Source organism: Zootoca vivipara, chromosome 6, assembly GCF_965207765.1.
Source record: "Zootoca vivipara chromosome 6, rZooViv2.hap1.1, whole genome shotgun sequence".
NCBI lineage: Eukaryota > Metazoa > Chordata > Lepidosauria > Squamata > Lacertidae > Zootoca > Zootoca vivipara.
The window spans coordinates 24,480,086-24,541,033 of NC_142589.1; the positions used below are offsets into that span (position 1 = coordinate 24,480,086).

A 60,948-nucleotide genomic window follows, 5' to 3' on the forward strand; every position below is an offset into this window, starting at 1 on the left:
AACTAATCCAGAATGCGGCAGCTAGACTGGTGACTGGGAGCGGCCGCCAAGACCACATAACACCGGTCTTGAAAGATCTACATTGGCTCCCAGTACGTTTCCGAGCACAATTCAAAGTGTTGGTGCTTACCTTTAAAGCCCTAAATGGCCTCGGTCCAGTATACCTGAAGGAGCGTCTCCACCTCCATCATTCAGCCCGGACACTGAGGTCCAGCACCGAGGGCCTTCTGGCGGTTCCCTCGTTGCGAGATGCCAAGCTGCAGGGAACTAGGCAGAGGGCCTTCTTGGTGGTGGCGCCTGCCCTGTGGAACGCCCTCCCAACAGATGTCAAAGAGGAAAACGACTACCAGACTTTTAGAAGACATCTGAAGGCAGCCCTGTTCAGGGAGGCTTTTAATGTTTAATAGATTATTGTGTTTTATTTTTCTGTTGGAAGCCGCCCAGAGTGGCTGGGGAAACCCAGCCAGATGGGCGGGGTATAAATAATAAATTATTATTATTATTATTATTATTATTATTATTATTATTATTATTATTATCTCCTATTGGCAAGGCTGCATTGACTAGGAAGAGCTCTTCTGGATAAAGCAATTGTCCAATTAATAGTGGTAGCAGAAGAAGATTATGCTGACCAAGGGTTTGGTTATTGAATGCTTTATTAAACATTCAAACATCATAGGCAATAAAAACATACAGTGGTGCCTCAGGTTACGAACTTACTGTAATTCATCCCAGAAGTCCATTCTTAACCTGAAACCTGAGGTACCGGTACCACTTTAGCTAATGGGGCCTCCCGCTACAGCCACGCGTGATTGCCTCATCCTGGGGCAAAGTTCTCAACCTGAGGTACTACTTCCGGGTTAATGGAGTTTGTAACCTGAAGTGTCTGTAACCCGAGGTGTCTGTAACCTGAGGTACCACTGTACCTCAAAAAATACACTCAAAACCACACACCGTGCCACTGAGACAAACACACATCTCTATACATTCCACCTGCTCTATTCATGCCGTCCCCTCTATACACTTCACAGCATTAAACCACCACCTCCCCAAGTGTCCCTATTTTCCAGGGCCAGTCCTGGAATCACAAAAGCCGCCCCAGCTTCTGGTTTGATCCCAGAATGTCCCTATTTCCCAAGCCAGTGCCACCAACCTCAGGAAGGAGGGTGAGCTGGCGCTTGTCCTGAGGGGTGGAAGTGGTGACTGTGAGGGAACATCCTGTTGCCTCTCCATGGCTACCACTGCTGGCCTCCTCCCTTGGGCAGGTTGTAGCGGCTGCTGGAGAGCAGGCAGGAAGGAGGAGAGGCGGCGGAAGCGGAGGTGGCCCAGCCTTGCGCAATGCACCGGCTCTGAGGGGCAGGAAGGAGGAGGAGGCATCTGCTGCCTGATCCCACCTATCCTAAAACTTTCTATGCACCCACCATCCGCCAATGGTGCTGTAGAAGACCCATGTTTCCTTGGCCTCCCTCCGTCTACCGCTGCAGGGACCTGTTTTTCCATGAGGAGCTTGGTTCCCAGGCACCAGAAGCCCCTTCCCCTTCACCACTGGACCTCTTCCTTTAGCACCACAAACACTGACACCACCTTATGATTGGAGACAGCTGGTGTCTGGACCTCCATGTTAAGCCTATTGATTTTATTGACACAGAAATGGAAAATGTATGTGTATTGATGAAGGTTGGAAATGGGAAATGGCTAAATGTGCATTGCTAACATTGGGGTTTTTCCACAGTAGTTTTTTCTATAGGACTCTGAGCTCCTTAATGGATTAGTGATTACCTGTTGATGGTTTTTTACTCTGTGCTGAGAGTGAACCTTTGATCATGCGATGAAGGCGTAGAGTTACAAATCACCATTTTAAAGGGAGTTGCCTTTGAGTCTTTCTTTCCCAAACTCCATGGATGTAAATGAAGCTCTCCTGAAGGGACAGTAAACAGCCTAAGGCAGGCATGGCCAAACTTGGCCCTCCAGATGTTTTGGGACTACAATTCCCATCATCCCTGACCAATGGCATGATGGGAGTTGTAGTCCCAAAACATCTGGAGGGCCAAGTTTGGCCATGCTTGGCCTAAGGCCAATGAAGACTGTGGGGAGAAAGAAGATCAAAAAGGAAATCAGCCCTGAGTGTTCACTGGAAGGACAGATCGTGAAGCTGAGGCTCCAATACTTTGGCCACCTCATGAGAAGAGAAGACTCCCTGGAAAAGACCCTGATGTTGGGAATGATTGAGGGCACTAGGAGAAGGGGACGACAGAGGATGAGATGGTTGGACAGTGTTCTCGAAGCTACCAACATGAGTTTGACCAAACTGCCTGGCGTGCTCTGGTCCATGGGGTCACGAAGAGTCGGACACGACTAAACGACTAAACAACAACAATTTCAATATGAGTAGGAAAATGAGAGTACCCCTAAACATATTTTTTTGGGGGGAGCACTGTCTGCAACAGTCCACCTTGCCAGAGATGCTTAGGCCCTCTGACACTTAGATCCAATCAAGTGGATCTGAAAAATGTGCACTGTGCTGCTGTTTCTGAATGGGGCGAGCGAGCAAGCCTGGGCTGGAAGAAGTGGTGGCCCGCCTCAGCCCTCCAACTGTAAGAACTGGGCTGTTGCAAGCAGCACCTGCCTGGTTTCATCTGTTAAACACACGGAAGGCGCACTGCTGCAGTATCATGAGTAGATGTTGCAGTGATAATTGGACATCTGTAGGCAAGATTTTCTCAGCTAGCCTGAGGCGGGCAAGCCCTCGCATTGGAGAACACACTTGAAATGTCAAAAAGCCTCCCCCTGGCGTTTTTACACCAAACAGGAGGTGACACCAGGGAGGAAATCTCGGAGACTTGCCAGTTCCTGCTGCTGTTTTCTGTTCCACTGCCTCTTTAGATAGCAGGAAGGACCCCGGGCAGCCTGTCAATAACAGTCAGGGTGAGGCCCAAAGTTAGCGTTTGGAGAACTGCAGGTGGAATGACACCCCCGTAAAGAAAACATTTGCCGCGTTTGGGGCTTTTTAAGTTTAGAGGAAAGGTGAGTAAGAGGCAATATCATAGACGTCTGTAAAATTACGCATGGCATCGAGAGAGTGGAGAGAGAGAAATTTATCTCCGCTGCTCATCACACTACAACTCGCGGACATCCAATAAAGCTGAATGTTAGAATATTCAGGAGGTCAGACAAAATAAAGTACTTCCCCTAGGAGACAGTGCATAGTTAAACTGTGGAACTCCCTCCCACAGGAGGCCATGATGGCCACCAACTTGGATGGCTTTAAAAGAGGAATAGAGAAATTCATGAAGGAGAAGGCTATCGACAGCTACTAGCCATGAAGGCTATGCTCTGTTTCCACAGTTGGAGGCAGAAATGCTTCTGAATCCCAGTCGCTGGAAAGCACAGGAGGGGAGAGTGTTGCTCCTGTGCTTGGATCCTTTTTGTAGCTTTCTCAGAAGAGACATCTGGTTTGCCACGGTGTGAGGGAGTTCCAAAGTTGAACTATGCGCTGCACAAAAAAGTACTTTTTCTTCTCTGTCTTGATCTTGCAGCTCTGCTTCAGTCATTGACTCTGGTTTCTTGCACTTGAGAGAGAGAGAGAGAGAGAGAGAGAGAGAGAGAGAGAGAGAGAGAGAGAGAGAGAGAGAGAGAGAGAGAGACTGAGAGAGAGAGACTGAGAGAGAGAGAGAGACTGAGAGAGAGACTGAGAGAGAGAGAGACTGAGAGACAGAGGAGGAAAAAACTTATCTTAATCCACTTCCTATGCTTATAAACTTCACCACTCATGCCACCCTTTTGTCATCCTTTTCGTCACCTTTAAATAATCTCCTAGCAGACCCTATCCCCTCACTCCCTTCTGCCTACCCCAACCTTGGCTTGGAAAAGATCCATACGCATTTCGTGTCAATTTGATGTTGGGGGTGTGTGGAATTTAATAAAGGTGAGCATCAAATATTCATTCACCGGTTGAATTCATATAGGGGCTTAAGTAGTTTTAAACTTGCCAAAATCAACATCACCCATCCATCTTTAATGAGACTCCTGTAAAACAATGACCAGTCATCGTCATGTTGTGTGCACCAAACAGATACATTTACACAAAGCCAGGGTGTGTATATATATATATATATATATATATATATATATATATATATATATATTCAACTCCCCAAAGAAATCACACCAAATAATGCAATGTGTTTATGAAGAGACTTTCGGTTTATGGAAGTAGTTTACTCCCTAGGTCAGCATTTGTGAATTTCGTAGAAGTTTCATGCATGGGGCTTTATCCTGTTTGCAAGGAATCTGAAGCGCTTGAGTGGCCATAGAAAACCAAACAAATGTCACTCCTTTAAGCAGCATGCAAATACCTAGCTGCTAGATCGTGCCCAAGCCCCTTGCAACAATTTTACTCTACTGCAGCTTCAGTTAACGAAGGAGTCAAATTTTCAGGAGACTCTTTTTAAACTTCCGCAAATATTCTTAATTATAGAGCTGGATGGCTCAGTGGGTCAGAGCATGGTGCTGATAACACCAAGGTTGCATGTTCAATCCCCATATGGGACAGCTGCATATTCTTGCATTGCAGGGAGCTGGAGCACCCTCATAGTCCCTTCCAACTCTATGATTCTAGGACTGTGTAATATTGTTATTTTTAAAAAATCTCTAGAGGGATAGCTGCCTTAGTCTGTTGCAGCAAAGACAGCAAAGTCTTGCAGCATCTAAAAGACAGAGGGCAATTCCTAGATGTTTAGCAGGGAAAGAATGAGAAGAAGATAGGGTTGTAAAATCTCTCACCACCAGCCTGTTCTATCATGCCCTGGTTCATACCCTACCCTGGCTGATCTTACTCCTTGTAAAGCGTGATTTAAACCTAAACTTGAATTCCAAGATTAGAAGCAACCCCCTTTTTCTCTTAAAACAACGAGAAGAAGAACCATGCCAGTCTGTGGTGTGTCCTAGTTCCACAAAGAAACAAGAGAGAGCTGGTCCTTTGGCCTCTTCTCTTACGGTATTTATTTTTTTCCTTAAGAATGAAGGTGGCAGCTTTGACAATGCTGTAAACATGACACTGTTACGAGCCTGGGAGCACATAAGACCAGGAAGAGATCCCAGCAGAAGACAACCACTGCCCGTGCAATTCTTGGATGGTTTACTGTAAAAAGAGGATTAGACAACTTCGTGGTGGAGAGAGCTATTGATGGTCGCTAGCCATGATGGCTAGGCTCTGTCTCCACAGTTAGAGACAATAATGCTTCTGAATACCAGTTTCTGGAAACCGCAGGAGGGGAGAGGGCTCTTGTGCTCAAAAAATACAGCTTGCTGGTTTCATACTGGGGCATCAGGTTCAGCCACTCTGAGAACAAGATGATAGACTAGATGGGCCATTTGGCCTGATCCAGCAGGCTCGTCTTGTGGTCTTGCTCAGATCTCTATTCCCAGGTAGCATAAGGAGCAGCTGTGTCCATCAGCCACAAGATCATAGTGGAGCACAAGTAGATGGATGTTGGGTTGCATCCTGTTTAAAACTCCCTGCTCCTCGCACTTTCTCTGAACCTCGAGGCAAGATGCCATTTTGGATTTAGCCTCTGGGAACAAAGGACCAGTCATGGTTGCATTCCTGCATTGCAGGGGATTGGACTGGACAGGGTCAGCAAACTTTTTCAGGAGGGGGCCGGTCCACTGTCCCTCAGACCTTGTGGGGGGCCGGACCCAGCCTCTCCCGAAAGCACCTGATCTCTTTCCTATCATTGAATGGTCTTTTCCCTAAATAAACACATGCTTTCTGACTTCATACCAAGTCTCCGTCTGAATGCTTTTCAACCAAAGGCATGCTCCAAGCAAGGATTCGTTTAACTAAAGTTAACTTTTAAACCCTACATGCGAACAGGCCGGACCTTGTATAACCTCTGTGTCAGCTTTCTGTGAGCAGATTGGGATGAATGCTCAACAAACAGCTTGCCCGGAGGAGCCCCTAGGAGACCACGCAGGCAGCACACAGCCGCCTTTGAACAATAGGTAATGTATTGTAGGGTGTTTTCCTGTTCTGCCTTTAACTGCATGAAAGCCAGGTTGGCTTTTTAACCAGCAGAGGACGGGCTGCTGCAGAGCAAATGAAGATGGCAGACAGATAAGATGCTTCAGCAATATGTAATAACAGAGGGAAGAGGCAGGCGCTGGCAGTTATCCTTCTTCTAAAAATAGCAGTGGTGCAAGTGGATCCCCTTTTTGCACATCGTGCCTCGTGCACATGCATCTAAATGCATTGTGCATGCACAGCAAGGACCCATGTGATGCTTCACCCTCCCATTTGCCCCCTGCCAGGGTCCGCTTTGAACTGTGGGTGTGATACCAGGTGATTATTATTTTCCAGGAGGAGGCCTTAAAATGAAGACCACACAGCCTACAGCAGTCTTGGCATGTGAACATAAGTATGTGAAAAAACATCAGAAAGAGCCTGCTGGATCAGGCCAAAGGGAGCCCGTGCAATCCAGCAACCTGTTCTCACAATGGCCAACTAGATGCCTCAATGGGAAAACTGCAAATAGGATTTGAGCACATGAGCTCTCTCCTCTCCTCTGTGGCTTCCAGCAACTGGTATTCGGAAGCATTGCTGCTTCTGACCCTATAGAGGCAGAGCAGAATCATGGCTAGTAGCCATGAATAGCTTTATCCTCCATGAATTTCTCTAACCCTCTTTTAAAGTTAGCTGGGTTGTTGGCCATCACTGCCTTCTGTGGGAGAGAGTTCCAGAGTTTGGCTATGTGCTGCATGAAGAAGGACCTTCCTTTGCTTGTGTCGGGCCTTGGCCAAATCCGATGCAAGACCCTAGTCGAGACAAGACTTGCGTCTCCCTCTCTCACCTTGAAAAAGCTTGCAATTTGGGTTACTAACCCTCCTGTATTTTGCTTTTTTAACTAGTATAAATCAACCCTTTCAGTCAACCAGTGTTGGGGCAAAACTCCACCCAAGGACCGCCGGATTCTGCCTTGCTCCTCCCACAACGTGACCCGTTGGTATCCTGGCTCTTCCTCCTCCTCCTCCTCCTTCCTAGCTTCCATCCTGGCTATACCTCTCACACAGCTCCTTGTGTCTTGGCTCCAGCTGACCTGGGTCCACCTCTTGGAGGTTTTTCTTTCAAAACCCAGTTAGAACAGCCCTGCTTGGTAAGGGCCAGTGGCCCATCTAGTCCACCATCCCATTCTCACAGTGGCCCGACCAGATGCTTCAACCACCTGCTGTCATTGCCACACACTGTATTGCTGTGAGTTTGTTGGGGGCTAGTCTGGATGATGCCAAGTGCCTTCCGATTCTTGGGATCAAGGATCTGTTGGGGTAGAAGGCATGAGAGCAAGCTTGCCAAACCAGAGCCCTTCTCGAGGCAATGGTGCCTGAGTAGTCAAGCACTGTGGTTAGCATGTTAACATGTTAACATGTGGGTTGTCAGCTGAGCTGCAAGCAGGCTGGAAGCTGGAGACACCTTGAACATGCTTGCTTCATGCTGGATCCAAAGCTGCGACTAATAGAGAAGCAAGATCTGATGGTACGCTAATGCTGCAAGCCCCACCAACTTATGCTCAGGTTGTGTAGATGTGTAAATAAAACCATATACGCCAAAGACACCACAGTCTCCGCTGACCTTCATTGCAAGAAAATCAAACCTGCGACCCCTGGAGTCTCTCACCTCACAGAGATTTTAGGGCTGCACACATTTTTCGTTCCCATTTCAACTGGGGTGCAGGCTTCCTTATCCTGGTACAGCACGCTCCCACAACACACAATTGCTGCCTTTTATACTCCCGTAATTAGAAGATAATGGAAACTATTTTAAACCCTGCTGCATCAAGACGTCTCTTGAGGGACATGCTAGATGTAACGTCATGACATCATTGATTGAATCTCCCGTGTTTAAAAATAAGATAAGAAACCAAAAGCAGTTGTTGGGAGGTCAAATCAAGAAGACGGTGCTGTGGGAACAGGAGTGAAATATCCCCCCCCCTTCTTAACCCACTCCCACCCACTGTGGAGCTGTTATTTGGCCTACAACAGAGGTTTTCAACCTTTTTGTGTCCACGGCTCCCTTGACCAACTACGTTCTTTCTGCTGCACTGGCCCTGTTATGCAGGCATCCCCAAACTGCGGCCCTCCAGATGTTTTGGCCTACAACTCCCATGATCCCTAGCTAACAGGACCAGTGGTCGGGGAAGATGGGAATTGTAGTCCAAAACATCTGGAGGGCCGAAGTTTGGGGATGCTTGCTGTTATGTCACCCCTTGCCTGCAGAGCTGGCAGCCTTTCACCCTTTTTCGAACGCCCCCACTTGTGGAGTGTTACCTCAGCCCCTTCTCCTTGAGAGTCCTCCAGGCTGCTGCTGCTGCCATCCCTGGTCGCTCCCCCCTCGCCCCAAAGAGAGGTGCCTCTCAGAAGCACCATTCACCTGCGGAGCTTATAGCCAGGGCTGCTGCAATAAACAGCTGTGCCAGCCTTTGGGAGGCAGAGATGCGAGAGGGCATCAGAGGAGTGAGAGAAAGAAATAGGGACAGGGGCCAGTGTTGCCCATGATGGCACCCTGACCATTATTCAAGGCACCCCACTGGTTGAAAACCTCTGGCCTACAGGGATGTACTGAGGAGCAGAAGAAGTTGCCTTATAATGAGTCAACTGTTGGTCCATCTAGGTCACTATTGGACAAACTGGCAGCCATGGCTCTCTAGGATGACAGACTGGGTATGTTCCCGGATCAAATGTACAACTCCCCTATGAAAGGTTGCAGTGTTTGGGAATTCTTAGAGGAGATTAAGAGGTGATGTGATAGAAGCTTATATACCGCGTTTCGCCGAAAATAAGACACCATCTTATATTTATTTTCCTCAATGAGACACACTATGGCTTATTTTCGGGGGGTGTTTTATTCCAGCGGGACCAGGCATGGCGCGGCATGGCGGAGGGCAGTGAGCTGTTGCCGGGAGGCGCCGCATCCATGTCTTATTTTCGGGGTATGGCTTATATTGCAGAAATGCTTAGAAATCCTGCTACTGCCTATTTTATGGATATGTCTTATTTTCGGGGAAACACGGTAGCTATGCGTGGTATGAGAAAGAGGATAGAGAAAGTTTCTGTCCCTCTCTCATACAACTAGAATTCGGGGCCATCAAGCAAAGCTGAACGTTGGACAATTCGGGGCAGATAGGAGAAAGTTCTCATTAACACAAGCACATAGGTAAACTATGGAACTCGCTCCCACAGGAGGCAGTGATGGCCCCCAACTTAGATAGCTTTAGAAGAGAATTGGACAAATCCATTAAGGAGAAGACTATCTGTGGCTACGAGCAATGATGGCCATGCTCAGCCTCCACTGTTGGAAGCAGCAATGCTTCTGCATGCCAGCTGCTGGAAACCACAGGAGAAAAGAGTGCCCTTGCTGGTTTCTCCCTGGGGCATCTGGCAGGCCACTGTGAGAACAGGATGCTGGATAACATGAGCCCTCTTTTGGCAAGCTCTTCTAAGGTTGTTAGCCCTTTTCAGAGTAGACCTATTGAAATTAACAGACATGACTAATGTAGGTCCATTCATTCCAATGGGTCCACTCTGAGTAAAACTTTGCAGGCTATAGCCCATTATTATTTAAAGTATTTTTTGAATAAAACCAGAAGGGAGAGCTGATCACAGACATCCAGGTGTCACACCTTCATTAGTCCTAATTCTGGGACCTTTGGGATCTGACAAGCACCTCGTGCAATCCATCCTGCGAGCCACTCATAACTACAAAATATCCACAAGCTGACCTAGTTTGGCCAAAACTAGACACAGGCTTTTCCTGAATCGGAGGGGTCCTGCATAAACAGAGGCAGGTACGGAAATTTGACTCTCTGCGTTTTATCAATTGGAACTACTGTACATCATTCCCTGGCTAAGGTTGCCACCAAGTGGCTAAGAGTGTGGAAAACACTGGGGGGGGTTAGGTTAGAGATGCACAAACACATGCACCGTGTTCTTAAATTACTGTAGTCAAAATTGCTGTTTCTGAAACTTCAGAGAGCCAAATTGGAGGCACATTTTCTTGTTCCACTTGAAGAAGTTTTGTTTAGAGTAGAAGTTGGGAAACATCCAACCCAGAGCCTTCTCAACCCCTTCTCCACAGACCTGCTCCATGGCCTGTTAAGTATAATTGGTTTAACTCACACTGAAATGAGAATGGCTAAAAGAGTATTGCTAATATTGTGGGGTGGTTTTCCCCACAGTAGTTTCCTACGCTCCTTAAAGGGTTAATGGTTAACTATTGTTTGTTCTCTGCTGAGAGTGAAAGTCAGGTGATGAAGGTATTGAGTTGCAAATTGGATTATTTCATATTTAACAACAACAACAACAACAACAACAACAACAACAACAACAACAACAACAACAACAACAACAACAACAACTTTATTATTTGTACGCCACTGGGTTCTCTCCCAGCCCTAACTGAAGATGCCTTTGAGGATTGAACCTGAGACCTTCTGCATGCCAAGCAGATGCTCTGCAATTATTTTTTGTTCTGGAAGGAGAGGGCACCTGCTGCTGCTTCAGCCCACCTGTTATAAGAAAAAACTGCTCCTTTTCCCTTATAGGGTATCCAAGAGCCCGTATAGAGTCCTTAAGTAGGTTCCCTTTCGGAAGGAAAAAAATAACAGAAGCCTACCAAAGAATATTGAGAAGCAAAGCAGCTAGTAAGCTTGATCTTTATTAAAACTGTTGCAACAGGGCTCTCACTCACCACACGCAGGAGGGAGGAGGAGCCCAGAACAATGGCGTACAAGCCCTTGTACAGTGGTACCTCTACTTACGAATAACTCTACTTACGAATGTTTCTACTTACAAACGGAGCTCTGTTCGCCATCTTGTATGCAGTTTAGATAGGATTTTTTCTACTTACGAATTTTTAGATAGGGTTGCTTCAACTTACAATTTTTTTCTCCCAATGCATTCCTATGGGATTCGACTTACAAATTTTTTCGACTTACGAATGTGCGTTCGGAATGCATTAAATTCGTAAGTAGAGGTACCACTGTATACTCTTTGAAATTGCCACCCTGTAAGCTGGTGTTGCTGTGGGTTAAACCACAGAGCCTAGGACTTGCTGATCAAAAGGTCGGTGGTTTGAATCCCCGCGACGGGGTGAGCTTCCGTTGCTTGGTCCCTGCTCCTGCCAACCTAGCAGTTCAAAAGCATGTCAAAGTGGAAGTAGATAAATAGGTACCACTCCAGCGGGAAGTTTGTCAGAAGCGGCTTTGTCATGCTTGGCCACATGACCTGGAAGCTGTACGCCAGCTCCCTCGGCCAATAACGCGAGATGAGCGCCGCAACCCCAGAGTCGGTCACGACTGGACCTAATGGTCAGGGATCCCTTTACCTTTACCTTTAAGCTTAGAGGCCACCCCCCAATACATCATACATAGATCAAAGAAGGGGCGGTCTACAGCAGAAATCCTGTTTGCCAGAATACCTGATAATAGTCACTGATTGTATTACCTGGACAGCTCATTCTTTTGTGATGGTAAAAACTTTAATTCCTGAATCCAGGGCACAGGCTCACCCTATTCATACACACATATGCCCTTAAGACAGGTAAGCAGAAGACAATGAAGAGGCTTTCCCATTTCCTTCCTCCTTGCAGAGAAATATTTGAGGTCACTGTGAGAGTCAAAATGGTTTGGGAGAGTCAAAATGACTCCAGGATTGTTCTCCTGTACTATTTCAGACACGTGGTTTATATACTTATGCATGTGTTTGCCACGTACATTTATGAACGCTTGTTTTATATTTGGGACCTTAGAAGTCTTATACGTAACACCTAGCCTAAAACCTAGGATTGCTCACTAGCGGTCTAGAAAAGGGGTCTGTTTGAACGTGACATTCAGATCGTGTCTCTCTATACTTTTCGTGGCTCTGTGTTTCGTGTATCGTCACTAGACATCACGATTGCCCTCGAGAAAGATGTCCGTTCTTTCCTCAGTGTGACCTCCTAAGTCCTGGTCTCGTCGTTAAAAGTCCTGGAAGAAAGATGGACGGCGAGGGTAAGGCGGCATCTCTATAAGTTCCGACTGGGGTGAAACACGGGAGAGACTGGAGACGCTTGATTTTTGTCTCTGAGCAACGCTGTCCTATACAAAGATGGCGATGATATCGCTTTCCAGGGGGAGGGGTGACGTAGCGCACAAAATAAAATGGCGGTCTTGACGTCTGAAAGAGCCCGAATATTGCTCTTGATTGGGCGTTTTCCCTGCGGGGGGGGGGACTGCGGAAGTAGCTCTGCGTGCCGCCGGAAGTTGGTGATGGTGCCTGGTGGATCTGACCTCGTTGCGGACAGACCTTCTCCATGCGGGCCGGGAGTGTGAGTCGATTTGCATATGCTAATATATATTGATACATTTAAATATTTGCAGGTTGTCGGTGGCCGTTAGGGATGCTTCATCATAGAGAACAACGCCCGTTGTGCGTATGCTAATTTATGCAAATAATTGTCACTTGTTTGTGTGAATTAGTCACCGGGTTAGGAATAAGCAGGTTTTTTCCCCTGTGCCCTTATTCCATCATTTCCCTAAATATCTCAAGGTGATCACATGGCTGACCCACCCCACCCCCAGTGAGGGGTTGTCACAACACCCCTGTGAGGTAGGCTTGAGCAAGAGAAAATGGCTCAAGATCAGCCAGAGTGTCAGTGGCTGAAGGGGGATTTGAACTCAAGCCTTATGGCTTCCAAGTCCAATTATTGTGTCACTGTTACCACTCTATTCTAATAGGATTTCGGGATTTTCATATGGGCTTAACTTGGACAGATAGATCTGTTATATTTGCTTTGCAGAATCTTATGATTTCTTTGTAAGAGCTTGGTGTAGAAATGATGGTTAGTAAGACAAAAATATTTTGTCACTGATATCCCATCATTCCTTCCAAATTGCTCTAAGTGGCATATGGAATTATCTCTCCTCTCATCCTCTCAACAACCCTACGAGGCTGAGAGGGACTGGCCCAGAATTACCCAGTGAGCATCATTGCTGAGCTGGGTGGGATTTGAGCCTGAGAGTTCAGTAATAGTTTCCTATCTCTATTATGGGCTAACTGAAAGTCATTTTTCTGTTTATCGTCAATTTGATGTGGAGGTTTCAGTCTCTGGCTTCTTCTTCTTGTTGTTGTTCAAACAGGGTCCTTCACACAAAGCAACTGACAGACACCCTTCAAAGAAGCTAAAATGTGAAAAGAAAAGCCTGGCCAAACTGGAGATACAAGGAGCCAATTTCTGTGCGAGCAGCAGCCACCTTCTCTTCCCAAAAGAGACTGCCGATAAAGCCACCTCGGGTGTGAAGTTTCCGCACCTCAAGATGATGCTGCAAAGCGAAGGGAAGGAGGTTCCTCAGACGGCTGAAGAGATGCTGGAGGCTGAAGATGATGGCCCCTGCTTGAAGCCATCCGCGCCAGGTGCGGATGGCAAAGCCCTCTTCCAGCCCCGTGTCCAGATTGTGGAGGAAGAGAACGAGGAAGAAGAAGAGGAAGAGGAGAGCTGTGGAGCTCAGTTGTCGGATGACTCTGAGATGGAGCCAGAGGAGCTGAGTCAAGGGTTCAAGTTGGACAACAGCATCTTCTTGAACGAGGACAGCAACCAGCCACTGCCAGTAGACCGATTCTTTGGCAGTGTGGCATTTATGCAGGTAAAGGAAGGGGGTCAGCAGAAGGAAGCCTGGGGTTACGGCTGCAACCCAAATCCCACTCATTTAGGAGTAAGCCCCCGTATTATTATTTATTATTATTTTATTTAACGTATGTCCTGCCCATAATAAACCAGAGAAAGCAAAACAATTTAAAAAAATAAAAACATTTAAAAACAGTCACATAGTGATCACAGCTAATAATTTCAAGGGTGCCCAAAAGATAGGTCTTTGTAGGACGTCTGAGACAACTAATAAATTTGGGTGAGGGAGCTTTTTGGCTCCTTATTAAGATCTAGTCTCATGAGCTAAATTTTAAGTGTGGGTGAGGTTGCCCACCTGTCATTCACTTAACTGCTCCCTTTTTTTGATGGAAATGAATGCTTTATGTCTGCTTGACACTGAAGGGCTGAGGGAGACATAAAGTAGTGTTCAATGCTAGTCCTACTCGTAGTAGTTCCATTGAATGGTTATCTTAGGGTAATTAATTTCAGTAGATCTACTCATGATTGACGTAGCTGAATACAACCAAGAGATAATTATTTTCTTGTTTTACTATAAATGTTGTTGATTTATCAAGTTATTTGTTTTTATTTGCCTGGTCCTCATAAATCAGCAGAATGAAAGAGATGCCAAAGAGTTTCATTGCAGTTCAGCAGCTTGTAGCTCCATTTCTAACTTTTATTTTTCTTAGGAAATTAAAAAGTAAATTCAGTTTGTAATCATTGGCTGAATAAATTGCATTTTTCGTATATCAAACATGATAATTTAATGGCAAACCAATTTATACAAAGTGATTTTTGATCCCCCTCCCTAATTTTATGTTTTTCCTGGGGAGGGGGAACAGTTCTTTTCCACAGCTTTACAATTTCCAGAAACTTTACATGTCTAATCAGTTGTCCCAGGTGTTCATACATGCTAGGAATAACAACATGGTACCTTCCTGATGCTGTTGGACTACAATTCCCATGATCCCATGCTGGCTGGGGCTGATGGGAGCTGGAGTCACACAGGGCCCTGAGTGGTCTGTCTGAAGCAACCGTGGCCCATGCATTAAGACTGCTCTTGGCTTGTTCCTTTCCTAGGACCTCCCAGCCCATCCTCTCTCCCGGGCGTCTGCCAGCAGGCGAGAGCTAAGAAAGGGACACTTCATAGCCAAGGAAGATGATGACGATGAAAAGGAAGAAGTCGCTTGAGCACCGAGCACTGACCCGGTCACCTTCAGTAGCTGCCATTTCTCTTTCCCTGATGCAAATGTGCATCTCACCACCGTTGTTACATCTTCTAGAGAAGTGCATCTTCTTTTTTGAAAAAGTTAACCCTCCCAGTGCAGATGTTGGAGGCAACGTCACAGACTGCATGCGAGACAAAGCCAGAAAGTCAGCAGAAAGTTTGACAGCACTTGTTATGAACAGCTCCTGACTCCCAGAAGGGTGAGAAGAGCAAACAGTTCCCAGAAGGAGCATGTGTATGGGAAACAAGTCAGTATCTTGATTCCTGTGAGAATGCAAGCTTGGAAGGTGGGAGTTGTGGGGTCACTTGGCAACTTCCTGCAGGCTCAGGGGTTGCACCAGCAAGCTTGGGAGGAGAGTTTGCAGGATCTCTCGGGCACAGTGAGAGATGCTAGCCCCAGTATGAATGAATATCCCCTCCAGCCTCCTTTTCCAAAGAGGTAACGATCCGCTTTGCCTACAGTATTTCTTGCACTGCTGATCACCCAGGTTGCGAGGCAGCGGCCTGGAACGGCAGAAGCTTAGTAGAGAACTAATTAAAAACGATTTATAGAGCCCTTAAGTCGTGTTAGTTCATGTTGCAAAGCGGCTGATGCCAGAGAAGAGAAATCCGCTCTCTGGATTTTGGGAACGGAAGACTGTCGGATAGTTCCCAAATGACAGTGTTATTTGTGTTGGCAGGATTTTATTTAATTGTTGTTGCACATGAAGAAAACACAGCATGGAGGAGCGGTGCAGAAATTGAGGAGCCACAGGGCTAAGCTGGGCAGCCGGGGGGGGGGGGGTTACCAAATTTTCTACCTCAAGGAAGCTTCTACCCCAGTTGATCTGGCACAGAAGCCACCCTAGACTGTTGCAGAGGATTTGGAGAAATAATAGAAGAACCCTGATGGATAATAGATGTGTCATCTAATCCAGCTTTCCAAATGTTGTGAGCTCTTTAAGTTCCCAGTAAACACCCAGCAAGGGCTCAGGAATGATGGGAATTGTAGTCCAACAGTTAGAGAGCAACAGGCTGGGGAAGGCTGCTCTGTTCAAATGTCTTACAGCAGCAAGTTGGATGCCTCCAAACAGGCATCCAGAAACAACGGCATTCTCGCACTGTTTAGTTCCTCTTAGTTGTTTTAGCTAATTACAGCAGATAATCCTTTCCTCCACTAATCTGTCTAGCTCTTTATAGTAAGTTGGGCTAACCTGCATCCTTCCAGATGTTCCTGGACTCCGAGCATACTTGACAATTGCTTGTACAAACAAGCTGAATTGGGAGCTGGAGTCCCAATATTTGGAGGGCTTCAGGATAACCTCCCCTGATTTATAGTCAAATTGAAAGGAAACCACTTCTGTTTCCTCCCCCCCCCCCCTTAAAAGTAATTTTGACCCCGGTCGCTCTAAGCATTATCCTACACTGCTTAGAGAACCATAGTTGTCTGTGTGACATCACAATGCTCATTGCATTAATCCCTGTCTTCCTTTCTATTTGCATGGCTAGCAACCAACATTTTGCATGCGATACACTCCTGGTGTCATGGACTTGTTGGACGCAGAGGAATGGTGGGAGGGACCAGCTGGGAAATCCCCAAGGGAAGAAGGCTCAGAGCCAGGGGATTGGTGGGACAACAATGAGGGAGAAGACTGGGAGGAGGTGGTGTGGGAAGCTGAAGAGGTAACAGGCCTTGGTGAGAAGGGCGAGTTGGTGTGGGGGGGAGCACACAGTTGTCCTAAATGTGTAGGACTTGTTTCTGAACAGACATGCTTAGGACTCTGCTAGACAGGAGAGCTAGATACGCTACAAAAATAAAATCAGGGCTTTACAGGCTCTGGGCTTGAAATGAAGGATTCCAGCATATGTGATTGGTTTCTTATTTTTCATGTTCCGTTCTGCAGTTTGTCTGCAGCACTGCAGGATAAGCCAGGCTGAAAAAGGCACAGAAAGCATAAGGCAGTGAGGCCATTTTCTGTTTCTACTACTTGATTTTGGGCTTCCGCCACATATAGGTAAAATAACTCATATAGGTAAACAATGAGCCTTCCATTTAAACATTGCAAAATCCCCATAGGATGTGGAGAAGAATCCATTGTTTGACTTGGGTGACGGCATGGGCCCTGGACAATAGGCACCCACATCAGGGAAATCAATGGAGTCGCCAGCATTAGGGAGTTCAAAAACGTGTGCCCTTCCTCCTGATGGAGACAGGCACGTGGAACTGATGCAGAATGTGGAGGAAGTTCGGAGGTCAAGGGCCAAGAAGGCATTGGGACTCCACAAAATAAAGGCTCGTCAGCCAGACCACCCACCCAAGTGCTCAGGAAAAAGTTACATCAGCCCACAACTTAGAAGTCAGTCCCTTGGCAAATGGGGGGCGGGTGTCACTTCCAGATCTTGAAGGCCCCTTTCCGTTTTCGGTAGATCTTGGTTTTGTCACAGCTGAGGTTGTGGTAGGCTTTCTTGTGGCAGGCAATGTGCACCAGTTTCAGATTATGGACGGTAAACAGCAGCTGGTAGAAGTATTCCCAGTTCACTTCCCTGCTGTCTCGGCCCTTTACAGCTTCTGCTAACGTCGGGAGGACCGTCCGCTTCTTCTCGATTCTGAAATGGAAAGCAAGCCCTAGGGATGTTAATGTCTAGAGCCCTTTTCAGAATTTGGCAACAAGCAAATGTTTCCTGGGGACCCAAGGCAGTGCACATTCTGTGCAAACCCAGGGGAAATGGCAGAATTCTGAGTCCTGAATCTCAGGGCTGTTGCTTTTCAAGTTCGTTTTAAAGTCACATCCATTGCCCCACCCAGCATTGTAATGTGGCCCCCAGAAGGCTGCCTGCTTAGCAACCCAAACTCAGAAGAAATCAGGCTGCCTTCCGGTGCCTTTTGCCTTTCCAAAATGGCAGGAAATGCCCGTTCAGATATTGCACCTGTACCTACACGTGGTCGAGGTTCCAGGTGCTAAAGAGGACTCTGCTCTCTTTGTTCCCATACGGATTGATGGAGTGTTGGCTAGGGCAGTTTTCTGCATCAAAAGGGCCCTACAGAAAGACGACAGCATGAAATTATTATTATTATTATTATTATTATTATTATTATTATTATTATTATTATTATTTATACCCTGCCCATCTGGCTGGGTTTCCCCAGCCATTCTGGGCAGCTTACAGCATATTTTAAAACATCAAACCAAATAAAAACCAAAGCGGGGATACATAAATTTACATAAAAATAAGTAAGTTTAAATAAATCTCTGCAAGGGAACAGGGTGTCATGGAATGAGGATCATCACAGCTCCCTCCTGTGCCCTTGTGAAGCAGGTTTGGCTGAGAGGCAGCAACTCTCAGCAAGCTTTGAGGCCAAGTGGAGGAATCTGAACCCTGGTCTCCCGAGTCCTAAACCCTAAGGGAGTGGTTTTCAATCAGTGTGCCGTGGCACCCTGGGATGCCTTGAATGATGCTCAGGGGTGCCACAGGTTTATATTAAACAATATCTCCTCACCCACATTCCTGAACATTCCCACACAGGTAACACTGGCCTCTGACCCTCCCTCCTGATGCCCTCTCACATCTCTGCCTCCCAAAGGCTTCCATAGCTGCTTGCTGCAGCCCTGGCTGCAAGCTCCACAGGTGAGTGGTGCCTCTGGGGCTGGCCTGGGGCCTTGGAGTAAGCAAGCAAGCAAGCAGGTGAGGGAGCCCAGCCAGCCAATCCGCCATCCTTTGCTGTTGGGAATGGGCAGACAAGTCCCAGGCCCCTGTGGGGCAATGTGAGGAGGTACCTCTCTTTGAGGGGACAGCTAAGAGACCAGGTACAGTGGCAGCAACTGCCCGGAGGACTCTCAAGAAGAGGGGAGAGGAAAGGAGGCTGAGGGGACACTCCACAAGGGAGGGTGTTTGAAAAAGCATGAGAGGCTGCCAGCTCTGCAGGCAAGAGGTGACATAGCCGGGCTTCTGAGCCCTACAGGGGTGCCACACAAAGAATGGAGTTGGTCCATGGAGACGTGAACTCAAAAAAGTTTAAAACCTCTGCCCTAAGGAATGCAACCAAGAACTAAGCCAGTTGGGACGCTGCAAGGGCCTATCCAGCTCTGCCCAGCCCTACAAAGGGAAGCTTGGAGGCCAGGTTTCAGTCAGAGGCTGAAGAGAGAATCCTGCCAAGGGTAGTGCCTGCTCTGTCTCCATCTCTGTCCCACTCACGCTGCTGCCATCGGAGGTTCACCTCTTGCCCGCTGTGGATTCCGTTCCCACTCTTCTGAACTGTTTCAGTTGCTGCTTCTGAAACACAATCCTTGCCTGTCCCTGCGTTGGACCCCAAAGAACTAGGACAGGCATCCCCAAACTTCGGCCCTCCAGATGTTTTGGACTACAATTCCCATCATCCCTGACCACTGGTCCTGTTAGCTAGGGATCATGGGAGTTGTAGGCCAAAACATCTGGAGGGCCACAGTTTGGGGATGCCTGAACTAGGACCTCATTTCCCCCAGACATGGGGGTCTGAAGCCCATCAGAACCTGTTAAAAGGGGTCCTTAAGGGTATGGCTTGAACATGCGGGTGAATCTGCTGACCTCATCTGACTGTTGGTGGCCAGTCTTTTTCTTGGTTGTTTTGGAACTCTATATTGGACTGGAGAACATGTGGCCCTCCAAGCCTCTCCATCTGGCCCCCTGATTTCTGCTCAGACAACACCCCTCTTGAGTCCTGCTCTGCACCCTCCTTGAGCATTTTTGTCTGGCTGAACTGCGTCCTTGAACTATGATAAGGCCTCTTGCTTGCCTGGATGGAGGGGGAAGGGGGAAGTCTGGCCTACTAGTATACGGCCTCCCGAACGTAACTTAGGAGGGAATGTGGCCCTCTGCCTGGAAAATGTTCCCCATCATAGAATCTTAGAGTTGGAAGAGACCACAAGGGCCATCCAGTCCAACCCCCTGCCAAGCAGGAAACACCATCAAAGCATTGCTCCAAAGAAGGAGACTCCACCACACCCCTTGGTAGCAAATTCCACTGCCGAACAGCTCTTACTGTCAGGATGTTCTTCCTAATGTTCTTTCCTGTAGTTTGAATCCATTGCTCCGTGTCTGCTTCTCTGGAGTAGCAGAAAACAACCTTTCTCCCTCCTCTATATGACATCATTTTATATATATGAACAGGCTATAATATCACCCCTTAACCTTCTCCAGGCTAAACATACCCAGCTCCCTAAGCCGTTCCTCATAAGGCATTGTTTCCAGGCCTTGGACCATTTTGGTTGCCCTCTTCTGGACACGTTCCAGCTTGCCAGTATCCTTCTTGAACTGTGGTGCCCAGAACTGGACACAGTACTCCAGGTGAGGTCTGACCAGAGCAGAATACAGTGGCACTATTACTTCCCTTGATCTAGATGCTATACGCCTATTGATGCAGCACAGAATTGCATTGGCTTTTTTAGCTGCTGCCCTATATCTGTTAGAACTCTTTTTCTGAAGACAACCAGGTATGGACACAAAGTTTTGCAACGCCAGAAACTTGTTTGAAACTTACTTGACAAGAGAACCAGCCTTCTGGCGTGCAAAGGCAGACCTTCTTGTCTTCTCTCCTGTCAAAATAACAGCCATTGTACCTCTCTGACTTTAATTTCAACAGCATCTCTTCTGCAATCTCTTTGAATTTGGCTTGGACGGCCGGGTGGAGTGCGGAAGCGTAGTTGCCGACCTTTATTTAAAACGATACAAACAAAGCTGTGGCTTATTCATGTATTTGAGGATTCCTACCCTATGTTTTGGCTCAATGGGTCTTCAAGGTGGCTCACAAATGCATTGGATGGTATTCAACTAAGTTTTACTCAGAGGTGACCCATTGAAATGAATGGGTCCAGTTTAGTCATGTTCATTCACTACACTTGTGGTTTTAAAATTTTGTGTGTGTAATCAGACAGTCCTGTGTCCAGTAGGGTCCCCTACTATGTAACTCCCCAGGAACTTCCCATTTTTAATCATTATAATACTGTTTAAATATGACCTTTAAAACTTATTAGCTGCTTCCATATGGCCCTCACTGTGATAACTGATGCATCTAAAAGGTGTCCTATGGGCTGCATCAAACATGCATTACCTCTTTCATGTAACCTCGGATCCTGCTCTCGCAGCTGTAGCGCATATAACTGGACTTCGTCTTAAAGCGAGATTCAACCCCTAGGAGAGAGGGAGAAAACCCCATTAACCTCCTACAAGCTTGTATAAAATAGGCCCTTCTTCTGAAAGCAGTTCTGAAGCTCTGAAGTCTTTTTAATACCCAAGGTGTGAGGCGAAGAACCCCTATTTGATCTTACTCCTGTACAGGCAGTGTGGTGTAGTGGTTAGAATCTCAGACTATGTATTTCAGGCCTTTGGCTCAAGATCATGTCGCTATCTCAACATGAGCTGAGATTGGGAGATGTGCAGGAATCAATGCTTTGTGTTGGGCTTCCTCTTCCGAGGGGCTTTGGACACACCCAAAGTGGAACAGACTCCCTTCAAGGTAGGGGAATCTCCTTCCTTGGAGGTTTCTAAAGAGGTTGGGTGGCCATCTGTCAGGGATTCTTTAGCTGTAATTCTTGCAATGCAGGGGGTTGAACTAGATGACCCTTCGGGGTGCCGCTCAACTCTGTGATTATATGAAAAGTGTAATGTTTAGCAAAGAATAAGAAGAAAAATACAACCCTCCTTAAGGGGCATGTCAGCACTGAGGCAGATCTCACCTTCGAACCATTTCCAGTCTTCCTCTCTGCTTTCCCCTGAAATATTTTCACTGAGAGTCTGAATGAGGTCAGCCAGCAGCTTCCGTCTCTTGGGGGCTTCCTCGTCAGAGAGCAGCCCCTGAGCTGCGCGAATAATATCGTCCGTTCGGCTGGAAAAAGCATCAAGAAACCGCTGGATCTCGCTCACATCTGCAAGGTTGTTAGAGTGGGGGGAGGGTGCGTGCAAAATTATTCAGGGTTGCCCGTTCTTGCTTTAATCAAGATAATATTTTACATTATTATTAATGGGAGTGAAAATAATCAGTAATGAGTATTAATTTTTAATCAGTATTCACAGCAATAATGAAACACTTAACATTTGCAAGAAGCTCTCAAGCATTCAAAGCATTTCACTTGCAATATCTGACTGTAATCTGCATGCATCAAACCTGGATTTATCTGAGTCAATGCGGTTATATTTGTGTTGCAACCAATTACAGTAATTCATGAAAGGAAGGGAAGAAAGAGAAAAAAATATCCTTCATACAAAAGTCTCTCAGCGAGTTTGACGTGACCCTTAAAAATGTGCATGCTCACCAACAACGGAAATTTCCCAGTTAACAACATTATTTTATAATTTACTTATTTCATAAAACGCATACAATTTTGCGATATCTGTTGACTGGGTTATGTGCGCACATTCAAAATGCATGAGGACGGTAGATGTTTTCAGGCGGCAGAATAGAACAAAACTCCCTGTCCTACTCACAGCCATGCCAGCTCTCTCCTGGGGGTAGCAAGATGAGTTCTGAATGGTCTGGAACATGCTGAAAATAACCTTCCGTCACCTCTGTGCCATCCTCATATAAGCACAGCCGGCAGTCAGTGTAAGGGAGCTGTTGGGAAGGTGACACAAGGCACATGAAGTCAGGGCAGCTGTCACAAAACAGAGGAAGATTCCCCCGCCAGCCCTCTCCGCAGACCAACTTTTATTCTTTTCTTATACTTATGTCTTGCCTTTCTTCCGCCATAGAACCCAAGGTGGTGTGTAAGTTGTCTCCCATCCAGTCCTCAGTCCCCAACCTGCTTAGCTTCGGCAAGGAGGTGGCCTCATCCTAGCCAGAGCACTGGGGTTCTGTTCAGATGCCACCCTAAACCATGGGTAAGAGAGTTCACTTGCTCTAAACTAGTGCTTCCCAAACGTGGGTCCCCAGCTATTTTGGACTACAATTCCAATCATCCCTGACCAGAGGTCCTGCTAGCTAGGGATGGTGGGAGTTGTAGACCAAAAACTGTGGAGACCCAAGTTTGGGGAGCACTACCCCACTTCACTGGATTAAAGCAGGGGGTTGGACTACATGACCCTCGGATTCCCTTCCAACTCCAGTTCTGTGATTCTATTGACAAGCAACTTCGGCACCTGCAGTTCCACTTGATTTCCGCGGCGGTCCTAAAGCCCGCTGTATACCCAACCACCTCAACTGCACCTGCAGGAAGGCGCAGGCCTTGGAGAGCAACTCCTTCAGGCTCCTTGCCGCCACTCCGAATTTCCGATCGCTGCCGAGGCTACGGATTTTGAACGCTTTGGGTGCCATCGCGCCGCAGACGGGGCTCGAACCCACAGGTCCTGCCTTCCGGGTCTCGGCCCCGAAAGGAGCAGGGCTCTGATTAGTCGACAGAAGGGCTTGTCAAGCGTTAGGACCCGCCTCTGTCCTCCTTAAAGGAATAGGACGTTATTTGTATTGGTCAAAATCGATCCGCGACCGGTAAGAAAAGGTTTAAGGAAATTATTCCTTGGCTCCTTTGAAGACAAGGCTTCCTTAGCAACAAATACAGTACTTCTTTACTTAAGCTGGCAAGTCTGTTTTATTCGTTTTCTTTAAGCCGCATGCGCAAAAGGGCGTTTCCCACCTCAATAAAAACGGCCGGGCTTGGCCATTCCCAATGCGCATGTTCACTCCTTTGCCGCAAGCTTTCGCCATGTTAGCTTAGGGAGTGGTGCAGCCCTTCAACGCATGCGTGGAAATGTATTTTGGGCATGATCAAAGGCTCCGCCCCCAGCTGGTCATAGAGATAGAATTGTGGAGTCGTACTGCCAAGTACACTTTCTCGGACCTTTTAAATGCAATGCGCGGGCTGAGTTATGGATGCTCCTTATGAATTGCTTCATCCCAAAGTCAGAAAATATTTATTGTAGGTCCCCCATTATCACTATATATATTTTTTGTTCACACAACAACCCCGTGAGGTAGATCAGCCTGAGAAGTAATGCCTTGACTGTTCAGTGTATGAGTATCATTCATAACTAAGTGGGAATCTTTCCCGTCCCACCATCCCTGGAGGGCAAAGGGGGAGGGAGGCTGGTGTAAAGGTCAAGTGTAAACATAAGATTAGATCTGGCCCCTGTGAGGACAAGTACTGGACAAGAGGGGCCACTGGCCTGATCCACCAGGCTCTTTTTTTCTTTCTATGTTGACAACGAGCACCCATAGCAAAGCGCTGGAGCATATGCTTTGCACTTCAAATGTCCCAAAGAATATCATTGCTTCTGCTTGAGAAACATGTAAAAAATTGAGGTGGTTTAAGAGCAGACAGCTAATAACTCAGATCCCTATTAATTTGATATCGATACGGCAGTTGGTTTCTATTTAAATTTGCTGCCACTGAAAATGTTACTTTCCTTACGTAGTATCTGGGGCTTGATTTCTCCCCGTTCCTTCCCCTCCAGCAAAAGGTGGTGGTGTGGGGAATAATCAGGCGGACTTCTGCTAGATTAGTATTGTTATAAGCAGTATTTATTTATTTTAGCCTGAGTCCGGTGTACATGCCTAAAGCTCTGAAGCAAGGATTGTCTCCAAACTGAAGCCTTTCGTGTATGTGTGAATGTGTGCATGTGTTGATCGTTAGACTGTGTACACCCTTAGAAATTTGACTAAAAAATAAATAAATAGCGGGAAATAAATGGTTCTTAATAAATAAAATGAGTACATTACCATAACTGAATTATTATTATTATTATTATTATTATTATTATTATTATTATTATTATTATTATTTCTATGTTCCCGCAGCACCTTCCTCTACCTAACAGCGCAGGGGTGGAAAGGGTGCGAAGCAGTAGAGAGGCGAAAGGGCAGAGTGCCGCCGCGCGAAAGAGAGCGAGGGGGAGCTTGCTGACGAGCCCAATGGCCGCTTGCCATTGTTTTTCACCGGAACTTCCGTTCGGCGCGTCGGCATCCCCGATAGCCTTGATCTCTTTTTAGTCTCCGCCCTGCCGCGCCGCTCGCGCCTGCGCAGTAGCGTCCAAGTGGTTGCTAGGAGATCAGTGGCCCTAGTGATGGAGCCGGAATAAAGTAGGTAGGAAGAATGGAAGAGAGAGAGAAAGAAAGAGACAAAGCGAAGAGGGGCGGGGAGGGAAGGCCGCGCCTCCTACTCCCCTTAGGAGCCCCTCCCTTTTTGGGAGGGGGAGGAAGGTGTCGGCCCCTCCCTCATCCTTAGGTGGGGGTGGGAGGCGACCATAATAGAGGGTTGGGGGTGAAATGTGGGTGGGCATTTATATACTTATTTCATTGCGTTTATATCCCACATTTTTCCCTCCAAGGAGCTCAAGGTCCCCCCCCCTCCTCATTTAGTCCCCACAACAACCCTGCGATGTAGGCTAGGCTGAGAGGCAGTGGCTAAGTGCCCAGGGCGCTTCATGCACAGCCAATGAATGAGTGGGGATTTGAACCCGGGTTTATGGGTCTGCTTTCCCCCATGCTATCCCCACAACAGCCTTCTGAGGTGGGTTAGGCTGAGAGGCAGCAACTGCCTCCTCCCTCACCAACGTTACCCTGGGAGCTTCATGGCCAAGTGTGGAGATTTGAATCCTGGTCTCTCCCAGGTCCTAGTCCGACACTCTGACCACTACGCCACACTGCCTCATGGTTTATGCCTTCCTGGCATGTTTCAACCTTATTATTTGCCTGCCCAAAATGCACAATGTCTTCTGTCCTGCTCCAATATTATGTTTGCAGTATTCTTATTTACGGGTATATATAGCCCACTTTCCCCCCAGGCTGGGACTCAAGGCAGCATACACAAATTGAAACAACACAGATAAAATACAAACAGCTAAAAACATTTTAAAAAGAGAATCAATTATCATTTATTTATTTGATGCCGTTACATACCTTCTTTTTCTCATAGGAACTCAGAGTGACGTATGTAATTCTTTTCCTCCCCATTTTATCCTCATAGTAACCTAATGAGGTAGGTTAGGGTGAGAGAGGCAATGACTGGCCCAAGGTCACCCAGCGAGCTTCATGGCTGAGCAGAGGGATTTGTAACCTGGTCTCTCAAGGTCCTAGAATTCAGCATTCCTGCCACCAATGCACCACTGGCTCACAGGTGCAACAGCGATTAAGAACTTATGATACTCATATACTGGATGGGCAAGTCATATGTGGCTCCCCAGATGCTGTTGGACTCCCAGCAGTCAACATGACCAAAGTGATGGAACAATATCTGGGGGAGGCCACAGATGTTTATCATCTGTGCCCCATGGCAAGTTTTCCCCAATCAATCTGGAAATCCAGAAGCCACATTTTTTACCCCTGAGGAACTTTTTCTTTTAAAACATATTCAAGTTTTACATTGTTAGCCTATGGAGCCTATGTTAGCCTATGTCTACTCACAAGATCTGGCTTTGAGGGTCAGTTGACTATGGTTTATCCTCTATTAATTTATCTAAACATTCATAAGAATGGAGGATGAACCTTGCCGAGTCAGACCAAAGGCTCATCTAACTCAGCATCCCACTGCCCAAATTGGCTAGCCTGATGCTTCCTGATAGCCTGCAAGCAGAGCTTGAAGACATTAGCCCACTTATGCTGTTTGCAGCTCCTCCCCCAACTGGTCTTGAGTGACATTTAGCCATTATGGCTAAAAACCATTTGTAGACCTTCTCCATGAATTTGTCCAAACATTTTTGAAACCATCAGTAAGCCAGCTGCCATTGTCACCTCTTGTAGCAGCAAATGCCATCCATTAATACATAGGCTGTCAGGCTTTCTCATGCCTTGATGTTTCTCTCTCTTTTTAGCTTTAAGGTAGGGGTCATTTAGTAATTTTATCTTTTATTTGCTATATCCAGTGCTTTTTTTCCCTGGGGGGGACGCAGGGGGATGCATACCCCTAAACATTTTGTGAATCTAAGTTTGACCTCATTGAGGGGCAGTTTTTCAATATGAGTAGGAAAATGAGAGTACCCCTAAAAAAAATTAAGAAAAAGAGCACTGGCTACATCTATATTCCAGTTGTGGTAAATTAGGGTGGCTTTAACAACCATGCAATAAACCTCAACAAAAAGATGATGAGACCTCAAAATCCAGAGAAAGAAGAAGCAGATTTAATTTTTTTTAAAAAAATATCTATATTGATAGCTGGACTTGAAAGAATGATAATTGAATGAAACTTCCACATCCAGCGGCAGTGTATCTTTGAGTATCAGGTGCTGGGGTTAAGTAGCAGGCAAAGACTAAGACTTTAAGTTCTTTCTGAGTTTCTCTGGGGCTCACAATTGATGGACACAGAACACTGCCCTATATGAATCTTGATCATTGTTCTCCTTCTTGTTTAATGGCATAGCAGAGAGAGAACAGAGGGTCTTGTTCTGTCCCAGTGGCTAGAGAGCTGGGCTGGGACTGCGGTGTGAGTATCCTGAGTTTGAACACCTACCTTTTTCAACATTATGTTCTGTGGCCTTCATCAAGTGGCTGCCTCTCAGCTGTAGTTCCCTTGTTTTCAAAATGAATATGGAAACAGAGCAGTGTACTGAAGATGGATCCCCAAACATATGGGGTTGTACTCAACTAATATTTACTAAGAGTAGAACCACTTGAAGCTAATTACAGTGACTAAGGCCCATTAACTTTGGTGGCTCTACTCTGAGTAAAAGTGAGTCAAATACAACCTATGGTGCTGACTCCTGAAAGATATTGGAACGTGACATGTTTGACAGCCCAGCTTGATGAAACTAGTTCATAATGTCTTCTGTGGGTGTACAGTGTTGCAAGATGCAGGTAATTTTAATATTATCAGTTAGATATAATAATTTGCCTTGTGCTGCTGGGATTCTGAGAGGCAACTGGTTGACCAAAGTGCTTGACCATGTGGACCTTTGGTCTCATCTGGCAGTGGTGCTCTTGCATTCTTAACTTGCAGAATATAATCTCAAACTTCAATTGTTAAAAATCCATAATTTTGCATGCCTTACCCTAAAAGAATGTTGAATTGTTTTTAAGAAAATAAGAAGAGCCTGCTGGATCAGGCCAGTGGCACATCTAGTCCAGCATCCTGATCTCACAGAGGCCTGGAAGAAACCTGCAAGCAGGAGCAAGCACAAGAGCACTCTCCTGTGGTTTCTAGCAGCTAGGGTTCAGAGGCATGGTGCCTCTGACAGGGACAGCAAAGCATAGCCCTAATGGCTAGTAGCCATTCATAATCTTTCGTAGACTTATCCTCTGTACGTTTTATCTTATATTTTAAATCCACCCAAGTCGGTTCCTATCTCTGCCTCCTGTGGAAGTGAGTTCCAGAGTTTGTAACTACGCGATGCTTGAATAACGTTTCTTTTATGTGACCTGAATTTTCCAGCATTCAGCTTCATTGGATGCTCATGAGTTCTAGTGTTACGGGAGAAAGGGGGGGGGGTGTCTCTAACCACGTTCTCCATGCCATGCAAAAAAACCTTATAATTATAAAGCATCTTTCTTTTTTCCAGTTAGTTCAAGAGGGCAGGATGCCGCACAAGATTGGGTTTATTGTTGTAAGTTCATCAGGGCACGAGGATGGCTTCAGTGCGAAAGAACTGATGGTCCATGCCCCAACCATCAATGGCTGGAGGTCACCAAGGTACTGTAAGTGACAGAAATTTTAGGAAGCACTTTGCCAGGTTTAGTGTTGTCAGGCTTGTGGGTGGCATGCGGTTTCCCTGGCACCTCTGGGTGGGGTTTTGCTAGAATCCTGAGGCCCTCGCTTTTGATTTTAAGAGCATAGTTTCTGTCCGTCACAGTTGAACTACATGGGGGGAAGGGAATGATTACTTAGGAGCCAGGAACATAAGAACTTTGGCTTGGGGTGCTGAAGCACTTGGGACGTTTCTTTCATTCCAGGCTCTGCCAGTATCCCCAAGAAGTCGTCCTTCAGATGGTGGAGCGATGTAGGATTCGAAAACTGCAGTTGCTGGCTCACCAGTACATGATTTCTAGCAAGATTGAATTCTTCATCAGCGAGAACCTGCCTGAATATTTTGCACCATACAAATCAGAGAGGTTCCGAAGGCTAGGGTAAGTCTCCTCTCGGCAAGATGAGCCAGGGCTCAGTTCCTCATTTGCTTGGGGCAAGCAAGTTGTTTCTTAAGGTAGAGGAGTTGGTGAGCTTCTACTGGGCAGAAGCAGCAGGGACACTGCGTGGATTCTTACAGGGTTTTCTAATAAGCCATATCCATCCAGGGGATCAATGTTTCTGGCACAGCCCAAGTAACCCTGTGGAAGCACACACAAGCTCACACATTAGTTCCATTTTCTTCACTCTTGATTTAGGGTTCTGATCACAGGGCAGGTGTCAGTGGGGACCACCTGGATTCAGGATAAGAAGCCTTTCTAGAAGGGCTGTACCATACGGAGCAAGTTTGTTTTCTGCTGCTGTTAATTTCAGGCACGCCTTTTTTTGGAGAATAAAGTCTTGGACTCGCCGCGTTTTGATTTTGGGACGCACAATGCACATGTCAATACCAGGATGTCTGTCCATGATGCTTTAAATGCGACCACTGTGATCACGTATAATATTGTCTTTTTTTCTCCACCCACCCCTTGCAGTTACGTGTCTCTCTCAAATAATGAGAAAACTGGCTACAAGGCGCGAGAACTGAAATCCGTCTACGTGGATGCCGTCGGCCAATACCTAAAGCTGACGTTCCACAAAAACTATGTCAATAGGTACAACCTGTACAGTCAGGTAAAATGAACCAAAAGGCCGAGGGGGTACTTCATGTTTTACTCGTCTTTCCGAAAAATGAATCTCCACCCAAGGAAGGCACAGCTATTGAAGTAGCTGTGAGGTTTCTATTTCTCTGTATGGGGGACAGTTGCTGTTTTGAAGAAGTGTGCATGCACACGAAAGCTCATACCAATAACAAACTTAGTTGGTCTCTAAGGTGCTACTGGAAGGAATTTTTTTAAGTTCCTGTTTTGCTTGCAGATCCCAGCTTTTCTGCACCGCTCTTGTGGCTAATGCTTGCCCTCATGCAAGTCCTCCACCTAACCTCTTTTCAGCAAGACATGCTTGACCCATTGAGTTTGTCTGACTAAAAGTGCACCGCCTTGCACACTTACCTGGAAGTAAACCCCACTGAATGCAGTGGGGTTTATTTTTGAGTAAACATCCGCAGGATTGCATGGGAAACCCCACCTGCCTGTTGCCCACTCCAGAATCTGTAATGCGGTCTTCAGTGTGGAGGATCTCATGAGGTCACAACACCTGAGATGGCAACTTTTGCAGGACTAGTTTTTAAAATACTGGCAGCCAGACTTTCAAAGGACTCAGGACTTGTATTCAGATTTTAGGAGTTCAGTGTCTTCATTATGAAAAAGCATGATGTTGCTATTTCGCTATTCAAATCCATGGCAATAAATAAAACACACAATAGCACTCAGCCTCCCTTTTGTCTAGATTATCTCTCACCAGCGGGTGTATTCTTTTATTCTATTGTTTTATTCAATTCTATTGTTGACGGCCTTGGATGTAAGTTTTGCAAAAAGATGAGAGAGGAACTGTAATAACATCAAGTCAATACACTGGAGAATGCTTTGGGGGAGAAAGCAACGCCTTTTAGCCAACGGGGAACAAAAATTGAAAATGCTTTAGGAATTCTGATAGTACAAGGAAGAATGAAAGAAGGCATTTCTACCTCTCCAGCACCCTTGCTTCTCAGAATCAAGGGTGCTGGAAATGCAGTGTACTCGATCCAGAGATTCTGAGGTTGCGGCCAGTTAATTATTATCCAGCAACATCTGTCAGGCCACAGGTTCCCCAGCCCTGTCCTAAAGGAATCTTAGGACCCAGGGGTTGGATGAATAAGTTTTCAAGAGGTTTGGGGTGGAGATGGCACTGTAGCTCAGCGGTGGAGCATCTGCTTTCCATGCAGAAGATCCCAGTTTCAATTCACCAATATTTCCAGGTAGGGCTAGCAAAGCCTGTGTAGGTAGAGCTGAACCATATAAACCAGATTGCTATCTTCTAGGGGCAGGGCTCTTTGCCCTATTGCAAAACCAGACAAAAATGTGCAAAATAGGTAAAAATAGCAGGAATAGGCCCAATTTGCATTGATTATTTATGTCGCAGCGCTGAGCTTTCCCTGCTGCAGAATTTCACTTCTTTTAAAAGAAGGAAGCCTGCCCATTTTTCCTTTTCCTTTCTCTTTTAGGTTGCTCTTGTAGCAATAAATATCATTGGAGAGCCTGCAGATGCCAGCAATGACACTAATCATGTAAGTGTATGAAGTAATGAGCTGAGGAAAACCCTGGAACACCTTTACCTCCGTTTAGAGGGGTGGTTCAGTCGTAATTCCAAGCCGGGGTTTGGTTTCCAGTCCTGGTTTTTAGAGGGCGGGTGCAAGCTGCAGTCTGCTGGTTCAGACAAAGAGCAAAACCGTGGCAAACCTCAGATCAGGATTGGTTGCTGGGAATCACAACCTGATAGGTTCCTCCTCTCGTTATTCATGTAATGAAAGCAAAGTCGAGAGAGCCTATGCACAGGATTCAAGGCAGCTTACAGCTGAAGTAGAAACAGCTAAAAACATAGGGAAAAAGCAATAATTTAAAAAGTAAAGATTAATAGAATATATGTATATAGGATCTATTATATCATACATATCATTAGAAGGGTACCACTTGCCATTCCTGGATGTAGGCTTGATCGTGATTTGTGGGGTGCCCCCTGACTTTTATCTTTCTGAAGTCTTCTAGAGAGAAGCTGATCGACCATTACCTTGGGAACAACCCAGATGACTCAGCCTTGGATGGAACATACACCGGGTAAGGATGAGGAAGAGCCACAGCTCAGTAGTACAGCAGGAGGTCCCAAGTTTAAGTTTAAAGCTTTTCTATTCCGCCAGGCCTCTTCAGGCAGAAAAGAGTTCATCATTCCGCAATGGTTTATTGATGCTCGTTGTTTAAAAACTTATTTTTGCTTTTAAGTTGTTCTTAGCTTTTTAAAATGCTTTTATTGTTTGGTTTTAATCTTTTTAATGTTTTAAACCACTTTGATTTTTTAAAATGATTTAACGGTACATAAATACATTTTAAAATATATAAATAATAATTATACAGGTGGGGCTGGAAGAAACTTATTGCCTGAATCCTGGGAGAGCCTCTGTCAGTCAGTGAAGGACCAGTGGTCTGACTCGGAAACATAGGAAGCTGCCTTACACTGTGTCCTAGCTGTCAGCCAGAGTTTCATTTCCCCCATCCCCTTGCGAATAAAAAATTAAAATAAAATCCTGTGTCTTAAACAGCTTCCTTAAGTCCCTGTTATCCCTCTCCTTCCCAGGAAGCCAGATTTGATTTCACCACTGGATGACCTGGCTTTTGACATGTACCAAGATCCAGAGGTGGCGCAGATAATCCGCAAGCTGGATGAGAAAAAGCACGAAGCGGTGCGCCAGGAGCATTACGACCATGCCAAGAAACTCAAGCAAGCTATTGCAGACCTGCAGAAGGTAGGGCCAGAGCACGGTAGGGAAGGGCCACACACAGCCAACTGATTTTATTTGCAGCAGAGGTTTTTGCGGAGTGGTAGCGGTTACTCATAATCACGCACATTTCCCTGCTCGCTGAGGATTGCACACCCTGCGCCTGATGAGGAGCACCAGTGGCCCTACAGATGTTGTTGCGCAACTCCCGTCCTTAACCCTGACCACTGGCCATGCTGACCAGGGCTGATGGCTGTTGGAGCCCAACAACCTCTGGAGGAACCAAAGGTTCCCCACCTCTGCCAAAAAAAATAGATCAGTTGGTTCCACTGGGCTCTTTGCCCTCCTTGTTTAGGCGCAGCACCCATAAACTAATAAATGAACAGCCAAACAAGAGCCCTTTTCCCCTCAAGCCCTCCACATTCATTTCTTCCTCTTTAAAAAAGTTTTTTCCTTCACCTCCGGAAGGATATTCAAGATGGGGACCTTTCCTGCTTTTCTCTCTAAAGATCTAAAATATGAAATCTAGGAGAGAAGGAGATTGTTTCTATTTAGGGAAGGGAGCTGACTCTTTTTTCAAGCCTGGAGGGGCCAAGAAGATGTATCTTAAGGAAACTACAAAAAGAGCCCACCAACTCTCTCTTAACACCAGCATGACAGTAAGAGAAGAAGGTTCTGCAACTTGCTTGTCTCTTCTCCGCTTTGGGATAAGCTGTGTCCACTGCAGAGAATGCACAAGCCCATTGTTCCGTTCCAGGCTCCAGCAGTGACCTCTGAGATCCCCCTTCTTCCAGGTCGGCGAGCGGCTGGGCCGCTACGAAGTGGAGAAGCGCTGCGCCGTTGAGCGGGAGGACTATGACCTTGCCAAGCAGAAGAAGCAGCAGATGGAGGAGTACCGCCTCAAAGTGTACCAGCAGCTGGAGCTGCACAATCTCCTCGACCCAGACCTGTTGGTGAGCAATGTCCCTGGCAGGACGAGACAGGGACGGGATTGACCTTGCCCAGCTCTTCCTGCCATGCAGTTCAAAAGTATTGAGGGAGGTTTGGGATTAGGGTATGGAGGAGCCGTCACTGAAGTCCGCTCCCATTGCAGCAAAGCTTTATTGTATGTTGGGAAGCAGTATAACAGGGATGGCCCCAGATACTGTTGGACTCCCAGCTCCCATGACCAGTGGCCAGGAAGGATGGGGTGAGTTGTCATCCCAGGATATCTGGAAGTGGCTCCCACAATTGCTGCATGGCAAAATCTTGATGCACTTTGCTTCTCCCTCTCGTTCTCTCAGATCCGGCGGCCTCCCGACTTGCCTCTAGAGCCTGTGGCTTATCCCACCACTTCTCCCCAGCAGAAAAGGCCTCTGCTTTCGCCCCGGTGGGACAAAACCGAAGCGGAGAGTCCTGAGCTGCCGCCTCCTGAAAAGCCACCAGAAGCTCCTTCTCCAGAGCCCATTGCAGCTCAGGCCATCTCTCCTCCCGCCGCCCAGGCCCCCATCTCCACCGAGGCTTTTCCAAAGATCAACGTAAGCCTAGTTTTCCATGTCCTGCAGATTAACGCCCTTCTGCACACAGCTGACACTGGATATTTCTGTGGCCTCTTTTTTATCTTCCTGCTTTGTTCTGAGGGCGGAGAGCAATTGTGCCTGCTTTCAGTTCAGCTGGGCTCACTGGTTGCAGTTTCTGTAAACCATCTAAGGCTGGGGATCCCTTTGGGCTGCTGACTGCTTCCCAGCTGAGGTGCAGCGATGCCTTCAGAGTCAGAAAAATAACAAATGAATAGGTCTAGGTGACTTCTCGTCTTGAGAGAACAGGGTGAGGAGGAAGTTGCAAAACAGGAAGCAACCTAAGATGTATGAGTTCAAATAACAAAGCAATAGAGAAGTCAGCATAGAGATGAAGGTACAGGGAAAGTCTTGGAAGCTGGAGGTCCCTCACTCTATCTGTCTCAACCCCATGTGAACCCCTTATTCTGTTTCCTGAATTGGACCAAATTTTCCAACATTTCTTTGCAAGGGGGATGTTGGAGCAGATCACCATTTTTGTACTAGTGCTGTGCTCCCATGGTTAGTGAAGCAAGGGAAGGGCTACAGCTGAGTGACAGAACATCTGCTTTGCATGCAGAAAGCCCCAGGTTCAGTCCTCAATGGCATCAAGTAGGGCTTGGAATGTCCCCTGCCTGAAAGACTGGAGAGCTGCTGCCAGTCGGGGTATACAGTACTGACCTAGTACTTTTTTAAAAAAACAGTGTCTTCTCTCTCTCTCTGCTAGGTTGAATTCTTGCCTTACGATGAGAGGCCCCTCCCGACTATTCGTAAGCAGCAGCAGGAGGAAGGCTTTCCCTACTTGGACCCTGAGATGAACGAGGAGGACCCTGGGGACACCCCGAGAAGTGGTGTCGTCGGGGAGCCGGAGCCACTGACCGAGAAAGCACTGAGGGAGGCCAGCTCAGCCATTGAAGTGTTTGGGGAAGGCCTGGTAAAGACCTTGTAAACGTAGCTTAGTAATGGCAGGGGGAGGCCATTACTTTCATGTACAAAGAGTCCCCTTGCACATTGCAGGATGGAGCCCTGGATGAGTGGTGCAGATTGTACAAAGAAAATTGAATTGAAAATTGTTCCTATTTGAGCCAAAATCAGCTACCTAGGCCTCTTGGTCTGGCCTCTGGGGCTCTTTCCAGCCCCATACAGGTAACCTGGGGGTTGGCACTGAGAGTCAACCCTGCTCCTAGCTGCATAAACTCAGCCTGAGTTTTATTCCTCAGCCATGCCAGCGTGTGATATTTATTTATTTATTTATTTATTTATTTATTTATTTATTTATATGCTGCCTTTCGGCTGAGAAAGACATCCCAAGGGAGCTCACAAGCAATATAAATGCAAATGCAAACCTACCAGTCAAAATATAGTGCAATACCATAGAAAATCAAAGTAAATCGTAACATTTCAGAAGTGTTAACAAGCGTTCATTTTCCTGCCATAAAGGCAACAGAGTAATTAAAAAAAAACATTAGTAGAGAGCAAGAATAAGAACTTAAACAGAGGCTCCTCCTTTAAAGGGTTCTAGGCAGGGGAGTGGGGCAAGGCAGGTGGAATCACTTGCCCCTGGTGGCTCCAGCCATCTCTCCCCTGCAGCAGTACTGGCCAGGCTCTTCCTGATGAAAGAATGACAGGTGTCGGCTTTCGTGCAGATCTGGGCTGTTCCAGCTCCTGAACATTCTCCTTTTGCCAGGTTGCAGGGGCCTATTCCAAGACATGGTCCTACCGCGAAGACTCGTTGCTCGCCATATACAAAAAGATGACGGAAGTATCCACAAACACGCCAAAGGATGACCTGAAGAACCTCCTTCGGGGCGCCATCTTCCTCATAGTGAGAGCCATAAAAGACATAGTCTCCTCGGTGAGCGATATCGGGGGGGTGGGGGGGGAGGGTCTAACAGCCCTGTGAATGCCCTCTTCTATATCTCCTAAATGTGATTGTGTGGGAACTCAGTGACGGGATCCAGTGACTCCCAGTTTCAGATGGTTTTAAAGGTTTCCACACGCAGCAGCCCCGTGCAATTTCGAAATTTTTCTCTCTCTTGACCACAGTTCCTATTTTAACCACCTTGATGGTTTCCTTCTGGTAGGTTTTTCAAGCTTCCTTAAAGCTCCTAAAGATGATCATCACGCAGTACATCCCCAAGCATAAACTTGGAAAGCAAGAGACCACTTACTGCGTGGAAAGGACCTTCCCCAACCTTCTCTCCAGGACGGGGGACTCCTCTGCCCGCCTTCGTGTAGCGGCTGCCAACTTCATCCAGGTCAGTCTAGTCAATACACAAAGACTTGCAGCTGCATGCAAGTGTTTGCCTGAACACATGACGTTCAAGGTTCATGCATTGATCACTTCAGCAATGTGATCTCTGGGGGGCTTCACTTGTGCACGATCTGGAAGCTGCAAGTTAGTGCAGAATGCTGTGGCATGATTGCTGACAAGTATGGAACAACTGCGTGTATCTATGTCACTGCAAAATACTCCTCTTCTTTGTGTAGGTCTGAAGTAAAACCTGTAAGGCTCAAACCACAACTGAATCTTGCAGGGCTTGGGAGGGCAGTTCTCAGTTTTGCTGAGTTGTACCTTTGTGGGCCGCACATGAACCGCTGACCCGAGCGTGCCCTGTCTTCTCCATCTCCCCCCAGGAAATGGCCCTCTGTAATGAAGTGAAGCCTCTTCAGATTATACCTGCTCACCTGGTGCAGCCTGTGAAGCCAAATTCCCCTACACATCTTGCAATGAGCCAGGTGGAATTAGTGGAACGCTTGCTGAAAGAGCTGGGGACGGATAACACCGGTTTTACTGTCGATAACGTCATGCGGGTAGGGAGCTGAGCTTCCAGTGGTTTCTGAATCTGTCTAAGACGGCTTCCTACATTCCTAATGAAGCCGCTTGCTCTAGGTGCAGCTCAAACTGTGCAATTGTGCTTATACATTCATACCCCACTCTCCTTCCTTCTCAGTAAAATCACTTTTAAAAACTTCTTTGAAGGTGGGAGGTATGCTGTTGATGTTGCAGGCATTAGCCACTAGCACCCTGCACAGCCAGCTTTTTTCTAACACACTGGAAACCTGTAGAACCCATTTTCCCCCGTTTGTTTTTCAGGACATTGAATGTACGCTTCAACCACCTCCATGAGACTCACAAAATGATTGCATGTTTTCTTCACCCTTAGTTTGCAACAGGAGCTCTGGAGCATCGAGTATATGAGGTCCGGGAAACAGCCCTCCGGATCATCCTGGATATGTATCGGCAGCACCGAGCCGTCATCCTGGATTACCTTCCTCCTGACGATGCCAACACACGCAAGAACATTCTGTACAAGACACTTTTCGATGGGTTTGCTAAAATAGACGGCAAGCTCACAGAAACTGAAATAAGGGTAAGAAATGCAACTTTTTTCAGGTCTTGTTGTTTTCATAGGGGCTGTGCTGACTGAGGCAGGAAAACCTCTTGCTTGCCAGTTTCCTACAGGTTGGCCCATGTGAGAACAGGATGTTGGACTAGATGGGCCATTGGCCTGATCCAGCAAGCTGTTACGTTCTTCTGTGTGTCAGGCTCAGCCCATCAGGAAGGCGAAGTGACCCTTGCTGGATCAGACCAAAATGCCATCTGGTTCAGCATCCACAGTGACCAACCAGATGTCTCCAGGCCTCCCACTCCCACTGTTTGTCGGCGATGCCAGGTATACTGCCTCTTGGAGCTAAATAACCTGTTCTCCATGAATTTGTCAAATCCCTCTTGGAAAGCAGCCTTGAAGGCAGCAGCTTTCATCTTGTGGCCGTTTCACCATTGGCTTCTGCCTCTGCTCTCTGAGTAAATTCTGCAGGTTGGTAGACAGGTGCATTCAGACATTGTCCCTGTCTTTGCTCAGTGTTCCTCCTTTTCTTTTCTTTTTGATGCTGTGTAAGATGAGAACTCGCAGAATCTTAGTTCCAGAAGACAATCAGGCCAGTGTTGTTGGTGACTCGGGCCCCAAACCCAGCAACCTTCAACTGTGTGTGTTTTGACAGGCACAGAGAAAGACGGCTACTGACGAAGCTGAAAAGCAAAAGAAAGACGAGATCAAAGTGTTGCAAGGTCAGCTGGCAGCTCTGAAGGACATGCAGACGGAAGCTCAGGCTGTAAAGGTATCTGATGGCCACCAAGGGTCTTAAAATGCTCTCCCATTGCTTTATCCTTATAGATAGAAGGAAGTCACAGAACGTTTCTTTCATTCTCTCTCCCTGCCTTTTGAAATAGTATAACTCTTCCACCATTGCAGACTGAATGTGCATGCGCACCACTGTCCCTCCTAGTCAGGCTGTTTTTGTGGTGCCTCAGGTACTACCGGAAGCTGGTTGGTGGCATACAACATATATAAAAACACAACAAAACATCAAACATTTAAATACGGAATATCCTACCACTGCAAATGCAAAAATATAACAACCTCTCTCCTCCAGAATTGTTGCGTCATTGAGAACTTTGGAAGCCTCAAATGAGCAACATCATGCTTCCTTAAACAGAGCCAGACGAGGCCAGCCCAAAACTTTCTTATCCAGTGGTTTCCATTCTTTAACTTTGGGGAAGAACCGAAGCCCAAGTGAATTGCATGCAGAAGGTCATTCCTCAATATGCCCAAGTAGGGCTGGGAAAGACCCCCGTCTCAAACCCTGGAGAGCCATTGTCAGTTGGTATAGACGTGGGGTGGGGAACCTTTTTGACTCCACAGGCCACCATCCTTATCAGGATCAGCCTTGTGGGCAAAAAAAAAAAATGACTCTTGGGCAGGGCCACGCACCTCCCAATCGCCCAACATCCCAAGAAGGTCAAGTGCAAAGTGCTGTGGAAACAAAGGTTTTTCCTCTGTTTTAGCGAAGGGTTCCATGCAAACCCATTCCTGAATCAAACTCTGCCTCACAACAGCAATAGCTCTTTGTGAGATTTGTTATTTAATATCTTTTGTGGCTGGAAAGGGCAGGGACTGAGCCTGTGGCTTTCTGCATTTAGGAACATGTCTTTTACCAGATATGCCAACTGTCAAACATTGGGTTTCTGCTATGGCTTCAGCCACTTCCTTCTCCTTCCTTTTAATTCATTGTTATTAACCCGATTTCTTCTTCAATTCCTCGGTTACTGAACAAAGAAAATGATTTTGGTTGGAGAGAGGGGACTGATTTGTGATGCTCCAGATGTTTCTGGAGTCCAACTCCCATCATGCCTGGCCATGCTGGCTGAGATTGATGGGAGGCGGAGTCCCAACAGCATCGAGGTTCCCTGCTGCATAAGCACTTACCTGGGAGCAAGTCTCCCTGAACTTTAGGCTGGCTTCTGTATAAACAAGTGTAAGAATGTACTGTTTGTGATTCCGTTTACATTTTTCTTTTTAATTTATTCTACTTTTCTTCTTCAGGAGAAAGATAATGATATTCAGAAGTCCAAGGCTCAAGGTAGGCACATTTTTTAAAACCTAGTATCCTCTCATAGTACATGCCTTTTTATAAACTGTATTTGTAAAACTGCATATTCAGTTCATCTTGAGTCTTGGATTGCTGTGGGTCAGAAGAAGTCAGAAAGCTGTGAATTCTGTAAACAGATATTAGTGGGGATACACTTTATTTACATGTTAAGAGTATTTTAAGTGATGGAACAGAATTCCAAGTTACCGTAGCCTGTGCAGTGTATTCTAAGGAAGCAGGTGGGGGCATCCAAATTCCTCACTCAGGTAACTCAGGAGCAGGTGAAATTCCTGCCTTCCATACAAGTAACTTTTATTTTATTCTTACTTTATCCTTTTGCACAGATACTGCCTTGTTTGCCCTCTGTAAACGGGAGAAGGGCATTGCTGCGACATTGGAGGCTCATTTCACTTTCTCCTTTTCCAATGTGGCATATTCTCTCATCTGCCAGCAAGTGCCCTTCTGCCTTCAACAATAATGGGCAAGGCTGATGAAAGTGTTGTATTCTTCCCAGCAATAACATACATTGCACTCTGCAGTGCTTAGAAGATGTGACACACACACACACACACCAGGTGCACTGCTGTGAGGGATGCCTAAGCAAGCCTTTTGCAACCTTGGGTTTCCAGATGTCGCTGGACTCCCATCAGCCTCATCCAGCATGGCCCAGTTTGTCAGGGATGATGGGAATTGTAGTGCAAAAACATCTGGGAACCTTGGGTTGGGAAAGGCTGTCCTAATGCATCCTCCGCTAACCCCTCCCCACAAAGTGTCCTTTTTCACCAGGAAATATAGTTCAACACTGGTTCATTTCATTTCTTTTTTCTTCCCCCCTCCCTTCCCTTTATTTCCTTCTTTTTAAGCCGAGTTCTTGAAAAAAGCCCCACAGCCTCCAAAAGCAGACACTCCAGATGATCACACCTCAGTTGCAAATTACCTCGACAAGTAAGTAAGAAAAATGTCAGTGAGCAGTTAGTTCCAGAACAGATACTGTAAATCAGATTGAATAAGTCAGAACTTTTGGCCAGATTTTTTTAAAAAGTACTTTGTCATTATTTCACCATTTCAGGAGTAAACACTGTTTTTGAATGGCCCTTCAGATCTTTTTGTTATTATTATTATTATTATTATTATTATTATTATTATTATTATTAAAGAATTTATACCACTCTTCAACCAAGAAGAGCTCCCAGAGCACCTTGCAGATCACTACTGTTCCTGCTCTCATAGACTTAAAATCTAAAAGGGTGCAGCATGAGCTTACCTTCCAAGTCCCGGACTGCAGAATCCGGGACCGGCAGCCGTGTGACACTGGAAGTTGCCTCAACGCCCCTGGAAACCCCTGTTTTTACTTACCTTTTCCCGGTGGTCCCCCGTATCACTTCATCTCCCGTTTTTCTCCGTTATTTTCTCCTGCCGGTGGCCTTTTTTTTTCTTTCCGATTTGCCCTTCTATGAGCACCAAAAATGGCCGCCGCCAGCTTCGAAAGTCGCTTGTACGCATGTCAGGAAGTGCGCCGACGCAACTTCCGGTGTCGCTCCGCCCATCTATGGGCACCAAAAATGGCCACCGCCGACACCGGAAGTCGCGTCTATGCACTTCCGGACATGCGTAGATGCGACTTTTTAAGCCGGTGGCAGCCATTTTTGGTGCCCATAGAAGGGCAAATCGGAAAGAAAAAAAATGGCCTCCGGCAGGAGAAAATAACGGAGAAAAATGGGAGGTGAAGTGATACGGGGGACCACCGGGAAAAGGTAAGTAAAAACAGGGGGGTTTCCCGGGGGAAACGGGGTACTTGGCAGCTATGAGCATGAGATGAAAATGGGTTGGGAGGGAGAACGGAATAAGCAAACTTGAGTGCAAATTCATAGTCATAAGTCCTCCTAATGAGCAGCTGGGGTGGAAAAGCTCAAGGAGGGGGAGCTGCTGGCCTCTTAGCTGGCTGTCAGCGACATTGCCCTGCTTCCCTCCTCTGCTGCAGCCTAATGGAACGGCCGCTGCCAAGTGATGAGACTGAAGGAGAAGCTTGGCTTTTCAGCAGAACCAATGGTGGCCCTGCATCCTTCTTTATATTCTGCACCCCAAATTCAAATCCTGTGTTCATTGTACATTAGGCAAAAGTCATATGCATTTGTATAGGCCGACTGCCAATGCACTAGCTTGTCCAGTTTGCATTCTTTACCATAAATCGCTCTGCAGGTCCCTCCTTAACACAGCTCAGTGGTAGGAAGAGAGATTGTGACCACAGAGTGGGATATGCAGGACGTAGGTGTGCCCTGAGCCCCCCCATTCTAAAGCAAACCAGGGTGCAGGAGGCCCTGCAATCCCTCTGCCTTGACCTCTGCCCTGGTTGCTCTTCCCCAACTCCAGCCTCTGCATCTTCTGTGGGGAGAGAGATGAATCATTCACGGAGGAAGGCCTGGATCTCCACTACTGGAAACGTTGCCCAATGCTGACAAGGTGCGAGTTCTGCAAACAGGTGAGCCCCTGCCACAAACACGCATTGTGCATTTTTGAGGGGACCTTGGATGTGTGCCACAGCGGGGACTGTGTTGGTGACCCCTGCAGTAGCAGCCCAGAGATCTGAGAAAGGTTGGAGAGAGACATGGCTCCCCTTTGGTTGCAGCATGTTGTGGTCCTGTCTGTCTTTGCTGCCCTAGATGTGGCAGTCATTTTGTGTCATGCCAGGCCCCTGTCCTGCAGCCGTTTTGGGACTGGGGCCTGCACCACATTCTCAAAACTCCAACTTCATCCCATAGAATATAGGTTCACTCCAGCCCATTCTCTCTCTCTCTCTCTCTCTCTCTCTCTCTCTCTCTCTCTCTCTCTCTCTCTCTCTCTCTCTCTCTCTGTACAACAGCAGAAGAGGTGGCATCCAGACCAAAGATGTGATTAGGTGGCGGGGTGAGAAAGGGCTGAGCCCCTGCCTACCCACACTTGCACCCTTAATCCCAGGTGCTGACAATTAGGGCTTTGGCATGGGAAACATTTGGCTTTTTAGGGAATTATAGGGACAGAACTACCCAAACTGTATAGAGACTTATTCATGTATGCTACTACAGCGGCAAGAATGTTACTTGCCCCAAAATGGAAAGAAGTAGAAGTCCCAGCAAAGGAAGAATGGATACAAAAACTTATGGGATATGCAGAAATGGCAAAACTTACTGGAAAAATAAGAAATCAAGATAGCAAACTTTTTATAAAAGAATGGAAATGGTTTATTGAATACAGTTGTACCTTGACTTACAAATGACTCAACAACTGAATTTTTCAACTTACGTACTGGCCGCACGCTTACGAATGTCTCGACATCCCCCCCAAAAACTGTGGTGGTTTTAGATAGGGATTTTTCGACTTACGAATTTTTAGATAGGGTTGCTTCGACTTACAAATTTTTCCATTTCCAATGCATTCCTATGGGAAATCGCGTTTCCAATGGTGTTTTTCGACTTACGAATTTTTCGACTTACGAAGGTGCCTTCAGAACGGATTCAATTTGTAAGTCGAAGCACCACTGTATTTACAGATAAATTGTAAACAGATAAGAACATTGGCAGGATTATTGCAATAACCTGCAATTTCATAAGCATATATATTTAAAATAGATGAATAAATGAACAAATTAAGTTAATTTGGATATGCAGAAGATATTAAAAATACATTTAAGGAACCACAGAAAGAGGGGAAAGGAAGCCAAGTTTTGAAATGTTAAAATGACTGTAAAATTATTGAAATGTATAAATCTGAAAATGATAAATACAATTTTAAAAAGAGAAAGAGAAACGTTTGGCTCTTGCCTCAGACTGAGGACTGTCCCCTTTCAGGTGGTTGAGATTGCCAGCCTGACAGAGCACCTGCTGACGGAGTGCGACAAAAAGGACAACTTTGACAAGTGTCCGCGCTGCTGCGAAGCCCTGCCGAAGGATGAGCTGCCCCGGCATGTCAAGGGAAAGGCCTGCAACCGTAAGGAAGAGCGGGGCTCTGGGTGGGCTGGCAGGGAGCAGGCACAGTGGCCTCCGCCAACCAGGCCCCCTCCAGACATTTTGGACTCCCATCAGCCGAAGCCAGCATGAGATTGGGACATGCAGTCTGCAATGACATCTCTCTGCTTTCTCCTCTTTCCAGCTGCCAAGCCTGAAAAAGTGGCCAATCACTGTCCGTTGTGCCATGAGAATTTCACGCCAGGAGAGGAGGTGAGAGCCATCACCCTTAACTCAGCCAGTTAAAGAGAGGGAAAGGAAGGGTTGGCCTTATAAGAAGGGTTGACCAGATGAAGTCCGGCTCACCCAACTAGAATTGCATACCACCTTGCCTGTCTTCTTGTATTAGCAGCTTGGCACAGCAGCAAGGCAGTGTGAAACAAGTATAGTGAGCAGCTCCGCAGAAGTGCTCTCGATGCAGCTATAGCATCTCTCTGGGATGAATTCATCTTCCTATTTGGCTCCAGCTGCTTGATTTGTGTCCGTTTTATCCTGCCCTTTCCCCATAGGTGGTTCTCTTCCGGCCCCCTTTTATCTTCCAAACCACCCTGCAAGGTACCACTAGAGGTACATGTCACGAGAGCAGCACAGCTGCTGCAGAAAGCAGGTACCCCGACTCTTTCACACAGTGCACAGTTAGACAGTGGTGTTGGCTGCCAGAAGATGCAGAGATGGACCCTAACTGTCCTGGCTTTAAAGGCGGGGTAGACTCATAGAGGAGGCTAAGGCAGGTCAATGACCCCTAGTCATTATGACTGTGCCCTTTGACCAATATTAGACACAATGCAGTCCCAAATACCTGGGTGTGGGGAGGCTATTGCACTTACTCCCTGCCTATCCATTTCCCAGAGACATCTGACTGGGTGCTGGGCTAGATGCCCCTTTGGTCTTATCCAGGAGGGCTTTTTCCAGGTTCTTCACCTTACATGCTGCATCTCTTCCTTACCCCCAGCCTGCTTGATTTCATTATCTGTGTGAAAGACCTGATTCCTTTTTGACCATCTCCCCTCCCTCCTTTCCTCATAGGCCTGGAAGGTGCACCTCATGGGCAAAGACGGCTGCCGCATGAACCTGAGGCGGGCCCAGTCCTTGAACAAGAGCATGCCAATGCAGTCAGTTTCCGGTACGGCCTCCATTGTTGGTTTCACACAGATGACGCTTAGGCAGTGGGGTGGTGTCTATTTGCCTCTCCAAAACAGTGGGAAGCTGAGGCTCTAAAGGATGTATGTATATTTTGTGTGTGAGACACATCTCCACATTCACCTGGGGTTGTACACTCAGCCCCGCGGGGCATGAATGAGAGCACATTGTGAACGAGGCACATCCTGCAACGGCGCCTGCTGTCGTCTCTGTCTAAACTCAAACATTCTTCTCACCCACCCCAAATTTTCAGGCAGGCCTGTCGCAGCACCTCTCAACCGATCCGGGCCGACGGGCATGAAGCTTCGCTCCCCATTGGTTGGCAGCAAGATCCCCACCCCACGAGGAGGCATGAATAAAAGCACTGGCAGAACGTATGCAAAGCGATGACGCGGATCTCTTCTTTCCTTTTGGCTCCACAACCGGCTGCACTTTACGTATCTCGCTCTAAGATTCTGCTTGCAGATAGTGGCGGTACCCTGCCCCACACTCCTCTCCTTCCCCAAGTGGCACAGTTATCAGCCAATTGTGTCTCTGTATGATTGTTTGGCTCCCGTAGGTTGGTCCTCTCTTCCCTGGGGATTGTCCACACAGGTGGAGAAGTTGCACGTGGGTGCTCACCACTTGACTGTGATCTCTTGCACCACAAAAGCAGGGAAAAGAGGAAGCCTTGTCTAAGCCTTCTTACACCCTCTAGTTTCTGGGTCACTTTCTCCTTGCGCTGCAGGCCCAGGCACAAGGAGGTGGGTTCTTATGTTACATGGGTTGTCCGAATTTGGTGGGATTTGCCATGCCAGTCTTTCTCCAAGCCCTACCTAGTTCTCGTAAGAATTTCTCTAGGCAGAGTGAGTTATAGTCTAGGCTCAGCCTGAAGCATTTGCTCATGAAGCATGTTCTACACATTAGGATCTGTTGCGTCTCTTGCTGCTCTTGCAGATTCCCCACTGGATTCTGTGGGGTTTCTGCAGGAGATGTTTCCCCCATAAGTCTGATGTGTCTGTCTCCCACTCTGCTGCTCTTATTGTCTGTCCGTCCCCAAAATAACCTACCACCTGAAGCACCCTAGGAAGGCTGTGCCTGTTCCTTGTTCATAATCAGATACTAAAGAAACGTACAGATTTAAGCCCCACAAACTTGGCAGCCAGGCTGCCAACCATAGGCCTTTCTGCCCTCTTCCTGTCTGTTTGAAAGGTACATTCCTCACCCTATTTTCTAGGAAGTTTTGCTGATCCACCACCACCTCCAAATGTGCATATGAGAGAACTGCGGCAGCCAATAAATATTGGCCTAAGAACCAGTTTGTGCCATTTGGGTGGTCAGGGGGGTACAGCTTTTAGTTGCCTGTTCCATTTCATCTTTCTAGTGGGGGGGGGTAGGAGTGGGAATTGCATGCTTAAATGCTTGCATACATTTTTTTAAAAAAAATAATTTTAAAGTATGCAATGTCAGAGGAAAGGGCTCTCACCTGGCCTTCTCCTTGACATACTAGAGTTTCTGCATACATCATGGATGGACAGCTGATGGCCCTCCAACGGTTGTATCCAACTAAGTTCTACTCAGAGTAGACCCACTGAAAGCAGTGAGTTATGCCAATAAACATCAACGGGACGCACTTTGGTTACAACCCCAGAGGTTGTGGGACTGCAGCTCCCATCAACCCCAGCCCACAACATTTGGAGGTCTACAGGTTCCCCATCCCTGGAATCCTTGGGAAGTTTTCATTTTCAAAGCATTTAATTCCCCTACCTGCCCGCAGTCTAAACTACCAAGGTCCAACCAGAGCTGCCCCATTTGACCTATTTGATCATGTTCTGCTTGAAAAGATGGGGCAGACCAGAATCCCCTTCTCTAGAGCTCAAGAGGCAGTTCTAGTAACCCAGCACATGCGTGGGCACGGCACATTATGTTAAAAAGCAATAGGGGGGAGGGGAGAACCCAGAATCTTCGCTATGTGCAAAGCACTCTGGAAATGAGAACTGACAGGTGGTTGCAGTTCTTGCAGATCTAAATAATATGTAACCCTTGGGTTCCCAAACAGGGATTTTCCAACCTCTCTAGGAGGTTGCCCTCCCTCAGAGAGCATAGCATAACACTTTGGATGATAAAAGGATGCACCCATGCTGGTCATTTTAATGGGAAGGGAGTTCCCATGTAATGGAAAAGTTTGAAAACCACTGGATCAGGTTAATGAAAATCGTTAACAACCTCAGGAATAAAATAAAAAAAATTCCTTCAGTAGCACCTTAAAGACCAACTAAGTTTTTATTTTGGTATGAGCTTTCATGTGCATGCACACTTCGTCAGATACTACGAAGCTCATACCAAAATAAAAACTTAGTTGGTCTTTAAGGTGCTACTGAAGGAATTTTTTTATTTTGTTTCGACTCAGACCAACACGGCTACCTACCTGTAACCTCAGGAATGTTAATCAAGTCAATGAAAGGGTTTAGTTGCCATCCCATCCTTTGCTTTAAAGGATCATCTGAAAGGACAGCATTATAAAACTTGTTCTGCCTCTTCTTATAAGATGTGTAATGGCTGATGTGGGATCTGCAGGCATTTGAATTGTGCAAACTCTTCAGCAAGCAGAAAAAAGGTAGCCAGATACAGAGCGCATAACTAATACTCTGACCCCATATGAACGTTAACCTTTTTTTATTTTTTACGGCCTTGCAAGTGTGTAGACTAGAGGGATTATGGAGGCGAAAGGAGGAGTCTAGAGATCACCAGCTTAGATGGCTTTTTAAAAAATAGATAAATTTGTGGAGGATTGAATGAGATAGTCAGGTGGAAGCTCTGTGCAGAGCCCGCCCAGCCATTAGGCAGGATGAGGCCACTGCATTTGGGAGCAGAAGCCCCCAAAGTAGTGTCCTATCATCTCTGCCAGGAGCAGAGAAGCACTGCCCATTTCAGGCAAGATAACATCTATTGGGGGCAATATCTCGCCCTGAATCAGTGTGATCTTGCCTGAAATCAGTGCCAATGGCAGCGCTGCTTCTCTGTGATCAACAGATGCAGCAGGACACATACTGGTGGCACAGCGAGCAGCGGAAGGACCAGGTATAGTGGCAACAGCAGTGGGGTCAGGCAGCATTTCCCATTTTGCCTCAAGCAGCGAAACAGGATGCACTGCCCCTGGCTCTGCAGGGCCGGCTAAGGCAAGGCTGGGTGGCGCAATGCGCCAGAGTGCCGGGCCGCCGGGGGGCGTTGCGCTGGGAAACGGGGGGGGGCGCCGGAGGGATCTTCGCACCACGGCGCCAGGGCCCCAGATATGCTTAAGACGGCCCTGGCTCTGTGTATCTGCAGATGTAGCATATCCTTTATTAAAAAATAATTTTTAAAGTGCTAGAGGCTGGGCAGTGGGGAAAGCGACTCTCCTCCCCTTCCAGCCCTGCTTATGGGCTCCCAGAAAGCATCTGGTGGGTGCTAAGCTAGATGGACCCCTGGGGCTGATTCAGCGGGGCTTTTCTTTCATTCCTTTCCATTTGCAGAAGACTTGCTTTAGCCTTCCTTTTCTTGTCCTCGCAGGTAGGAGCGGCAGACCTAGCACAGCGGAGGAAAGGCTTTTGATTGGGGTGGGACACTGTTCCAATTTTAGATGGTTGTGCTGTGCTACAAGGAGCATAAGTGGGCATTAAGCACTTGCACGCTTTCTGGCACAAATCAAACATGCCTATGGGCACACACACACACACACACAAAAGCATTCCTTTTCTCACAAGCACGTCAAGTAAGAGTAAGGCACAGGTGGGTGTATTTATCGCTCCCCACCCACCCACTGAGTGAGTTGTGTAGAAAAACTCTCTCCTGCCCACTTAAGTGGGGTCTGGGGGCCACTGTAACAGCTGCAGGGCATGCCCTGCACCCCCTGGCAATTCCACCGCCTTACCCAAGCCTCTCTCAACCCCATTCCCCCCCCCCCGAAGCTACCGTAAGTCAGGCCTTGTACTGGAACCTCTTGAAACCCTCAGCCCTGGCCCATCCCAGGCCACAGATACGATGCTGTGGGTCATGCTGCAGATGAGCTGCTGCTGAAAGGGGCAGATGGAAACACAGAAGGGGGGAGGTGAATGTTTCCCCAAACAAGGGTCTGGTTTGTCCTTTGGCTTGTTTAGGGCAGAACAAGAAGTTACATTGGAAAACACAAGTTCCCAACCCTTTTGTCTGCTGAAGAACAGGGATCCTGGGACAGGAGAGAAGCAGCCGGGGAGACCACTTGTGCATGCACCTAGAACCCCCGTTCACTGCTTTGACCCAAACCAGACCTGTTTTGGATATAACAGGTTAAAAAAAAGCCAGTGGAGGGGTGGGGTTGGGAGAACAGCCAGTGGGATACAGATTAAATACCCCTGCTGTTTTACCCCTGAGATTCATCCCTTTTCCTGCATTAACATGCCTTCCTGTACACCTTCCTGTGTAATCACAGGATCTTGGTGACCTTGGCTAGAAATAACCAAGTTACATCTAGGGGGAGAAACATGTTTGCAGGAGCAAACTTCCAATGCAGGATATCTTTAGGTGCACAAGACGTGCGCTTGCCCTTCAGGTTCCCCAACGTGGGGGCAAAGTTTGTTGCAACTCCCCACCAAGCCAGTCTCCAGTCAGAGGCTCACCTAAAGGGAGCTGGCGCCAACATATCTTCAGTTGGGGTTTTCAAGACTTAAGTTGGATAGCTTGCCATGTTGCAACTTAGCCATGTTGTGTGGTTTTGTAGGAAATGAGCAAATTGCTGGATAGCAGGCCTGACTCCAGAGTTTTGCAAACTTCTTTTGTTACCTTAGATCAGGGGTCCCCAGACTTACCGGCGTTTGGGCCGGTTCCCACCGCGCCGATCGCGCGGCGGGCCGGAGGGTGGGGGAGCGCGCGCCTGTGCGGGCTGGCGGGTGGGGGAGTGCGTGCCCGTGCGCATGCGCACGGGCGCTTACTGGCGCGGCGGCGCGCTTCCAGGGTGGGAAAAGCGCCGAAAATCCGTTGTGCGCATGCGTATGGGCCTCCCCCGACCCGGAAGTGCACCAGAAATGACCTCTTCCGGGTCGGGAGAGGCCCATACGCATGCGCACATAGGATTTTCGGCGCTTTTTTCCCGACCTGGAAGAGCGCTGCGCGCCCTAAGAGCGGGCGGCGGGGGTCTTCGCGGGCCGGATTGGCAGGGCAATTGGGCCGCATCCGGCCCCCGGGCCGTAGTCTGGGGACCCCTGCCTTAGATCAACTTGCACACAGGTTTGTACTGCTCTGATAATAAAGGTCTATATTTCAACAAGGAGTGGCAGTGACTCTTTTTCTCTTTTTGAATATGTCTTTATTTCTGTGTTTATTGTGTTCTATATGTAGTCCACCGTTCCAAAGATTTGACACTGGTTATGCTCTGCCCTGTCCTTGCCACCATAGCCCAATTCAATAATAAAAATAGAAAAGGCACACAAGCTCAGGTTTGGGTGAATCTCCAGAGGAAGGGAATTCCACAGAGAAGAGCAGCTGAGAATTCTGCTTAGCCTCATGGGTCTGATTTGTGCATAGAAGTTAAGCTTTGGGTTTACTTCTATGAGTTTCTCGTCCATTAAAAAGGCAATACTAGTTATTAAAATATGAGTTGGGTGTAAACTTTATAACATGTATGAATGGGCTTTGATGTGTACTACAACAGCAAAAGTTTGCTAAGTGGTCAGATGAAACACCCATCAACTTTCAAAAGACGGACTGGATGGGTGGGGCAAAAGGTTTGGGAACCAGAGATCCTTGCCTGGAGATCCCAGAGAACCTCTGCCAGTCAGAGTAAAAACTATATGCAATTGACAAACTATCTGGCTTGGTATGAGGTTCCTGTGTTTCTGTGGCCTTCCAGAGATTGGACTACAACTCCTATCATCCTTGATCACTGGTATCTCTGTGATCAGGCTGGAGGGAGTTGGAATGGAGTGACATCTGGATGGCCATAGCTGCCTAATCCCTGGCATAGTGGGACTTGGGCCTGAAGGCTTTTTAAAAGATACATCTAGGCTTATTGAGCCGTTGTGTTACATCACCTGCACTTTGAATTGGGCCCTGAATGCATCAGGGAGGCAGTTCAGATAGCCACCATTCGTCAGACACTTCTTCGAGTACGCAGACCACTCGGACCATATCTATATGGACAAACCACCATATAGAGAATCATAAAATGTGCTTTTGGCACTTTTAAATGAATGATTTTTTTCAAATATTTTTATTGAACTTTAATAACAAACAGAGTTAATTTAAATTGATTGTTATGGCAATTGCAAATCAGCTCCTCGGTTAATTCCAATCAAACATAGAAGGAAAAGCGCGAAGCCCGATGTGATTGCCAGCTACCCTTTTAGGCGCACCGTTTCCGTTTAATAGACACAGCCATAGTCTTTAGTTTAGGACGGTTTACAGCAGCACTTCCGGCGACGGGCAACCTATGCTGACAACCATAGAGATTCCATGGAAGTTGGTTATTGGGCTAGAGCGGCCTCTTCATTTTTATTACGGTTCAGCCATGCAGATGAGAAACGGAAGCGGCAACTGGATGTCGCATATCTACATGTCCATATACCCATGCTTTTCATGTAATATTTTTACTTCTAAATTCTACATTTGAAAATGTAACGCGCTGGGGCCTGCTGAAGGGCAGGAAATAAATTTAAAATTACCATCACATTTTTTTAAGGATATCACCCATATTCGCCCCACACACGTCCGCCCACTTTTCTGCGTCCACTTCATAAGACGATAGGACATATCTCCCTTTTCCCCCCCCGCTATTGACGATACAGGAAGCGGAAGCGCGTCTTGGACCAGAAGAGCGGGTGACACCGGAAGCGGCTGTGCCCAGCCGAGAGAAAGATGGCGGCCGCGGCTGTAGCAGTGCCGGGAGGGGAAGAAGAGGACTGGCCGGAGGTGACAGAGTCCGGCCGGCGGGAGCTGAGCCTGGAGTCCGGCGCCGCCCTGGAGCAGCGTGTGCAGGCCGCCGGGGGGCGCTTCCCGCGGGCTCTGGGCTCCCTGGGGGCGGCGCTGCGGTCGCTGGAGGTGCGCGGGGGTGGCTGCGCGGCGCTGCGTGAGCCGGGGCCGGTCCTGGGGCTCCTGACGGGGCTGCAGACGCTGGTGCTTCCCGGCTGCGGGCTGGGCCCGTCGGGGCTGACCCAGGCCGGGCGCCTTTTGCCGGCCACGCTGCGCACCCTCGACCTCTCCGGAAACGGCCTGGAGGAGCTGCCGGCGGAGCTCGGCGGGGCCGGTGAGCCCCAAGTGGTGGTGGCGGCGGGGAAGAAGGGCTTCCCTGCCGCCCTACCTGAGCTGCGCCTCCTCAACCTTCGCCGCAACCGCCTTCGCGAAATGGGGCCCGGCCTGGGTCGCTCCGCCCCGGCTCTCCAGGAGCTGCTCCTGGGCGGGAACCGCCTGCGCTCCCTCCCCGGGGGGCTGCTTCCCACGGACGACGGAGGTGACTCCCGCCGCGCAGCCCCTTTAGCCCTGTTGGGCACCCTGGAGGCGGCGGGCAACGAGCTGGAGGAGCTGAGCCCCAACATCTCCCGCCTGGCCTGCCTCAAGGTAAAAGCCCTCGGTGCTTCCCAGCTTCTGCTTTTGTAATGAGATTATAAAACTATAGGAATAGTGATGGAAAGCAAAAAGAAAAGTGTTACAAACCAAGCAATAGCAATTCTTGAAATGCAGTAATAATTCATAATTCAGCATGCGTGAAAAATGAGGACTGTTCAAGACATCAATGCTTCCTGAGATGTCGATGATGAAAATTGACCATCCCACAGCACTGCTTGTTTTGCTGGTGCCATTCACATATAAAAATCTAGAGGTTGTCAGGAGTGGGTGTGGAGCCCTATTATGAATGCTTGAATAGCGCTGAGGTTGCTGCAATATATGGAATAGCAAATGACCAGAGCAGGAATGGGCTGTAGCTCATTGGCAGATAATCTACTTTGCATGCAAAAGGTCTCAGGTCTTAAACCAGAGAACTGCTGCCAGTCAGTGTAGAGTCGTAGACCATGCTGAGCTCGATGAACCAATGGTCTGATTTGGTATGGCAGCTTCTGTACTCACATTGGCTTGGGAATTTTAATTGATAGGCAAAATGTTTTTCACTGCTGTCCATCAGAGTAGGCAGAACTTGAGATAAGTGTTCCAGTGTCTGAATTAGAAGACAACCGCTAAATATACTTTCCCCCCCTAGACTTTGGATGTTTCCAACAACAAATTATCGGAAATCCCTGTGGAGTTGGCTGACTGCCCCAAGCTGAAGGAAGTCAATTTAAAAGGAAATGCCCTCAAAGACAAACGGCTTGAGAAGATGGTAAATGGTTGCCAAACAAAATCTATCCTGGAATATTTGCGTGTCGGGGGTCGAGGGGGCGGCAAAGGAAAAGGCAAGCAGGATGGTGCTGAGAAGGAGGAGATGAGGAAGAAAAAGAGAGATAAAAACAAGAAAAAAGGCAGTGATGCAGAGGATGAGGTGGAAGAAACCCAGAAGCTGCTGGTGAAAGTTCTCCACATCTCTGAGAATCCAGCTCCATTGGTTGTGAAAGCCAGCCCTGGTGTCAAAGACGTCCGCCCCTATATTGTGTGCTGTGTAGTGAAAGGCATGAACTTCAAGCCTGGCAACGCTTTGAAGAGGTTTCTTTCTGCTCAGGTATGCTTCGAAAGACAATACCACTTGGTTCTGGGCATGGTCCAGCTTCAGAGGCGGGGTGTCCTTTGATTCAATTAGTTGTGGATTAGGTTGGGCTTGTTTCCCCAGATAGAGATAAACCTCCCCCTTGGAATTCGAATGGGGGGCAGCCCTACTTTGGAAGGGAAAGCAAAAGGGGCATCTCCAAGCCCAGGCATGTGGGTGGTAACTTTGCCTCCCTCTAGCACAGGACAGTTGAGGATGTTGGCTCCCCTGATCAGGAGGAAGTAGATCCTGGGGGGTCCTTGTCTGCCCTCAGTGTGTTAGAGGAGAAAGAGCCAGATAGTTATACCCTGTGGAATGCCCTCCAGGTGTCTAGGAGATGAGTAACTATATAACCTCTAGAAGACACCTGAAGGCAGCCCTGTCTAGGGAAGTTTTTTAATGTGTAATGTTTTATTGTTTTTATATATGTGGGAAGCATGCCCAGTCAGATGGGCGGGGTAAAAGTAATACAGTGGTGCCTCACTTAACGAATGCCCTGCTTAACAAAATTTCCGCTTAACGAAAGGTTTTTTTCTAGTGGAGGTTGCCTCGCTAGACGAATTCGTTTTACGAAAAATTCGTCTAGCGAATCGCGGTTTCCCATAGGAATGCATTGAAATTCAATTAATGCGTTCCTATGGGCAAAAAAAAAAATCAATGCATTCCTATGGGATTCGCTAGATGAATTTTTCGTTATAAGAAAAGACCCGTGGAACGAATTAAATTTGTCTAGCGAGGCACCACTGTAAAGTAGTAGTTGTTTTTTGCACACTCCTTAAAGTTAAGCCTGTTGTTGTGACTCTTCAGCACAGCCTTATTTTAATGACACATCTTACACTTCAGACCAAACTCCACGAGGACATCTGTGAGAAGCGAACAGCAGCCACCATTGCCACACATGACCTGCAGCTTGTGAAAAGTCCTCTTCTCTACGACGTTCGGCCACCAGATGAATTGAAGGTACACTGACAACACCAAGATTAGAATGCTGTTCAGAATGATACCCCACAAAGGGACAGCAGCAGGCAGCTGGTGCTGTTGTGCATGATGGTTATCAGAAAGACGAACCTGCCCAGCCTCTGAGATCTTCAGGGGAGATCTTCTCTCAGTCCTGCCACCCTCACGAGCATGCTTAGTGGGGCACGGGAGAGGGCCTTCTTGGTGACTGCTCCCAGGGTTTGGAACTCCATCCAAGAGTAGCTAAACTGGCTCCCTCCTTGGCATCCTTCCACCAGCTAGTGAACACTTTCTTATTCCAACCATTTGGGAACTGAGTGTATTTTTTAAGGAAATAGCTTTTAAATAGTGCTGTGCTCTTTTTACTATCTATATTTTAATAGATCTGCTTTTATACAGCTGTAATTCTTTTAGCATTTAATTACTATTTGAGTATATTTATGTTTTTAATCTGTGTTTTTGAATTATTATCTGTAAGGTGCCTTGAGTCCCAGTCTGGGAAAAAGGTGGGATATAAATCATTAATAATAATAACAGCAACTGACTCCAAGACACTTCTGGCCTTGCATTCATGTTGCAGATCATCCCCTTGGGCCGGAAGGAAATCAAGGCCAAGGACCTCCTCCGTCAGCTGCAGTCAGAGGCCGAGGAGCAGCGGAAGCAGAAGAGGAGGCAGAACATATCTGGACTGCACAAGTGAGTCTGCACTTGGAAGCAGAGCACAACCCTCGAAATCTTGCACAGAGGGCAGCCAAGAGCCAGGAGGGGTCCATGGGGAAGGGAAGCAGAAGGCGTCCTCAGAACAATCAGGATGGTTTGGAGTTACCTCCCCCAAGGAGGCTCCCCGTAAAGTCCTTTCTTTTCATACAGGTCTCTATTCTTTATTATATTTAAATAACTGGTGTCCCATGCTATAGCCGAAAGGGCTCCCAAAATCTCATCTGGTCCAGCATCCTGTTCTCACAGCATCCAGCCAAATGCCTTTGAGAAGCCAGTAAGCAGCACTCTCCGTCATTTTGCATTTCTTTGTACAGAAGTATTGATCTGATGTGTAGTGATCTTTCCTATTCTAATTAATTCAAGCTTCTCTGTGTGAAAGAAACAAGCAGAAGGTTTAGACTGCAACTGGATTTCTTACGGACAGTGCCACTCCTGAATGTATTGGATTTGTGACCGTTATGCTCATTTGCCTTCAGTAGCACTAAAGCTCTGCTGGATGAAATATTAATTTCCTCTGGTCTATTTTTTTTAATCCTGCAATGTGTTTTAAGTTTTTACTTTGCTAACTATATGTCAGAGTTCTGCTATGGATCAATATTGAGTAGAATTCCATGACACTCTCCCCACTTGCAATTCCCAGCACCTGATATTCAGAGGTTTCTTGTCTGTGTCTTCACAGAGCTGTGGTTTGTTTGTTTTTGTTTTGTTTGTTTTTAAATATATTGAGTCAGAAGCAATTCTTATTTTTAAACCTCACATGTGTATTTGCACTTCCTCTCCCCGTCCCCTAAGTAGCTTCCATTTTCTTATTCCACCCTTGATCAGGTACCTACATTTACTGGATGGGAAAGAGAATTACCCGTGCCTGATTGACAACGAAGATGCTGTGATTTCTTTCCCGCCAATCACAAACAGCGAGAAGACAAAGGTACAGATGCTGTGACTTGATTGTGGGCCAGGCTGTACATTTTCTAGGAAAAAATCTGTTCTGTGATCTACATAAATTGGGGGGGGGGGGTAGTTTGGGTTTCCTTCCCCCCTTTTCATACTTCCCAGTTGAGGTTTCGGGTGGAGTGCTTGTTGTGCCACAGAGGGAAGGAGCAGGGGCTGTTGCAAGTGGAAAAGGGCTAGTCAAGCACTCCCACCTACTGCTGCTCCACTGCCAATCACACCCCTGGAATTTCAAATGCAGATCTGCTTCCAGACACTGTTCCACCCTAAAAAGAATTAGGTACCCATGTTACAGTGGTGTTGTATGCTTTTATGAACCTAAGAAGACACCTACAGAATCAGGCCAATGGTTTATCTAGTCCAGCAGCATCCTTTTCTCACAATGGCCAACCGGATGCCTCTGGGAAGCCCACAAGCAGGACAAGCAATTCCCAGCATCTGGTATTCAGAGGCATCCTGCCTCTTGACAGTGGAAGGAGAGCTTAGTCAGTGTGGCTAGTAGCCAGTGATAGCCTTATCTTCCATAAAATGGCCTTTTCTGTAATTTGGGGATTAACTCAAGCTTACTCTGCAAAAGTTGTTTTATTGCAAAGTATCCCCCCCCCCAAGCTGAATTTCAAGAAGGATCTCAATCTACAGCATGCCTTTCCAAAAATCACTTTTACCTACATTTGCTGGGAAGGGGTGCTAGTAACCACAAAAAGAGAGAGAATTGGCGCCTGTAATCATTTTGTCCTTGCGTCTATGAATGTTACTGACCTAAAATGATACTCCATAATGCTGTCCTTAATAGCTCAGTTCCATCTGGCATTTCCCTTTCTTCTTCTTTTTAAGCTTGGGAAAACTACCTCTGATCTGCTTCTGGAAGTGACAAGTGCCATGAGCCTGCAGACGTGCAAGGATGTGATGGACACCCTCATTCTGGTAAAGAGTTATTCTGTTTCTGCCCTCTCCTCCTCATTCTGCATCCACACTTCTCACTTGCAGGGTCCTGATTTGTCTATTAGAGGCACTTACAGGATTCGTGGTTTAAAAGCAAAGCCCAGTGTGTAAAATAAAATCACCTCTTTGTGGTTCTCTTCAGCTGCTGTCCATCAGGTCTGTGGCCTTTGCACATGCAGCTCTTGCACCCAGGACCTGCACCTAGTTGTCCATCATGCAGGACAACCACCCACCTCTCCTTGTGTTTTGAAGCCTGGCTCCTCATATCCCTCCACTTTTCATTTTAGCATCTTCTGCCTGCCTTTACCCTAAAATGCTGCATTCTGGATTCATAGCAGTGTCATGTTGTCGTCTGGGCCTCCAGTCCCATAATAACTGAAAGGAAACCTCATGTTCTCAGCTGGGGAAAACATTGCCATGTCTCTTGAGTAACTTTCTCTATATGTTGCAATCTTCATTCCTTCACCACAGAAAATGGCGGAGCTGAACAGATCCACTTCAGAGAATACAGGCGAAGACCTGGATTCAGATCATGAATCAAACGACACTGCCGGGCATGAGAATTCAAGGCTTGAGGGCGTTTCCAAGAGCCTCCCTCTCGTTTTGGAACAGGTTCGGGTTGTGGACAAGGAAGGGAACTTAAAAGTCGTTTATCCTTCAAAAACTGATTTCAGTACAGTCTCGTCCCTCATGACAGTAATTCATTAAGCGCCTTTGGTTTCCTTTCCCTGTTGTGGGGCACGCTAGACAGCATTTGTGAACAGCCTCCCCTTGCAGGATTTTATCGTCGTTTTTTTTAACTCGTCAGCAAGAAATCCAATGCTGTGCTTTGGAGAGGGCTTGGAGAGGTTGACAGTTAACTGCAGGATTTTTGTGGTCTCAAGAGAGAGACTCTGAGACCTGCTTGGTTCGTAAAATGCAAGCCTTCTACCCAAGCCAGGGATCCACACGGATCTCTTGAATAAAGATGTGGGATCATATTTATTTTAATGAGACACACTAATATCCATGTGGCATAATGGTACTCTATAATCTCTGCATAATTGGGCATCAGGGCCAGGTAGGAAGCTTTGTGGGTGAGAGAGACACGCACCCTCACCTGCCGCCACCACTGTTAATCCGATGTTGTGCTTTCTAGCAATACAGAATGTGGCCTGTTAGACAGAGTTGAGCTATTGCTTCAGACTCTGAAGCCTGCTTTGTAACCTTGACCTGAGTGGTGTAGTTGTTGTTGTTGCTGCTGCTGCTGCTCTCTGGAGTCTTCCTCTCCCCATGACATTCAGGTTCTTGCAGAGTATGTGAGAGGTTGCACTGACACCCAAACTGTTTTTCTCAGTTTATGCCACGCTGGCTTCTCTTCACATCTTGCCTCCCTCGTGCCACATAGAAAACTCGGTTTTTGAAACTGACACTTCTTTCAAAATCAGTGGTTTGCCATTGGAAAGAGCCACGCGCTGCTCTCCACAGGGGCAACAAAAAGTCGGTAACGACACTGGACCACGTACACCAACCCTCTGGTCGTGCCTAAAAGGCCTGTATTGCGGCCCAAGTTTCTAGCCCTCATTGATTGCATGGAAGAACTGGGAAATGTAAGAGCCAGTGATGTGAAAAATGAGTACAAATAAAGGAGAAAATAACAGGTGTGTGAACTTCCATTCATTATTTCAGTTTATGCTGAGCCTTTCCTCCAAAGGGCCTGATCAGATTTCTTTTCGTGTCACACCGTAACAGTTTTCACAGTAATATTGCATACCCAGTCGGTGGCGCTAGTTCTGCTTATGCTGCTGTTCCCAGTTTGTTTATCACGGATCTGTAATCAAGCTGACTGTAGTGGTGCTCCTTTTCGTTGGGGGGGGGGGGGCGGGATGCCATCCTCTTATTCAAATTCATAATAAGTGTGGGGATAGAGGCAGCAGTGGATGTTAATTTCGGACCCAGCCCCCTTAAACTTTCCTTCTGGGCTGGCTGCCTTAGATGGAATTGTAGAGTTGGAAGGGACCCCAAGGGTCATCTGGTCCAACCCTCTGCAATGCAGGCATCTCAGCTAAAGAATCCATGTCAGGTGGCCATCCAACCTCTGCTTAAAAACCTCCAAGGAAGGAGAGTCCACAACCTCAGGAGAGTAACCTGAGCTCTGACGGAAGAGAGTGCCTGTCTGTGCTACTTACAGTAATGGGGCCATGAATCTTTCTCACTCTTGAGGGCCATGTTCTTATTCATGCAGCCTTCTGGGGGCCACATTGCTTTTTGCTCTTGAGGGCCACAGTAAAAAGTGGGTGGGGCAACAGGCGTGACTTTGCACAGTAAGCTTGTTTCTACGCCTCTATCCTCCAGGCAAGTAAGAAGCTTTGAGCTAGTGCGGCGTGGTGGCTAGAATGTCAGACTAGGGCCTGGAAGACCCGGGTTCAAATCCCGACTGAGATGTAAAGCTTGCTGGGTGAGCTTGGTTGTGAGGAGAAAATGGGGAGAACTGTGTAATCCGCCTTGAACTCCTTGAAGAAAAAGGTGAGGTGCAAATGATCATCATTAGCAGAATTTAAGGGCGTTTCAGCGAGGCAAAAATGCTCACAGAGGGTGCAAAGCAGAGCCTGTATAGGTGCGTCTCTAGGGAGAGACCCAAGAGCCAGAGGAAAAACGTGTGGAGTTCCACATTAGACCCTGTGTCAAGCTTTCTTACACTGGGTTAAGACAAACTCAGCTCCAAATTAAGCTGAAGGACTGTGCTGTGATCAGAATTTGGTTTAGCAATGGAAGGTACTCCCATATTTTCAAGACTGATGGGAAACCCTTAACTACCATCAACCCCAGTGGGCTTCAGAGAAGTTCAACAAAGTTTTGTGGATGGGCCCAGGCTCCCCATCACTCTCCTAAGGCGCTCGGCTATTCTTAAGGTGTTGATTTCTGCAAAGCTGGTAGTTTGAGGGAGAGCATCAGAATGGCAATTTGATCCATTTAAAAATAAAACCAGGATTTGTGTTGGGGTGGGTGGGTGGGTGGGAGAATGAGAGGTCCATTAAATTAGAGCATTTAACGCGTTCCCAGCTAATGTTTATGTAAGTGAGATTTCCAGAGGACCTTCAAAAGATTTTTTACGGGGCCCTTGAGGGTCAGGGGGGAGAGGAAAGAAATTAGCCTAATATTAACAGAGAACAGTTTCCAGCCTCTCCTGAAGCCGGCCCACCCTGGTGCATGTATATACGGGATCTTGTGTGGTCTCTTTTCCCTCCACTGCTGCCCCCTGCCTCTTGAAAGCCTATGGTCAATAACATTCAAGAGTCAAAGGTTCAGGATCTCCAAATAAGGGCAGACTTAATAGGATTGTTCTGGAGTTTTTGCTTGAGAATATTAGAGATCCCTGAATCAACAACTGTAGGGGTGCAAGGGACCCCAATGGGCATCGAGTCCTACCCCCTGCCATGTGGGAATCACAGCTAAAGAATCCCTGGCAAATGGCCATCCAGCCTCAGCTTAGGAACCTCCAATGAAGGAGAGCACCAGCTGCCAATGTTCCACTGTAGAGCACTTTTTACTGGCAGAAAGTTCTCCCCAAGGTTTCATGGGAATCTTGTCATTTGAACCCATTGGTTTGGGCCATCCCCTCTGGAGCAGCAGGAAACAAGCTACCAGGGGCAGACCTTCAGATATTTGAAGATGGTTTTCACATCACCTCTCAGTCTTTTCTTTTCCGGGCTAAACATTCCTCATAAGGCATGATTTCTAGACACCTTAATTACCTTAGTCACCCACATCTGCACACATTTAGCTTGTCAATATCCTTAAACTGTGGTGCCCAGAACTGGGCACAGGACTCCAGGTGAGGTCTGACCAGGGCAGACTTCCTCATCATTAAAATAAGAATCTGATTGCCCCACCTAATCCAGCAATTTTCTTTGCGCTAGCTTGGTTTGCTGTTTGTTTTTCCCTACTTAAACAGATGATGTACGGCTGCAAATCGGGCAGCCAAATTTGGAGGGTGGCCGTCCTGTACATGTTACCATCCTCACTGCTGGAATACGCAAGTGTGATCTGCTGGCAACGAGGCATTTTCCTCCTCCCTGGAGCGAATGGGGACTTTTGTTACTGAGAAAACCATGCAGCCGATCTCTGCATAATGAAAGACTCAGCCTTGTCCGTTGCCAGTGTCGTTTTTCAGCCATAGACCACACAAGAGTCCTGTAACTCGACGAGGTCCTGTGGAGTGTGAGCATTGCTGGGGAAAGTCCACCTCCTCAGTTTATTAGAGCTTGGGACTTCCAGGGGTTACATCTTCCCACTTGGGGTGATCGGGAGAGAAAAAGAGAAGCCTTAGCTGATCGACGGGAAAGACT

General features: G+C 47.1%; 4 protein-coding genes across 6 annotated transcripts; 3 read left to right on the forward strand and 1 right to left on the reverse strand.

The window, feature by feature from the left end:
* Positions 1-12,004: 12,004 nt before the first annotated feature.
* Positions 12,005-15,461, forward strand: C6H1orf174 (chromosome 6 C1orf174 homolog). The gene is made up of 3 exons (XM_035119969.3): positions 12,005-12,355; positions 13,167-13,670; positions 14,753-15,461. Exons 1-3 carry the CDS (start codon positions 12,341-12,343, stop codon positions 14,861-14,863), a joined length of 630 nt encoding a protein of 209 aa, XP_034975860.2. The 5' UTR covers positions 12,005-12,340; the 3' UTR covers positions 14,864-15,461.
* Positions 15,462-16,750: 1,289 nt separating this feature from the next.
* On the reverse strand, positions 16,751-23,408 carry DFFB (DNA fragmentation factor subunit beta). 2 transcript variants are annotated; one of them, XM_035119967.3, is made up of 7 exons: positions 23,056-23,408; positions 22,338-22,464; positions 21,590-21,778; positions 20,965-21,044; positions 20,395-20,565; positions 17,818-17,918; positions 16,751-17,486 (listed from the first exon to the last, which is right to left on the reverse strand). In XM_035119967.3, exons 1-7 carry the CDS (start codon positions 23,161-23,163, stop codon positions 17,267-17,269), a joined length of 996 nt encoding a protein of 331 aa, XP_034975858.2. In that variant the 5' UTR covers positions 23,164-23,408; the 3' UTR covers positions 16,751-17,266. The 2 variants fall into 2 exon arrangements, with proteins under 2 accessions (XP_034975858.2, XP_088527916.1); XM_088671790.1 differs by lacking the exon at positions 20,395-20,565 and having other exon boundaries at positions 23,056-23,297.
* A 1,320-nt stretch (positions 23,409-24,728) lies between these two features.
* On the forward strand, positions 24,729-45,800 carry CEP104 (centrosomal protein 104). Of its 2 annotated transcripts, none has more exons than XM_035119801.3 (22): positions 24,729-24,921; positions 28,332-28,462; positions 28,723-28,896; positions 29,428-29,566; positions 31,035-31,097; positions 31,568-31,644; positions 32,159-32,327; positions 33,095-33,253; positions 33,584-33,817; positions 34,563-34,769; positions 35,523-35,690; positions 35,920-36,093; positions 36,473-36,649; positions 37,003-37,209; positions 37,841-37,957; positions 39,223-39,259; positions 40,132-40,213; positions 41,639-41,747; positions 43,093-43,231; positions 43,394-43,461; positions 44,275-44,371; positions 44,642-45,800. In XM_035119801.3, exons 2-22 carry the CDS (start codon positions 28,350-28,352, stop codon positions 44,776-44,778), a joined length of 2,847 nt encoding a protein of 948 aa, XP_034975692.2. In that variant the 5' UTR covers positions 24,729-24,921; positions 28,332-28,349; the 3' UTR covers positions 44,779-45,800. The 2 variants fall into 2 exon arrangements, with proteins under 2 accessions (XP_034975692.2, XP_034975693.2); XM_035119802.3 differs by having other exon boundaries at positions 24,820-24,925.
* Positions 45,801-50,588: 4,788 nt separating this feature from the next.
* Positions 50,589-58,263, forward strand: LRRC47 (leucine rich repeat containing 47). Its single transcript, XM_035118801.3, has 7 exons — positions 50,589-51,933; positions 52,571-53,026; positions 53,894-54,010; positions 54,588-54,703; positions 55,553-55,655; positions 56,513-56,602; positions 57,092-58,263. The coding sequence occupies exons 1-7, from the start codon at positions 51,235-51,237 to the stop codon at positions 57,326-57,328; spliced, it is 1,818 nt and encodes a 605-aa protein (XP_034974692.1). The 5' UTR covers positions 50,589-51,234; the 3' UTR covers positions 57,329-58,263.
* Positions 58,264-60,948: the final 2,685 nt, after the last annotated feature.

What these genes read in the sequence shown, in the direction of transcription:
- C6H1orf174 (XM_035119969.3), top strand. An exon ending in GCAGTGTGGCATTTATGCAG is followed by an intron (nt 13,671 to 14,752) that starts GTAAAGGAAGGG and finishes TTCCTTTCCTAG; the next exon opens with GACCTCCCAGCCCATCCTCT.
- DFFB (XM_035119967.3), bottom strand. Translation starts at nt 23,163, where the DNA reads ATGGCACCCAAAGCGTTCAAAATCCGTAGCCTCGGCAGCGATCGGAAA. An exon ending in TCCGAGGTTACATGAAAGAG is followed by an intron (nt 20,566 to 20,964) that starts GTAATGCATGTT and finishes TTTTAAATAAAG; the next exon opens with GTCGGCAACTACGCTTCCGC. An exon ending in ACCTGGAACCTCGACCACGT is followed by an intron (nt 17,487 to 17,817) that starts GTAGGTACAGGT and finishes TTTCCATTTCAG; the next exon opens with AATCGAGAAGAAGCGGACGG.
- CEP104 (XM_035119801.3), top strand. Translation starts at nt 28,350, where the DNA reads ATGCCGCACAAGATTGGGTTTATTGTTGTAAGTTCATCAGGGCACGAG. An exon ending in CTATTGCAGACCTGCAGAAG is followed by an intron (nt 32,328 to 33,094) that starts GTAGGGCCAGAG and finishes CCCTTCTTCCAG; the next exon opens with GTCGGCGAGCGGCTGGGCCG. An exon ending in CTGTCGATAACGTCATGCGG is followed by an intron (nt 36,650 to 37,002) that starts GTAGGGAGCTGA and finishes CTTCACCCTTAG; the next exon opens with TTTGCAACAGGAGCTCTGGA.
- LRRC47 (XM_035118801.3), top strand. Translation starts at nt 51,235, where the DNA reads ATGGCGGCCGCGGCTGTAGCAGTGCCGGGAGGGGAAGAAGAGGACTGG. An exon ending in CCCGCCTGGCCTGCCTCAAG is followed by an intron (nt 51,934 to 52,570) that starts GTAAAAGCCCTC and finishes TTCCCCCCCTAG; the next exon opens with ACTTTGGATGTTTCCAACAA. An exon ending in AGAGGTTTCTTTCTGCTCAG is followed by an intron (nt 53,027 to 53,893) that starts GTATGCTTCGAA and finishes CTTACACTTCAG; the next exon opens with ACCAAACTCCACGAGGACAT.